General features: G+C 37.9%; 2 protein-coding genes and 2 long non-coding RNA genes across 4 annotated transcripts in view; 3 read left to right on the forward strand and 1 right to left on the reverse strand.

The window, feature by feature from the left end:
• Positions 1-8,808: 8,808 nt before the first annotated feature.
• On the reverse strand, positions 8,809-18,911 carry tmem144b (transmembrane protein 144b). The gene is made up of 12 exons (XM_063482582.1): positions 18,905-18,911; positions 18,011-18,184; positions 17,731-17,853; positions 16,863-16,962; positions 16,655-16,735; positions 16,421-16,499; positions 16,152-16,231; positions 15,372-15,490; positions 15,059-15,178; positions 11,262-11,359; positions 9,115-9,168; positions 8,809-8,892 (listed from the first exon to the last, which is right to left on the reverse strand). The coding sequence occupies exons 1-12, from the start codon at positions 18,909-18,911 to the stop codon at positions 8,809-8,811; spliced, it is 1,119 nt and encodes a 372-aa protein (XP_063338652.1).
• A 633-nt stretch (positions 18,912-19,544) lies between these two features.
• gask1b (golgi associated kinase 1B) lies at positions 19,545-29,274 on the forward strand. Its single transcript, XM_063485338.1, has 4 exons — positions 19,545-20,485; positions 21,511-21,728; positions 23,164-23,390; positions 26,020-29,274. Exons 1-4 carry the CDS (start codon positions 19,597-19,599, stop codon positions 26,225-26,227), a joined length of 1,542 nt encoding a protein of 513 aa, XP_063341408.1. The 5' UTR covers positions 19,545-19,596; the 3' UTR covers positions 26,228-29,274.
• A 40,252-nt stretch (positions 29,275-69,526) lies between these two features.
• LOC134635796 (uncharacterized) lies at positions 69,527-71,314 on the forward strand. Its single transcript, XR_010094979.2, has 5 exons — positions 69,527-69,715; positions 70,376-70,487; positions 70,799-70,901; positions 71,015-71,166; positions 71,280-71,314. It is a non-coding gene; the product is annotated as an uncharacterized LOC134635796 (long non-coding RNA).
• Positions 71,315-71,455: 141 nt separating this feature from the next.
• Positions 71,456-72,089, forward strand: part of LOC134635801 (uncharacterized) — a 1,016-nt gene continuing 382 nt past the window's right edge. Inside the window, exon 1 of the long non-coding RNA XR_010094980.2 lies at positions 71,456-71,800. This is a non-coding gene — a long non-coding RNA (uncharacterized LOC134635801). The remainder of the gene's footprint in view (positions 71,801-72,089) is intronic.

The raw sequence follows: 72,089 nt of genomic DNA on the forward strand, positions 1-72,089 counted from the left end.
CCAGCTACGAAAAGGAAACTACAAGATGTTTATAAAAATGTTTCCTAATGGTGGCATAATGGTGTGGGGGATATTGTGTTTGCATGCTTTGGAGTCCTCAGTACAAAGGAACATTCTTTAAACACCTAAAGGTCAAATGCAGGAATAACAAAGTAATGGTAAATAAAATAGACTAGTGAATTTACAAGCTGCTGTGATATCAGCATGAATTCACCCACTTTTCAAATCTCTAAAAAAAAGGTAAATCTGACTGTGTCATAATCCTGACACACACTGTGACATTTTATAATTTTTCATAAACCTGGGATTTCTCAACAGCAGCTTGATCTCATTTCATTTTCCAAATTCATTTAATATAGAATAACATGCGGGATAGAAAACGGGAAAAAATGCGCTTTGATGTCAGAATATTCTTGGCTAGAGCAAATAAGATATGAAAGCCAGCGCTGCATCTAATTCTTACAGATCATACAATGGCTTTTGCATTTCTAAACTCCGTTTTGTATGACACGAAGCAGCAAGAACAGGTTTTGCCCTCTAATTATAATGTTGTATTTTGTCAATGAGTGATGACAATTTGGGCTGAACAGCTTTGCTCCATTTGGCTGCATAATGTCACTGCCACAATGATAAGACCATAATGGGAAAAAAACACATTAAAATGCACAACATAAAGACAGAGATAATGTTTTGCATTCAAAAAATAAATTGATATTTTAAGAAAGTGTGTATTTTCTTGCTTTGTTGTGTTCTGTAAGATCAGTACACAGCAAGTACTTGGTAAGAAAAACAACACAGCCGCAAGTAGTTATCTGGCAACTTCATGGTGACAACAATACTAAAGTTATTGTACTATGCTGGCAAAAAGGAAAAAAAAAGTTACATTTTGTGTAACTTTTTTTTCTTGTGTAGATTAAATATGATATAGTGACTTGATTATGACACATTAGCAGTGCAGGTAAGTTGATTTATTGACTTTCAAAGAGCTTAAGTAGCCATTTTAACATTTTTCTGGCTGCAGACTTGTGGTTTTGATCTTTTTTGTGGCAAATTTTGTTTGTTTTTCATGGTACAATATTCGCAGGATATAAAGCATGACCAGTTGGGTAAGTTTTTATCAATAAGAATATCAAGAACAGTTTGTGGAATATTTAAACTGTTACCCAAAATGTATTTTCATTTTAATAAAGTATTATTTACCTGGTTAAGAGATCTTTACTGTGTAATCACATACTCTACAAACTCTGTGTGTGGAAACGGAAGTGCCTTAACAATCTGACAAAGCATTTTACTGTGTAGCCTATCCAAGATTTACAACACCAAAGGGATAGGATTCTCTCTGTGTGATAATCCCATTTACGAGCATAACAGTATTGTGACAAATTTCTTTTCAACCTAAAGCTCTTTGCTTAAAACATGGAGCCTGAAAAATAATGTTCAAGTTTTGACAAAAGTCTCCTTCAATTACATGCCTCGGTGTCCAAGAGGAGCGCAATTTTTCTTTAGTTAAATGCACCCTAAAAGCTTTTTATTCACTGTGACCTACCAACTGCCACATATCATGACTAAATTCTCCATCTTAAGGAAATTAAGCTGTATTCTTGTCTGCTAGAATTTAAGCCCAGCAAGCATTGATCAGAGAGGGCTGGAGGGTGTTGGAGGCCATTGTAAGACAGAGGTACGTAAATTTGCAAATGTACAGCAGTGGGAAAAAGTGTTTTCCCCCTTATGGATTTCCTATTTTCTCTGTATGTTCGTCAACTTAAATGTTTCAGATCTTCAAACAAATTTAGATATTAGATATAGGTAACACAAAATATACACTGGTTGGCTTCCACAAACAATATAAAAGATGGAAGTTGCCCATTTGTTTTTCACTTCGCATTTTGATGAACCAGAAGTCACCTTATATGGATAAATGGATGGAGTGCTAATTTATCAGCTAACATTAGCTATGTAGAAAGTATAAAAATGGATGTAGCTATCATGACATCACCAACTGGTTTCTGAAGGCCTATTTGAAAGCCACATGTTGAGCATTTCCACTGTTACCATCTTTGTTGGAAGCAAAGCAAAGCAAGCAAGTAGGCCTAACTGTGAAACTGCACGCTCACTGACTTGAGACTTACAAGTTATTAGCCAATGAATGACCTGGATAACCTAGATTTACAAAAAGATTTATTTTTTTTAATTTAAACGATTTTAAACTGAAAACAATTGAGAAACTGTTTAGTGAGATCAAGATAGAAAGCTGTTTTCCCAAAGACTTCAAGAGTCCCCAAAGTATTTTTTTTTTTCAAACCAGTTATTGCAATAAGGTCGTCTTCCGACAAGTTAAGAATGGACTAATAAAAAAATAGAAATTTACTTTGAAGCACAAACTTCTAGGATCCTCTGTACCACAGAGCAAGCCATAATATTACATTCCACATAACAAACAGTTCTCCAAAAAATACCAACTGGACAAACATAGTGAAAAGGTCCAGTTCAGTGATTTAGGAAACAGTGGAGATGAGCCCTAGCAGCTGTTGGGTCACCTGTTAATCAGTGTAGCCGTAGCCAAACACCCTTATCCAGGTGAATGAGTTCTGAAAACCCACTCACAGTTGCTGATGGGAAACTATCAGTAGATGCAATGCTTTTTGGGGGGGCTAGGTTGTAAATGTCATTATCATTTTAACACGGGAGTCTGTCGGGGCTTTGTTTTACAGCTATAGAGGCTGTCCCTTGCTCTCTTCAGCCTCCAGTCAAGAAACTGCAGTTTTTGAGCTTCTGCTCTGGCTGCATTTTATTAGACCTGGAGAAAAATACTTGATAAAAACGATCACAAGTTTAAACTAAACTGAACATTAAAATCTAAGACACCAGAATTGAACTTAACACCGTTTGGTTGTTCACAGATGTGATTCATTAAACAGTATCTGACCTAGGTTTTACCAATTCAGTGATTTGATTATTTATTACTTCAGCAAACACAGATTGAAGAGTGGGTTTCAAATTAAAAATCCATGTCACAAATACACATTTGTTCAAACCCAAATTACTTTAAACTTGTGTTGCATCTTATATGGCGTGCTACACTTTGTGGGAATCTGTACTAAAGATGTCAACATTTCCATTTTATCCATCTTATCAGCAGCTGATGAGCAGACTAGCAATCTCTGATACTGTGAAATAAAAAAATGTGAAATACAAAATCATAATGTTTGGGTTGAATATTCCAGTCAAATGTCATCTATCTCAGTGAGAACCTGTCTCATCCAGGGGACCTGTGTCATCTGTCATTTCTATTATGTCTGTCTCTTTTCACCGTGACCTGTTAACTGAAGCATAAATGCCAAACACTGGTCTACAAAAAGAGCAGATCTCGGGTGAATCTGTGGGCAAAACCTAATTTATTTTGGTCAAAGGTCAAAAGAAACTTTATCTTCAGTCAAGAACTCAGCTGTATTCATACAAATTATGATTACATAAAACGCATAACTTATTGCAACAAAAAATATATTTCAAAGTTCATTTATACACATTAAAAAAAAAATTATGAATACAATGTGTATATCTTGACACAAAAATCTCATTTTGGAATATTGTTCAATAGGGACTCCAGCCTTTTTCATACTAACAGCACTAAGGGAAAGTTCATGGTCTGGCTTCACGTAGAAAAAAAATCTCTCACCACAAAACCGATTCTGAATACAAACCCAGTCTCCGGTGTTAGAGTCATGCACCCTGCAGCCCTGCATCAACCCCAACCACCTGGCGATTCTACAATATTATATGTGGTGTTTCATTAACTTAAAAGAAAAAGTTGCCTTTTGCTGAAATGCTCTGGTCCACCTTTACTCTTGCAGCTGAGCACAAACCAGACCCAGTCACATCAGTAACTGCAAAAAATCAATGTTGTGCATGTTATGAATTTAATTACAAGGAAAGATGGCTGTACAATCTATAATAAAAACAGTAGTATTTGACTGCTGTTTCCCATTCTCTGTATGTAAGGACCAGGGTCAACAGGCTATTCCAGAACCAGCAAATTTGATATCTTTGTTCTTGACAAACCCAAGAGAATTACCTGGATTCAGTCATCGGGGCTCTGAGCTTGTGGTCACTGTATCAAGAAATTACATCAGTACTTGAAACGACATATGAATGAAACAGCTCAAAAAACCAATTTCATTTTAACAAGAGCTTCTGTGAGATGGCTTGGAGAATTTTACATAGATGGATCACAGTAAAGGCAATATCAAGAAAGAAGCTCTTTGTCAGAGCCCTAGGCAGGAATGAGAAATTATATCATTTTAAGTCATTTTGGCACAATGGACATTGCCTCTGCTTCTGATAGCCCTTATTGTTTAATTTATTTATTTTGGTCATGATTTTCTAATCCGGGCAGCACGGTGGCACAGCGGTTAGCGCTGTTGCCTCACTAGAAGGTCCTGAATTCAATTCCACCATTAGGCCAGGGTCTTTCTGTGTGGAGTTTGCATGTTCTCCCCTGCGTTTGCGTGGGTTCTCTGGCTTCCTCCCACAGTCCAAAGACATGGAGTTTTGGTGGGACAGGTTAATCGGAAACACTAAATTGCCCAGTCAAAATGCTAATCCATTTGTGGAGTATTGGGGCCTTTGAATGATATGATGAGAATGACTCTTATTGATGTGTAAACGACCAAAGCACAGCAGGATTCAATACAACACTTTTTGAAAAACAGCAGTCGCTGATGTTGTTTCCTATAGCTCACTGGGTTTCCCATTCAAAAGGTGTTCTTCCCACTTCCAGATTACATTTGATAGTGCTCAAAGGCTCACAAAGATTCAGGTATTTTGCTTTGTTGTTTAGACAACAAAGGGACAGAGGTTTTATTCTGTATATAGCCTTTTGTTTATTTTGTGGATATTTTCACATTGTTAAGTAAAATTGTGATGGAAAGCTTCATACAGTCATTTAACAATATATATTTACTATTTTTGTGACATGACAACACAATTTTTATCATGACTTTTTTCCTGACCTCATTTTTTGCAGACTGCATGCAGCTATATTCCAAACAATTGGAATTTCTCTCTTGATTGGTGTTTTCACCTAACGAATTTCTATGTAAAGCCATGTAAATTTTTTCTTCCTTCATCTGGAATGTGCTGATGACTGATCATAACTGAGATAAAAAAAAAGAAAAAAAAAACGAAATAGAAGTTTAATCATTAACCTAGAGCTGTTTAACTCAGAGAAAAGCTCATTAGAGCAAGTCCACCAAACTGTGAGCATGTTCACCTTGAGTTAAGCCCTTGTGAGTAGAGAAAGAAAGCCATCATCAATGGAGCTCACTTGGTAACAGGCAAATAAAGAACAAAGCCTTCATTTTCAAATCAGTGGACTAAGAAATATGAGTGTGTGTCAGTGTGGACACTGATGTTTATCTTTAAAAAAATGAGTAATTTTAATCAAGATTGGGCCACTCTGTCACCATCATAGACTGTAGACAAATTTGATAAGATTGATAGAAAATCTATATTTTTTTGTGTGAGTTTATCATTCACTCAACTTAAATTTCATCAAATTAACCTGAAAATTCTAATTTTACATTTGAGTTTTGGTGACAGAAGCTTAAGATAAAACCACAGAAACTGATACCAATCTTACCCAATTACCCAATTTTCTTTTCCATGTTTAACCATTTACAATTTGATGAAATGTCATCTTTGACTGATACTTGTTCTCTTAAGAGAGATGTTTTGGCATATTACTCTTCATTGGAGGAGCAGTGTAGTGTTTAACTTGTAGCTAAAATCCAGGTTTTTAATGAAGATAAACTTTTAACGTTAAAAGCCAAAGTAACTTTTATAGAACTGTCTACATGTTACTGAGCTACATTTAATAATTCAATAAAAAACTGAAGTGGTGAGCCATTTCATAATGAGGACTGGATCCCAGTTTGATCCAAGCCTGACACTTTTTTGTTTTAGATCTGTCCAAGGTGGACTCCGATATAGACCAGGATTGATGATCCATGAGCATCTTTAAGCATGAAATGTTCAGCTCACAGCACATACATATATGAAAAAAAAAATAGCTTTAAAATACAATTCAGTTTTAGAATCTCATTTCAACCACATCATCACTCACATATTCACATTATTACAATATGAGAGCTGCATTACTGTCCACAGAGGTAGAAAGATGTAGATTATATTCTAAGCTGCAACATAATTGTGCCATTTCGTACACCGACTACTGATTCAATATAAAAGAGATCAAGTTGCATTTAAAACATTAAGCTAAAACTGGGATTTCATTGTTTGCAGAAACCTAAAGCTCTATACATTAATTCACGCTGCTCTGAGTAAGGAAATGAACTTGTGTCAGTCAGATGAGGCCTATACTATGAAGCAGCCTCAGCCGCTAACGTCAGGGTTGTCGCTATGGCAACTCTTACTCTGTCACATGATGAAAGTGTACAAGCGTTCTGACACATCAAATGGGAAGCACTACAAGTCATCTCAAGCTATTAGTTTGATTTAGAGACCTCCAATAATTTTGTGATTAGTGAAGTTCATTGCTTGCATAAAGATTCAACTCAGAACTCTGATTTTAACCCGAACATATTAAATTACTAATGACTGTTACATGCTTCAGTATACTGGTCTACCTGACAGAAGACATTTTTAACATGGGTCGGTAGCAAAAAAATGTAAAAAAAAATCTCACAAAACCTGCATAAAGTCTTTCAAGGACTGCGATTTTGATCGCTGGTGTCACCAGATGTTTGTCTAGACCAGGGGTCAGCTACCTTTAAGACCCAAAGAGCCATTTGGACCCGGGTTCAACGTAAAAGAAAACACTGGGAGCCGCAAATACTTTTTGACATCTAAAATGAAGATAACACTGTATATATTGTTTTTTACCTTTATGCTTTGTGTGAAAAACTAAGGTGTGTTGCTTATGAAATCCATGAAGTGCTACAGAGAAAATTACATTTTATTTATGTAATTAACACATTTTGAACTCTTAAAGAAATATAACAAAAGGAAAGACACCCAGCTGAACTAAAATGATCCATGTAGCAAACAAAAACTGTTGTGAGCCGCCACCCTTATATCGCCTTTGGGCTTTTGGAGCCTTGACCTGACTTTTAAAAAATAATTGGAAAAAAGCACTATGCTGCTAAAAAATGAAAAATAGATATTTGCAAAATTCTGCCTAAATATGTATTTTACCTGGTTAATGTGTGTGGCGGGGCGTGGTCTGCAGGGGAGGCGGACGCACCTGAGCGGCATCCGCAATCACGCCTCGCCGCCTTAACGTCTGTGCTATCTATGCTGTTGTGTTGGTGTGTGTCGGGCTGTGAGCTGAAAAGCTACAGCCGGCAGTATGCGTACAGCAACTGTGTGTGAAAAGTGGTCAATAAAGAGATGCTGAAAAGCAGCGGGTCTGCCGTGGTGTGTTTACAATGGAACTTCTGCTCCTGAACCTCTGCGCACAGCGTCTGCAAATCGGTGCTGTACGAAGTCACTTTCATCTTTACGCAGGACTGTAAGCTGTCATCTGTGAGGCGCGAGCGGTGTTTGTTTTTAACATAGTTCACGGAGGAGAATAGCTGCTAACATAATGTGGATCCGAAGATCCATAATTGGCCTACCTGGGGTTGAAAGTCTCGATAAATGCACGGCGTTTCGGCGGGTACACCGGCTTCCGCGAGTGTGACGCTTATTTTGAGTGATGAAAAATAATAAAATATAATTTTATTTTTATATTTCAATATCACAATAATCTTCCAATTTAGAACTACGAGTTGAAAAAAGAACATAAATAAAATACACTTCAGTTAAATACTTCTAATTTATTTTCCCAAGCCACGCGGAGCCGCAGTATAAGGACTAAAGAGCCGCATGCGGCTCCGGAGCTGCAGGTTGCCGACCCCTGGTCTAGACCGAGTTCTAAAATCTGGTGTTATAAGTGTTATAGTAACATTTTAATGATTACAATAAAAGGTCAGCGTTAGTGTGGCATGTTAAAGCCAGTATCAATCTCTATAAATAATGTGTATTGTTTAGTTTAACCTAGCACATTTACGTTCAGAAAGACATTTTCAGGGCGCTGGTTTAGCTCAGTGGAATAAGGAGGCAGCCATATGGCTAAAAGCAGCTAGCCCGGATTTGAGTCTGATCTGCAGCCCTTTGCTGCATGTCTTTTCTCTTCCTCGTCCTCTGCTTTCCTGTCAGTCTTCACTGTACCTATCCAATAAAGCCATAAAAGCACTTCTGTGAAGTATGCACGTTCTGTCCTCCCCTAAGCTATTCCATCCCAGAAATCAAGCACATCATCTTGACCATCTTTTTCTGCATACAAACCCCAGGAAATGTGAGCGATGCCATTGGTGGAATTTCAAGTGTTTTAATAGCAATTTTGCAATATTCAGTCTAGCATTGGCCATCTTTTTCTTACATCTGTAAAGTAGACCTCAGTGGCATATATACACACACACAACCTCTGCAATGCTGGAAGAGTCAGTCCTGATTAGTGAAAACGGCAGCTGCTGTGTGATGCATTAAATGTGACATTTGTGTTATTTGGTTTGTTAGTAACAAACCAAATAGATTTTCAAAGTCCAGACGCAAATCCACTTTAAATATTTTCCTAACAGTTAACTGCAGAGCATAAGGTTCCTGCTATGCAACTAAAAGGGTTATAATTAAATTTAAATTTTTTTAAACATGTTTTAATGCATTTATAAAAAGCAAACACTGCTTTTTCTCCTCACTGATACAGAAAACAAAAATAGAGAAAATTAGATGTTTGACTGTTCTGCATTATTAGAGATTTGATATGGCAGTCAGCATAGATCCAGTCAGCACAACACATGAGGCCAATGAGAAGATCAGGCAGTTGGCCAAGCCCTGTGGAAAGAAAGTGGGAGAAGTTAATCATCTGAGTATGCTTTTTCTCAGAAACATTTAATTAAAAATTCTTCCTTTTGGGATGGTAAATGTCTTCCTGATCAACTGCAGTTTAACTTGATATCGTTTAGAATCTCCCCTTTGTAAACAGTACTCTTACATGCAAGCCTTTGAACTACTGTACAGTCAAGAAACAAGACTTGCTAGTATTTTGATCATTACCTTAATCTCTTTAAATACCAGGCACCCCCACAGAGCAGCAACCAGACCATAGCCCTGAAGAAAGGAAACCAAACAAGCTGTTTGAGCTTAGACCATTGACTTGATGAAACTAAAGCACCAGCTCAAAAGAGCAGGATATAAATGGGTTAGCCATTTGTTCTGACATTGTCTGATCCGTTTAGCACTGCGCATACACATCGAACATTCACTAAAAGCTAAATGCAATAGACAATCTAGATTATGATATTTAAGCACTAATGGCTTCCTCCATGTATGAAGGATACACTTAATTGATCTTGTTGCAACATGTTTTATCCGAGCTACATTGCTTCTGGGGAAATGCAATTTAGTAAGAAAGCTGCAAATCTTAGCTCTATTAACCCCCCCCCCCCCTCCTGCAATGAATATGACTTGCATCCATCCATCCAATAGAAAGTGAGAAGCATCGTTCAGTTTTAAATGCTGGTAATACTTTTTCAGAAGAGGCCCTTACACCTGTTTCCACATGCTAATGTATCCAGGTGCTCATGTGATTTATTGGCAGTCAACTTTTCTGACTCTCAGGTACAAACTCGTGTCTTGAAGAAAGAATAGCGCGCAGCGAAATGCATTCCCCTCTAGCGGCTAAAAATAGCGTAGAAATATACTCTCACTTCAACAAGTTGCTGACATTTGAACAAGTACTAGCTGTAATGTCATCAAATCTGGCCCCAAGGAATAACTTGATGAGTTTTATTGATCCATTCGGAGAAAACACTGAGAAAGCAAACTGCGTGCATGACTGCCTCCCCCTGCAGGTCAGGTCATCTACCTCACCAAGTCTTCAAATCATGGCTAAAAAAAACCCACACCCATTCTCTTTGACTTATTCGCTTGAGTTCCAGTTTATCGTTTCTTCTTGAATAGCATTGATTGTCACCAGCAAAGAAACACAAATAAAGCAAATTTCTTTTTTCCAAGTATTTTTTTTTTATGCGATTTTGAACTTTCCTTTCAAGCATGTTAATTTCATTTAATTTCTTTCACTGGCTGAAGTTATTTTTCCTAATTGCTTGCTATGCCACACTTTGTTTTTTTTTTTTTTTGTTTTTGTTTTTTTTAAATCAATGTGATCACTAAAGATCCTTAAACCCCTAAATTCGGAACCATGATAACAGAGTTCTGGCTGATTGGAGCTGGCTCCGACCTGGCTTATCGAAGAACAGGAAGCGACTACAGCTGTTCAAAATCCCACAAGGCTGGCCGACATGATAGACGATGGGCAGGGCTGTGAATACTCAAGACTGTGTTTATTGAACGCAATATGGATAAGATCTTGGAGAAGAACAACAGGAACTGAGAGACCTGGTGACCAGTGAGGGACATTAGACCAACTGTAAAACTGGAAGCAGTTTGTTCGCACTAAGCAAAACAACTACTATCCTTCATCTCATGCGGCCCCCCTGGAGCCAGCTGGATGCTCAAGGCAAAAGCTGACCGGAATAACAAAATTCTCCCTTAGATAACAAAACTGTATTCTTTCTCTTCCCCCTCATTTAAGGCCACCCGCGTCAACTGAAGATTGTTGACTTTTGGCTAATCGGGCAAAGGAACACTGTCTCTCGGCTGAACACACAGACCTACACTCACCCCCCCACCCCCTCCAAACGCCATCGAAGCTTATGTCTTCTATGTTGTGAGATGTGATGATTCATGTGCTATGTGCTGAGGTGTTTTTTTTTTTTCTTCCTGTTCTCAAACTGATCTCCCTGTTGGAGCTCATTCTGGGGGGAGTTCTTTTTTCTCCTCGTCTTTCCTCATGTTGTGCATTTTCCATTGTTTCAGTTTGGGTCACTGCTTGTGCTATCGACCGGTCAGTGCAACCTAGGCTGACCTGTCTCCCCAATGTGATGTTTTTGTATTGTATGTATGGTCGGCAAAGTATCATCTATCTTAATTGCCCCTTGGGGATAAATAAAGTCTCTCTGACTCTGACACACCCTTAAAATGTTGTCAGTATTTTAGATCCAACTTCTTTTGGAAATACTCATGTAATGCAGAACAATGTGAAAACCTTCAATATCCATCTGCAGTCCAAGTGGTTTTAGAATTCATTTTTTTAACTTATTAATTAAATCCTCCCAGCTGTCAGAATATGCTGGACTTACCGCTGTGACAATTGGAAATGTAATGACAGAATTCAGGTAGTTATTGGCCAGGAACCAGCAGTATGTCCCAATTGCCCACATGAGTCCAGACAGCAGACCTGAAGAGCAAGAGGAGACCATAAGGTACTTATGTTTGAGTAAAAATGCATTGAAAACAAACAAAATTCCTATGATTCCTTTGATCTAGAAAGGAACAAAATAACAAAAACCAAAATAAGAGATTAGCAATATGAACACAGTGTGTGTCTGTGAGTCTCCACAGGACACAAGTGACATGCTGTCACATATTGTAATAGTAAACACTATGCAATGTTTAGAACCAGAAATATACAAAATTTAACAGGTGGAAATGAACAAGGTGCATGTGTCTACACAGCACATGCGGGACATGTCATCACAGAGTGTTTTGTGCAAATGAATTTTGCACATTTTACACAGGTCATGCTTGTCTTGACACCACCTCTTCCTTTTTCTCCCAGCAGCAACCTAGGAAGAAGAGGATGATGATTACTATGTTTTTTTGCTGATCCCAAGACACCAATCACACAGACACACATACACTTACCTCACGCACTGGTGTACTAGGGGAAGCCCTCTCCTGGATTTCCCTCACTGTTGCTGCAGCAGCTGGGATCCTTGGCATGTGCTGCCTCCGTTGTATGTTGTACCACAAGCGCCTTCCCCAGCTTCTCCAGGAAGATGCACCTCTTGTATAGCTTTGACACATTCCACTCAGGAAAGATCTCCATCCAAATGACAAATGCGTTGTAGGCCAATACATCCATCATGTTGTAAAAGATGACCAGTGGCCAGTGTGCAGTCATTCCGTTGGTGCTGTAGGACCATGTGACTTTGTCCAAGTTGTCCAGTCCCCACTTTGGTGGCATTGTAGTCTAGGATCATAGTTGGTTTCTGGTCCTCTCTGGTGCAGATTTCAGAGCTCATGTGGTGCAAAGAGCTCATGTTTTCATCTTTTTCGCGGGAATAAGACACCAGGGTTGTAGTGTCTGTGAAGGCAAATATGGAAGACTGACGGGCTCAGCAGGAAGTTCAGCCCCGTTCTTTCGGACTGTTCCAACCATCGTGAGCTTTCTCTTCAGAAGCTCCTGACCCTGGTTGTAGCTTATGAAAAAACATTGTCACAGGTTACATTGCGCCCCCTGTTCCCCTTTGCCATATCAAGCACAAATTTGTCCCTTGATTCTTCTCTGGGGCTCCTCCAACCGACTTTCCAGTGTAATCCTGCATGTTCAATGCATAGCTGGTGTTTGCATCAGATTTTTATGCCATATTTGATCTCTGAAATTCCACTAGCCTTTCATGCACTGTGACATTAGGGCCTGGGTTATAGAGCAGAGGAAGTTGCTCTACCCACTTGTCCCATACTGTCCTAGCAGCTGCCAGCTTGTCTCTCTCCTGTCTGACAGCCCTCATCTCTCGATTATCAAATCGGAGAAAATGTGACATAGTGGCACGAAATATAGCCCCGGCTTTCTCTGCATCCCACAGACTGGCTGTTGATTCATCCTTTGATTTATAGACCCCAGCCAGGATGAGAACTCCCAAATATGCATGCAAATGCATTTTATCTTTCCATTTCTCCCCCAAAACACGCCTTCCTTCTAAATCTGTCATTTCAAGAATGATTTTCTGTATTGAGTTGGACATGACAAGCTCAAAAGCTGACTTGATGTCTGTCAAACGAGTCAGTGCCATCGTATTGGGCCTTGGCACTGTCATTATGTTTTCTGCAGACAGTTTTGCCTGATGCATATTTGAGGATAAAGACCACTGTATTTCACCATTTTTTGATGAGGCCCACTTGCAGGCAATGTGTTTTGCTCCTCCCCTACCAAGCACCCACTCAGTGTGGGTGGAGTTTACCCACGGGAACTTTTTCTATTCCTGTGGGTAAACTCCACCCACACTCAATTAAGAGGAACAGAAAGGGTTCCCGTCAAAAGTCATAACAACACATGCATTCTCACTCTTACAGATGAGGTGAAATGAACCATTTATTTTAGTGTTGATTACCCTTATTAAACCAAGCAGAAATTTCATACTAAAAACAAAAAAAACCTTTTTTTTGATTTTTAGTAATCATGTCAAGTAAACATGCCCCAGGTCAAACTGACCCAGGAACATCATTGGTGTTCCTAAAGAACCAACATAATTAATTAATATTTTTAAAAGAGAGGCTCTAAGGCAGATCGGTTAAATTTCAGTAGCTGTATGGCAAATGCAACACCACAGTGATCTACATTATTGACTGCAAAACAGACGCCACAAAGCACACAGCTTAGCAAAGGAAGGCACTGCATTTCCTCAGTATTGGATTCTTCTTTTTTGGTTTAGAATCATGCACGAGCTCTTATTAGACATACTAGTAACCTCAAGTGGACGAAGTTCACAGAGAAACATCTCTGGTAGAATGTAAGAAAATCCATAATTTAAAGATACCCAACAGATGTCATGGAGGCAGCAGCTAAAAATTAATACTTGACCTTTAAACTGTATTAAGGCTTAAAAAAGGAAACCTCTCTACTTGTGAAGGTTAAAGTCTTAATGTGAATATGTAATCTGTTCTCCTAAAGAGATTAAATACAGTCGTTTTTGTCAAAGCTTCTGATGTCTCATACGAATAAGTTTGCTTTGGCATTCAGACTGAGGTAAGCCGACTTCAACGTGTTGATGCATTCAGTATGAACTGTCATTTCGTTATTTTACCTTATATTTTCCTGCAGCAAATGAGACAAGGTTGTAGACACACATGTTCTCTGTTTGTCACCAACCTACTTGGTGAGCACCCCCTAACCCCCACATTTTTTACTCTCTATGTACCTTTGGAACTAGCTTGGTTCTAAAAAGGTACACATCTCAGGATGTCATAAAATATGCTATTTAACCAAAAAAAAAAAAAAAAAAAAAAAAGGGAAACCTGACAGAGGTCCTGAAGATTTTGTGAAACCCACGATATCCACCAAGAGCTGCCAAGCCTGCCGTACCAAAACCACATAGGAAGAGGTTAAAATGAGCTTTAAAGGATTTTTTCCCACAAGATTGACCTGCTGTGTATTTTTGGGTAAAGTCTTCCCTTTTGTGTCTAGTCCATCTGCCAACCCTGACCACTGAAAAAGTGACAGTAAAGGGCAACCTGGCACAATAAGAAGTAATAACAGGGTGACGCTGATCGACTGTCAGTATAAGACAAGTACGGTGTGAACCTGAACTCAGAGAAAGTAAACAAAACTATGGAAGCTTGTTTCCATTTTTTTGCCATACATACATCACATAATCACAAGATTGCAACAATTCAAAATTGGAATGCTGAGAAAACTATTTTGAAATTGATCTTTAAAAAACAAACAAACAAAAAAAACAAACAAACCAAAAAAACCCCAAAAAAACCCCCCAAAAAAAACCAAAAAAAAAAAAAAAACTTGAAACTTCATGTCACTGAATATACATTTTAGAAAAAATTGGACTGACATTCCCCCCTCCAGTCGTAGGAAAGGAAAAAAACAAACAAACAAAAAACAACAAGAAAAAGGTTACTGAAAGCTTTCATACAAAGTGCATGTTCATAAACACTGGAGAAAAAAAAAGGCTAGAGTAATTTAAAAATATAAATTCAGTCTCTTCAAGGATACACATTGCTTGCTTGTTCACAACAAATCATCACTCAGTAACCTGAGTAGAATTACAAATTTGTTCAAAGCAGCCCAGTCATTAATTACTAAAGATCACGGTCATACAATAGGCTTTGGAAGAGTGCCTTTTCAGAAATAATGTTCTACCTGGAAGTACAGCTCTGGAGTAAAGCTTCGGCTTTGTATTCATGGCAGCGCAGTAGATGGCAAAGTACACAGTGCTTGCAATGAAAATACCACAGCAGTGTGCATGGACATAGTCGAGATCTGTGAAAAGATGGAAACGGGAATTAAATTGGAAATATTACACCTGGTTCTTAGGAGGGACTAGTATTTCATCAAGCAGCAACTGGATCCATCCTTATATCTATGATAAATGTATTTTTTCAATACTTCCTTCAAGCCAGCTTTACAAAAAAAAAAGTTCATAATAAAGCGGTATCCAACACAGAAAACATACCGTAGACACTGGATTCATAGAACATGCTGTCATGGTGCACAGAATGGCTCTTAATGTACAGGACCGGTATGATGGAGGAAGCATACATGAGGCCCGCCACAACAGCAAGGAGAAAACCACTGGTGAGAAGGAGACAGAATACATTGAGGAACTGGATGAAAAATGCATTTTAAATCTCCACTGATTTAAAATGCATCAATTTTAAATTGAATGATGTTAAATCACATCATTCAATTTCTATGGTTAATTCCAAGATATTGCAAAGAGCCGATAAAAACTGACAGTGCATGGGTAAATGGATATGCAGGAAAACACACAGCACAAAAGTGATGTTATTTTTGCACTCTGCTTTTTACATTTATTGAATATCGACTGTGACTGCTACATTTACAGCCTGGTGCTCACATTTTAAGTTTTTTTTTTCTGCTGCTAAAACACAAACTCACAGTAAGAGCAAGGTTGTCATGTGTGAAACGTTTCTTTTTGTAAGTCATGACTTAAAACCTGTTACACCTAAAAAAAAAAAAAAAAAAACCACACGCAGTTTTTAGGTTTTTTTTAGGCAGCTTCTAAACAAATAACTAAGACCTTCATTTAAAAGATGTAATGTAAATGAATTGTTTTACTTTTTAAATAATTAAAAAGTGTAAAATTTTATTCATTCATTTATAATTTAAATTCCATGACAGAGTGACTGTTGTAGCCCTTCTTTGTCAGCAATGAAAAATGCTAATAGTAGTAATGCACACATCTGAGGGGCTGTTAATGAGATGAGCTCACATGAATCGTTTGCTCTTTGGTCCGATGGTGTCAATCCAGGATTCAGAGGAATTTTGTCCATAGCTGCCTGAATTTGTTCTCTGCAAAGAGAAACATCGACCCAATTTGTATGTACACCACACAAAATACATGATAAAGTGATGACAGGCTTTAAGAAAGAAAGTATTTGCCTTGAGTGAATAGGAAGAAAATAAAAAGAATGTATTTTCTGAAATCAACCTACTTCGACAAGCTGATAAAAATAAATATTAAGTCAGTGACACACTCACTCTGTCAATCAGTAATGGAGTTGTTTCTGAACTGTGAAGTAGCTTTACATCCGCTTTCACAAAGAAAAAGATCAGCCCACTGAATCAAAGGAGGAAAGAAAAAGTGTCATGTACATCCAGCTGATATGGTTTGAAAAATGACAGCAGCAGACAGTAGCCATCACTGTTTTTGTGTGGGGGTGGGGGTAAATAAACAACACAGGCTGGGTCATTACAATTCCAAACGCGGTTTACCTTAGCAGACACAACCCAGCTCCACAATAATTTAATATTGGACGCGAAATGTTCTGTGCAGCAATCCCAAACCAGCCAAATCTAGGACAGACACAATCAGTGAACTTTGACCGATTCAGTTATTTTTCATTCAACCCAAGTCATGCAAAGACAGGATTATTTTATTTTCGATCCAGAGTGTACATTCCATTAACTCAGCTCAACTCACCTTGAACTGGCCCAGCCCATCAACAAATGAGAGGATCCTGAAATTAAGATGCCAAGACCAAGGCCAATAGCTTTAACAAATGGAACAACTGCTACATTTCCTGTAGACCATATGGATAGATGGAAGAAGTTAACATGTAAATGTTACTGACAAAGTTAGGGTTGCACCATTTCCATTGCTATATCTGAATGCAAAAATATCTTTTACTTATTCACTTCTCATTAGTACATGGAGTCTAACTGACCCAGGAGCCATTCCCAGTCCCCTCTGAAGTCTTCCCCAAACCACAGCCTCAATTCATACTCAAGCCATCTACCCTCATCTACTAGAAATGCTATCAAACCTGAATGAGGAGCTAGTGAATATCTGATATTTAGAGGTATTCATGAAACAAACAGTCTGTGTGCATCTGTGGCACTTGATTCTGTCTAGTAAGGTATGGCAAAGATTATGATGAAGCAATTTTCAATAATTTAAATTCATTTTTAAAAAACATTTTGATCTGGCAAATTTGAAAATCCAGATGAGCTGCAACGTCCCAGTTCTTGCCTCAGCAACTATGTCACACTATTCCCTCAACAGTTTCTGTTGTTTAACAACATGACTAATATACACATTGTTCTTTTCAAAGTTAAGCACATAACATTATGAATTTAAAGTATGAAATTGGGTCACACTGATTTCACCCCTAAAACTGTTCACACCTCCAACAGGGTACTATCAATAACCTAATTTTACAATGAACTAGGAAAATAGGGATCAAGAACAACATCCAGCTGGACACCAGAGTCCAGTTTCCAGAACCTTTGGCATTAAACTATGTGTTGTTAAATTAAAAAAATCAACCCCCCCCAAACTTCCACAATACCTGTGGCCCAAAGCACACCTCCAAGCATTGCAAATGGGCAGAACTTGGGTGACTGAAGCATCAAGTCTCCAAACATAGATACAACCCATATTGCTGCACAGGTAACCCACTGAAAAAACATACCTGTAAATAAAACACAAAGATAAATGATCTCAAAACTTTCCCAAATAGTGTAGATTTTCCTCACTTGAAAAGTAAACATTTAAAATGGAGCTTTCGTCCAAAAATAACACAAATAAGAATATTCAAACTCTCAGAAAAATAACAATTGTATGCTCACCATCGCCAGTCTCTACTCTTTTGACAGGAACGAAATTACTTCCATACAAAAATACAGCAGCCATATTTGCAGTAATTCCATAGGCAAAATGTGAGATAGCCCTAGATGAGTTACAAGTAACATTAAATGATTCCAGTTCACCAGTTCCATCATTTTTGTAGCCATCTTCTGCACCTGTAAAGTTTTTACAGCAAGAGGTTAAAGAACAAATCTGACTTCAAACAAAAAGCCAACCTAATGCAACCACACGCAGCCCCTATTCATCACAGACCAATTATACTTTACAAACCTTCAGCAATATGACAGCTCGCAATCAATAACGCAGCGACGAATAAAAGCAAAAGTAAGGATTTTGCTTGGAGCATGTTAAAACAGAATATTTGTTTTACTTTTGATAATTCAGGTCTACAACATTAAAAATTGCTGGAGGCTGTCTGTGTGTGCAGTGGTAAGTCAGTCAGGTGCTGCCAGTTATCTAATCACTTTGTCACACAACAGCTGCAGAGGATGTAGCGCATATATGCATATACTTACAGACAAGAAAACACACAACCATGAGGGCTTGTCATCATGTGTGTTTTCTGGAGTAATTTATCTTATGACATTTATAATACTGCTGTTTATAGTATTTGCTTATTTATAGCAGACAAAGAGTAGACCTAAACTAGACGATGTATAGTTAAATATATATATATATATATGTATATATATATATGTATATATACATACATATATACATATATATATTAGTTGTGGTTCTTTGTCTTGATGACTCATTCGCCCATGAATGACAAGGAAAACAGCACTTGTAGTTAGATTGACGAGCTCTATTGGTCACACCTATTTTAACTCAGAAAAGGAAATCCTGTAGGCTAAGTGGACTGGTGCGCCCACCCCACATTCTCCCAACACATAAGGACATTTTTTTTACTGCTATTGTGTCTCCACAACGTAAACAGCTTTGGGAGTTGCCATGAAGAATTAGGACAGTATACCACCAGATGTCGCCTGAAACGCATACATATAATACATAAGCGATCAAATATTTAGTTTTAAACTATTTCATTTTCAACCTAGTTAATATGTTGTGTAGTGCTTAACTTCCTTATTTCAATTTTGTTTTGTAAAATATGTCTATAGCTCGTGTAAGTTCAAAAACACATTTGCATTACCCCTTATAAACCTTCGTAAGGAGTTGTGGTGTACCCTAATGGACATCGATGTGGATTTTGATAGAGTGACATCCAAATAACAAAGGTTAACTTTAGGGATATTGCAGTGCACTTTATCAAGTTTGAATATCACATGGCCTGGGTGTGTTTTATTTTCGGGGCTGAATGATTCATTAAAAAACAAAAAACAAAAATTTAATAATTTAGGCTCTCATTTCGGTCTGTACCTGAAGAGAAGGGGAGAAAAAACTATAAGTTTTAAATTGCTTCTCATTTCCGAGAAGCAATGACCCTCCATCCACTGCGCAGTTGTGCCCTCCATTCTACTCACAGAAATCCTCGGAAGTTTTGCGCTCCTCCCCAGTAAGAGTTTGGCGCAAAAAGGACAAAGTCGTGATAATGACATAAATTCTAATGGGGAAGTCTGACTTTTGTTGGCTAAGTTTCCTTATTCTAAAACTGACCGGCAACTTTCGCAGGTGCCCTCTTTCAAAAAGAAGTTTAATAATTGCGTCTGTATGTGTAATCTATCTGCTTTTTGTGTTTTCACAAGTTGGATACTCGCAACTGCACCGGAGCCGAAGGATTGATGAGGAGAAGTACCGGCACACCCGTGGATTGTATAATTTGGAGATCAACGATGGCCAGCCACACTCTCCAGACTTGCGGAACGATGCGAGCTTCATAGTCCCGACTCGCTACAACGTGGTGTACATAACTTTAAAGACTAAGCGTCGAAAACCAGCACATATAAGAGGTACAGTCCGACCCAAAGTGAGGAGAAAAGTGAGAAGAAATAAGTCTTCCAATCTGTCTTTTACCCAGGAAAAACTTCGCACTTTGGATGGGGATGCGGTACAAATTAAGCGCAACTTTGCACCCATACCTTCAAGGAAGGAAGCCATGGATGTTGACTATAAATCACTGGATATAAGCCATAAAATTTATAAACATGAAGAAGCAGACTCTCAGATTAGTTCAATTCGAATATACAGTCAAAGGCCGCCACCATGGTTCAGCGCACAGGATGTGAAAACCATGCGCTTTCTTGCGGATGCCAAAGTTTTGCGCATGAAAGAAGTCTCTCATGGAGACACTCTTTCCCTTCTGATATTTGAGGGTGAGACAAATGTTCAACAGGCGAACGAACAGCACGCAAAAACGAGCACTGTATGCGGAGGGCAATGTGGAGTCATCCACAGCCCGGTGGATACCACAGAGGTTTTTGCTTTTCATTTGGACAGAGTGCTGGGGCTTAATAGGACGTTGCCAGCTGTAAGCAGAAAGTTTCGCTTTTTATACGGTAGGTCATCAAGCACATGGACAAAGTTTTCCTTTTTGACCCTTGTTAAAAATATACGGTTTTGTTTATGGTTATTCTAACTACATTGCCTGGTTTTATCATGCTAAGAATACTGTGCAAATGTCACTACAGTGTTCATTGATATAGCGACAGAAACTGCAACCTACAGATTAACCATACCATAAAAACTGTTTATTTGTTACCTTAACCCACTAATGGGGTCTAAGTGAAATACAGATTCATTCAGGCTTGGAATCAAGAAGAACCTTGTGCTTTGGTGGTGGACACCAAAACTTCACCTGCACATTGTGTCCTCGTGGATGTGATTTTTTTTAAGTCATTGAGCAAGACTACCTAATCCTAATTCATATTCAATGGAAAAACAGTATTCACATTGCTCATTGTCATTTTATAACATTAATAGTAAAGAAGGAACAAAAACTGAGGGAATACACATTTTATACACATATTCAGGGGAAGAGAGGACCAAAAAGTACTAACATCCTCCTTTTTCATAAATAGCGCAAATAATGTATTTTACATGATGACTTCACAAAGTGTCAGCACAAGGTTTAAACAGATTTTGGGGCCATATTCAGCTAGTGACAGGATACCTCTGTCCTCTTTCCTCATTTTCTTGCATAAACATTTTTTCCATCTATGGGAAATGTCTGTGTCTCTTTTTATTTTTAGCATAATACATTTAGAAATATTTTTACATGTCTGTGAGTTAGTTCACTGTTTGGTCTTGGGGTGCCATTACCAGTGTGTGAATGGGTGGATGACTGAATGTGTAAAGCGCTTTGGGGTCCTTAGGGACTAGTAAAGCGCTATACAAATACAGGCCATTTACCATTTACCATTTGGGGTGCAAATATGATAATCAGTGTGTGGACAGTCTTCATCATTGCAGGGGACAAGTTCTGGTAACATGAGTGTAAAAAGTGTTTATAGACTTTTTCTGGTTAATAACAGAAACAGCTGCTAAAATCTAAGCATGTAATTATTCTTTTCTCCCTCTTTAGATGGGCAGTCCTGTCCAGTTGTGTCATGGGATGCATCTCTATACCCAGCAGGCCTCGCTGCAGGTTTGACCAGTTTGAAGTTAACATGGGGGGAGTACCAGAACTCCCTTAAACAGAGATGTTGGCAACAAAACATCAGCCCAAAGTCTGATTCTGGCTGCTCTACAATTCATCACTATGAATGGAGCAAACTTGCTCTGTTTGACTTCTTGTTACAGGTAACTGTTAAAGAAAATGTGCTCCAATATCTGATTAAGAAAAACAATTCTCAGAGGTATTGTCATTTGGCTGAATAGAGCTCTTGCTTCCTGTGTGGGAGGCCTCAGTAAATCACATTTTGGGACAAAGGACACATTTTATGAGAACTACTCATTTTACCCCTTCATCATGACAGATAAACCAAAGTAGACTGACGAATCTTAAAATACTTATTCGGAAACACTGACAATCTTTATAAGTTAAATTGTCTGTTGAGGTCATGGTGGCACAACTTTGATCATTCACATATATTTCCTCATTGTTACAAAACATCTTGTCAAAGACATTAGTGAACTGAATAGAAACTCCACTCTTATCACAAAAGTACTTTTTTTATTCTGACTTAACCCTCTCGTTTTGTAGAGCAAAATGCCTACACACTAAAGTTAATGTAACTCATACAGTTCCTCTAACAACAACTAGCATGACATAAAGGAAACACAGAGAATGTCGATATTTTTTTTGCCTTGTTTTATATTTCAAATAAAAGAAATTTTAAAACCAATATTAACTTCCAATGATTTTTAGTCTAACTTTATTATTATTATTATTATTATTGTTATTATTATGGCAATTGAGTTTTCTGTTAAATGTAACACACCAGCACCCTACAGTGTTAAGGCAGACAATCGTCTTAGATATTTGAATAACTAATAAATTCTAATTTTTATCAAGTCAAGCTACAAAACACATTTGTATTTCTATGGCAGCTCTGGAAAAGCTCTGTTTTAGTACTATTAGCTGCATGGATGCTTGTTTGCAAGGTAATAAGGATCTATTTTATTTTTGTCCGATTCAAAGCCTTACGAATGCTTTTTCATCCAGGTTACACTAAACCTCAGGCCTTATAAAACCACGCCTGTGAGCAGCACTTAGTTCCATCTAAATCTATGTGTGACATTTCAGCTTGTCTTACTCTGACAGCACTGTCTGAAACCTCCACAACTCAAATGATTTCACATAAAGGATTAAGAATGGATGAGGGCTATAGCTAAATATAGGGTTGTCATTCCCTGTGGAGAAGCCTGATATACTTAAGTGAGTTTCCTGTACAGTCATGTGACTCAGCAGTCTACATGACTAGTTGATGTTGATATCCAGTAAACTAGTGGTACAATAGAGTCAGTGCAATTGCCAGCCCTCTAGGTTTGTATGCTTTCACTACTAGCTGAATGTTATCTTTTCATGAAATTATTATTTAGATCATGATAAAGAGAGATCATCAAAAATGCAAAGTAAGCCCATTCAGAGTAAAATTGTGCTTACCTTTGTCATTAAAAATATAAAAACCCCTTGAATAAGAAAACTCTGTGAATGCCACTCTGAACTGCACTCTTAGTCTCAAAACATCATCTCCAAGCATTTAATGAAGAAATGTGTGAACTGTATTTTTAGATTAACAACCGCCTGGACCAGGGTTGCTGTGGGTTCAGGCCTCGGCAGCAGGATGTGTGCATTGAACTGGGTTACCATGCTAAATGTCAAGATGCTAACCACATACAGCTAGAAAACATCATCTACAGGAGCCACAACCCCAGACACCTGGTCTTCACCAACAACAAGGGATTCTTTGACCGTAATGAGGACAACTTGGACTTCAGGCTGTTGGCAGGAATCAAAGAGTAAGTTTGGAGCAAAAGGGTGAACATGAATGAATAATTAATTAACCTGTTTAAATATATAATGTTAAAAAAAAAACATTATATATTCCTACTACTATATATTCCTAGCCTAAAATACAGCTTTAATCCCTTGGCCATGCAGTGTTGAATAATGAAATAGATTATATGATTTGTTTATTATGAGCTAAAGATCAAATTAATTTCAATCAGATGTTTACAAATAATTATATATCAGAAAAAGACTCTAATAAAGGCCAGAGGCTGAAACATGTCCTTCGAGTGATAGAGCTGCTGTTTGTACTACAAGTGTTGTTTGAGCTTCAATGTCTTTAAAACGATTACACACTGAAAACTCAAAAGCAACAAGTAATTGTGTAAATCCAGTTTGCTGTTTACATATAGATCAATTTGTTTAAAAGTAATAATTTGTCAGACAGTCTTCTACATCTGTAAAAAAAAAAAAAATCTTCACAAGATTCAAAACAATGACCCAGAGTTGTGTATTGGTACTTATTTTTTGAGATAAAAAAAAATGTCCACACAGAGTAGGAACATCTGTGGACAGTCTGGATTCAGCTGCTTTCAGCAGCTGTTTTTCTCATTTCCGCCCTTGACAACATAGTTGAAAATTTCCAGCACACTCAACAAGCATATTCAAATCTCCATCTGGGATCTATGCCAAATCTGCTCGGAAACTCTGAATTTGGTTCACAGTAATTGGCCAACCCATACACAAATCAGTGGCTGCAGGTTGTGAATTTTTAAAGTTTAAAGTTAAAAGTGTACTTTATGATTTAAAATTTACAATTCTAACTTATAATGTTACAATACTTTAAATGTTAAAAAAAAATAAAATGGTAGTTTGCAGGTCGAGTGTGCAGTTTGTGAAGAAACACATGCCAAAAGACATCTTCTGCATTATTAGACGTCCCATGATGAGAACACATCGCTTTATGCACCACAGGTCTATGTGGATTTGTAAATGTACACTCCACAGGCATCCCTTTCATTTCATCCATCCTTTTGATCAATAAATCAGGGACTCGCTAAGGAGACAGCAGAGAATCTGTGCATGGCAAGGACACGTTTGTGAATGTGACACATAATGTGAATCCTTGTTTTCATCAGCAAAATTGTACCTTCCATTCTGGCATTCAAGTAAGATAAAGGCATGAAAGCTAAATTCTAAATAAAAGACGATGAAAGATCATAGGATACAATAAATATCTATTTTGATCTTTAATTTCATGTAGATCACATGAGGTGTTATCTCGTTGACTTTTCTCAAAGCCAAACTGACCAATGTTTGACATTTTATTCTAAGCGACTTCTGAGCAGTAATGATACAAAGTTTATTTTAAAAATATAAATGCGTCAGAATCTAAACTCATTTAATAAATGGCAGTCTGTTCATGGCTCTTTCCAATTCAAACGTTTCTTTAAGGTGAATCTTGTTTCTAGACAGGCAAAAACTGCACCTTAAAGTCAAATCATAAAACACTATCTCTAAGTAAGAGCACCACTTTAACTTTTAACATTGTTCATTCACAGTCATCTTCTACAGCGTAGGCCAGGCTTTGTTTTGTTGTTGAAATCACATGAGATGGAATTTACTGATATGTAGTGCTCCATCAAAACCAAACCAAAAACAAAAAACAACAAAACTCTCCAATCCTGACTGCTGGAACTAATTGCTTCACATGATATACAGTTCTCACTTTTCATTTCATTTGTATGAAGGGAGCTTTTACCCACTCAAAAGCTATTAAAATGTCGAAAAAATCCCATCCATGCGCTAAAAGTATGAGTAACCCGTCATTTGATTCAAGTGATGTTTTAGTTACACAAACCTCCAGTTATGTGATTGTATAAATGCAGTTTTTACTGCCAAGAAGAAAAAAGCAAAAACATTTCAGATTTCAAGGTTGCTGATGTACAAAGACAACCTGTCATAACACTTGGTATAAAATACAGACATTTAATTTTGCCATCTCTTAATTATTTTTTATGGGTCTGGCACTTCCACAAATTTATTTAATAGTCGACTTTAGTGAAACATTCTGTTATTATTGGCATCTTCAGACCAGAGGAACTGCAGGAACTGTTTAGCTAAATCACTATGTCACCACCTATGTTTACCATATCTATGAAGAATTACATTTTGGACATGCCTATTTGCACCTAATTCCATTCTGCAAAAATGAAAGTCAGATGTGATGAAACTTGTTGGGGAGTTTGGGCTAAGAAATAACATATAAATAGCTACATGGTTAGAGTTTGCATGTTCTCCCCATGTTTGCGTGGGTTCTCCCCGGGTACTCCGGCTTCCTCCCACAGTCCAAACACATGCACTTTGTGTGGATAGGTTAATTAAAAAATCTAAATTGCCCATAGGTGTGAATGCAGGAGTGAATGTGAGTGTGAATGGTTGTCTGTCTCGCCCTGCGACAGACTGGCGACCTGTCCAGGGCGTACCCCGCCTCTCACTCTATGACACCTGGGATAGGCTCCAGCACCCCCCGCGACCATGAAAAGGAAAAGCGGAAGCGAATGGATGTTTAATGTATAGAATCTGCACAGTATTACAGTGTGACTACACTTCCTCCTGTTTCCTCTTATGCCTTTCTAGGTTTCCAGAGCAAGCTGTGTCTGTGCTGAAAACCAGAAAACTGAGGGAAAAACTTCTCCAATCTCTGTTCCTTGACGAGACATACTGGGAAAGCCAAGGGGGTCGTCAGGGCATTGACAAGCTAATTGATGTTATCGAGAGGCGAGCAAAGGTCCTCCTCACCTACATCAATGCCCATGGGATCAAAGTGATATCAATGAATGTGTGATGAAGATAAATCTTTTAAATCTTTTAGAAGACATTGGGGCTTTATGCTCGAACATTTTATAGGTGGGTTGGGATAAGAATAATAGCAGATGTGTGACAATTTTTAAAATTATATCACAATAGCTTGAGATTTTGTCAAAGATAATTATGTAATATTAGAAAAATGAAATTTTTCTGATGTTTTATTTTCCATTATATAAAAAAAGGTCATAGTTCCAATAAGGGACTTGCTAAAGCTTCTTTGAGTAGTTGGAAGCTCAATTAGGGTCACACAACCCACACTGCACTGATAACAATAACTTTAATGAGTTTTTTTTTTCTTAAACTTTGTGTACCTTGGATACAATCTTATTTTGTTTTTGTTTTTTTTTTGTTTTTTTACAAAAGCTAAGAAGCTTCGCCTTGCCTATAATTTCCAGTTATTTAGGCACTTATTGTCACAATTAGAGCATGGACACAGTGACTATAAATTATCAAGTGAAGATTAGAAGTCATAAAATGATAATGATGATGATGGGAAAAAAGTTTTTACAGGATTCCATGCACTCCTGTGAAAAACCAAGTACACCCTATAGTTCACCTTGTAGAAAGTTGCAGCAAAAATCTTGGACTAATACTTTCTGATATATACGACATTAATTCCAGAAAAGTTGGAAGCTCTTTAAATGTAAATGAAAAAGAATGCAATAAGTTTTAGATCTAAAAAAAAAACAGATTTTATTCACAATAGAACATCGAAAGCATCAATGTTTAAATTGAGAAAATAAACATTTTTAAGAAAAACTTTAGTTCATTTTGAAATTGATGACAACAACACATCCCCAAAAACTTAAGAGATGGTCATGTTTCACTGGGTCTTCTTGTGGTACTTTAGGTTTTAAACTGGTGAAATGTCTGAACTGCAGGGAGGCCAGTTCAGGTCCCAGTCTCTTTTAATACAAAACCATTCTGTTGTAATAGATGCATTATGCAGTTTAGCTTATATATTCAAGGCCTTCTATGTAAAAATGGGTCCCCTGAATGGGAACATTTGTCCAACTATATGTCTTTTATCACTGATAGTGCCTTTTCAGATGTGCAAGCTGCCAGTTCTACAGTGATCAGGGCCACTCAGTGATTTCAGGTTGCATCCAAAATCCTGTAGATCAGCAGTACCCAACCTTTTTGCGCCACAAACCGTTTTTTGTCTGACAATATTTTCACGGACTGGCCTTTAAGGTGACGCAGATAAATTTAAAAAAAGACAGGACCAGTGTAAAAAAAAGATTTATTCATAACACATGGGGAAAGACCCAGGGGAACTGAGTTAACGATAAAAGCAATAAAAAAAAGAAGCTAAAAAAACGATAAAAAAACCTAAAAACTATAAATTTCACACCCAAGCCTTAACTCTCGCGGCCCCGTACCAAACGACTCATCGACCGGTACCAGTCCATGGCCCGGGGGTTGGGGACCGCTGCTGTAGATGCAAAACAAGCCCAAGCCATAACCCCTCCATCACCATGACAGTTGGTAGTTCATGGTTGGCATGAAGTGCTTCTCCTGATGTTTTTTTTACTTAGTGCAGTGTTCCAGATATCCTGTGATTCGTTCAGATGTAACTTTGCAAACCTCAGCTGTGCTGATGTGTTCTTTTTAGAAGAAAAAGGCTTTTTTTTCCTGCCAATCGTTCTAAACAGGTCATGAACATACAAGATTATGGCATTGTGCTTATACAAATCTGAATGCTCCAGACTAGGAACTCCTGCCTTTATAACTGTGGTGACACTTGATGATGATCATTTAATCAAGTGCATTTGATTAGCAGCACCTGGTGGCTGCTTACCATCTTAATTCCTTGGGAAGCAGTAAGGGTGTACTCAGTTTTTCATAGTCCTGTGAATCATGTAAGCTTTCTTTTTCACATGAGTGCATATGCACTATTATTTTAAATATGATGTACTGATGCATTTATTTATTATTGTGCTTTCTTTTTGTATTTGGTAGTGCAATTCGAACGTGGGATACATCATAAAAGTAATTACTGCTGATAGATTTCTATTTCTTGAGTGAGTTATGCATAAACATAATTATGTTTTACTGTGATTATAGATAAGGTTTGAAAATGATTTTGTCTTAGATAACAAAGCCATAATCAAAGAGTTATCATAATAACATTTAATCTATAAAATTTATCAGCAATTGCATTTTTCCTACCTATTTCTACTTGGTATCACTCAGGCACAGACAGAAATAGTCTGTGGCTCAGAAATCCGATCCAGAGTGTGGAGTGTGCTTTTCAAGCTGTTGTAAACACTATTCTTTGGGCTCTCAGAAATAGAGTCGATAGGGCTTTGTGGGCTATTTTCTCCTGTTCGTGCCTTGCATTCACTGGGCTGTTGTTTTAACCCTTTGCACCTGCATTAGTTTGTCAGTGGGTTTTATGCCTCTGGATGTTTGTCCAAGAAAAACCCCTCCAGCAAGAGCTGGAGCAGACAGTTTGCTCCTGTACCTACATTTGGTAATATAAGTGTAAAAAACAAAAACATGTTTATAGTAATACAGGTCAAGCCTTTACAGGTAGCTTCTTAAGTTAAAGTCTCTTCAAGTAGGCAAAAAGCATATACGTTTCTTTTTCACAATAACAACAAACACATGGAGAAACAGTTTGTGCTTTAAATTAGCTTATAAAGAGGATCATTTGTGCAGAGGTTTAGGAAAGCTTGTAAGGTTTATCTTCAGGAATGGCTTGTTGAATGTATACCATTATTCTGTCAGGTTCACACTTGTTTACACTGTGTGAACCAACCTTTTTGCTCTGTTTATGTTAAAGTTGCATTTTCTGTCTTCACTTCCTCTCCTTATCAGAAGTTAGGGTTTTGCTCTTCCTTTTGTTTCCATGGGGGTATGGAATTTGAGAATAATTTGAAATGGTTCTTCGAAGCTGTGCCCAGCTGGCTGCTGGCAGGCCAGGCTAAAAACAAGATCCCAACAGAAGAGTTCTTTATTGTTGCGACCTTGGATCAACCCTGATGACATCACTTTTCTCATTTCTAGCATTTGCTGTTCTCTGACTGTATCAAAAATAAATAAATAAAATTAAAAAATGTAAATAAATACAAATTCAGTGCCCACTAGCAATTATATGACTGAATTTAAACAAACAAACAAACAAACAAACAAACAAAATGAACAAAACCCCCCAAATTTAAATATAAAACAAACCATTGCCATCCTGCCAGATCATCTCATAATATGAAGTCTGACTTTAAATATTTCATATTTAGCCAATATTTATTTTTCAATAGCTTACACCTTGTAATTTAGAATAGTCAGCCGTTTGTACCAGGTTAACAGTTTTTCCTGAGTTACTTGACATTTTATGGGCAGAAATATATCCCCATTTCCCCATGACATTTTGGGGAACATTATACCAAGCCTATTGTTCCTAATACCATGTTTCCAAGCAAAATGAATACAGTAATTTAAGGCTTACAAATCTTATTATCTATTGCAAGCATTTTAATAACCCTTTTATGTCTTATAGTATCCCAAACATCTTTAGCATTACACTGCACTTCATTGTGCTAAGAGACAGCACCTGGGAGGTTACTGTGGGAACACTCAAGAGGTAGATTACATGGGGCGATAACAAGAAAACTCAACAGATTGTCTCACTTGTCTACCTCAACACAAAAGCCAATAGACACAACAAAATGCTCCTACCATGTTGACTCTGCCACTGGTGAAGGACATGCTCCTTATGCTGATAAAGGAATTAAGAAGAAAGTTTGAATAGATGCCAACATATCTCAGATAAAGTCATGCCAACACTTGCTTCCTTCACCAAAAATACTTACAATCTGCCGCTTGGAGATTCATGGTTCATACACAAAGCGTGACAAAGAACCACCGTCTTTTCTGATTACTTTACCAGCATGTACAAACTTCTTTTACAGGACTGGCGTGCTGCCAAGATCTTCTAATCACATTCTGTTCTTGTTTAAAAAAAAAAAAAAGTTCAAGAGGATTTAACTCAGCTGTCCCGACTGGAAATATCTCATCCTACAAGTCTTACACTCTCACACTGAGTGTTTAAATTTCCCATCACTTGTCAGCCAATAAAACATCCATCTCCTTTCATAAATTCATTTTCAGCTTCAGCACAGTACAGACATTTTCTCCTCCATATTATTCATTTTAAAGCAGACTTCAGTTTATTTTCCAAACAATATAGTTTTTCCTGTTGTTATGTCTGCAGCTTTTGTGCAAAGCTAATTATTAAAATGCCAAACTTGTTATCCTGTGTCAGTCAGTGCATTAGTGGTCACTTATGCCATTTAGTTTTAAGAAATAAATAGTGTAATTCGATACCCCTCTGGCAAAAATAAGTAAATGAGCAAAACAAATCTCCCTTTTGAGTTATCACTGTTGCTCAAATATAAATATGTAAACTTAGATGGGTCTCTGTCAGGTAAGAATGAAACCAAATGAAATAGTTTAATTAGTGGTGATTTGGATACTTGTCAACAATCCCTTTACACATTTAACAAAAAGAAAAATGGCCGAGAAACTTCCAATTCCATTTGGTGAATTTGGACATTTAAATAATGTCAAATGGCATTTTATGCTTTCTTTTCCTGTAATAGGCCAAAGAGGAAAAAAACAAGTGAGCAGCTTCCTATTGTGCAATAAGGTTTATCTTTGATTACATCCAGATAGGATTATATGGAATAGAATCACAGTGCTGCCGGCCCCAGGGAAAAAAAAAAGAAAGAAAAAAAATCAGCTCTGGCATGCAGATATAAGCTCAACATTTCCTGTTTACTTTTTATCTTCCTAATTTTCAAGGAGGTTTGCAGGTCAGGAGCAGTGCAGTGACAGATCAGTTTCCCATGGCGTTGATTTAAATTCAGTTTGTAGCTCAAGGTCATTTGAGCAGGACATCTGAGGTCATGGGGAATCAATCCAAGTGTCAGTCACATGAGAGCCTCTGCAGCCACTTGCCTGCCCCGATTTTATTTTGCAACTGTAATGGGAACTTTTTTTTTCTGTACACCTAATGCTGGTATTAGCTTATCCTGACCCTGGGAAGAAGAAAGATTTACTGCATTAATGCTTCGATGCAGTCAGTTACTTGTAGGCAAGGCTGACATGGTTTTATAGAAAAAAAAGAATCACAAAAAGTCTTGATCTTTCAATACAAATCATTGTGTGTTGGTTAGATGAATGCAGAAACTGAATGATGTGATGGTAGTTTTTGAGAGGGTTTTTTTGCAACAATAATTTGATATTGCCGTGTGAACCTGTGTTGAAGTCCTGTAGTATCTTAATACTTCTCTGCAAAAAGTGCAGTAAAGGCTTTAATCTTCCTTTATTGTGCATTGTCTTTAGTCTTTAAAATGTAACATTTTTAGTGACACAGTGGTACAGGGATTAGTGCAAACATGCATGCTGTGTTAAATTGTGGGGTGCAAGTGTAACTTGTCTGTCTCTCTATGTTCCCTGTTCAAGGTGTACCCTGCTCCTTGCCAAATGTCACCTGAGATTTAAATAGAGTCTTCCTGATTCTTCTTAGACTGTCAATTACAAACAGTTAGGTTAAGTAGCTGACAGATGGATTAGTCTACAATTAATGTATACACTATTGGTGCAGATTTTATAAACTGTAGCTGAAAATGAAAAGTCATCATGCTGATTGAAGTGTAAACCTGAGCAGAGAAATCTGAAGCTCTGGAACCAGATTAAAGGGATGAACGCACATGCTAAAGAATTGGGGTGAGGCATCCCCATGGACTGGCATCTCAAACATCTGCTCTCAGAGATATATGGGGCAGTCATGGGCTGAATATGTCACATTCTATATTTAGACAGCTTGTGATGAGAGAGGTGTGGCATGTAGAGCATGTAATAAAGTCTGAATGAGATCACTATGGTTGATTACTCATGCTATTTAAGACATTAACTGTCAGTCTGACACTTGACGGGATTTTTTTTTTTTTTTTTACATTTTAGGCCCCCAATTAAGAAGGGAGGGTAATGTAGGACCATCAAAACCACATGCATTTAGCATCAGATCTGTTAATGAGTCACTTGCTGATTATGAAAAACATGCACACAGTAAAGGTTTTTATAAGACTCCATGAACTTGGTGGTTGGTGTTACACTGCTACTTAGCGTTTCCTCTTTATGTCCTGTGCTCTATTTGGCAACACATCACAGTGGTGTTCACTTTTCTAAAATATTTGCAACTGGCAAAAAGAGCCTTCATTTCAAACCAAAATAACATGTTGTTTCACGCCAGAGAATATCTTCAGCTACCATTTTTCTCAATAGCTACCTTCAAAGTCAGACATTCATAGCAGTAAGGTTCATATATATATATGCATCTACACTCAATACAAAAAGAAAAAAGATGTGCAAAAAAGGAGTCTGTCATTACTTGTGCTTTAGTGTTCCCAATTTGAGAAGTGTCCCATTTTTAAACCCAGAAACCATCTCCCAGTGACCAACACTCAACCCACCATCTCTGATGGAAAACATCCAGACAAGTGGGAGTAAAAGAAACAACTTGTAAAGTCTAAAGCAGGCTCACAAAAGCTGCTTTGTAAAACTGGCAACAGTATTTTTCTCTGAAGCTGATGCAAACATTTGTAGGCACTGATTGAAGATGTGAACAGCCTAAAGAAAAAAGCACCAAATATCCCTCACCTACTCCAATGGTCCCGGCAGCAGCACTTTGAACTTGGTTCGACCTCTTTCACAACCTATAGAATGATCTAAAGTTTTGCAGGGAGAGGTGATTACTGTATATTCTTATCATATACCATATGGTCTATACTATATATTTTTATATTGATATATTTACATCAAATCATACTGCAATAGGGAAAAGTATGAATGGTGGGGTGTCAAACCCATTTTTATTTCATGGACCAACAAACAAACCAAATACCCCCCCCCCCCCCCCCCCCCCCCAAAAAAAAAAGAAAAAAGAAAAAAAACCCCACAAACAATGAGGGTTTTTTTTTTCTTGAAGTGTATTTACATTTCTAAAATATTCACTTCATGCTTAAAAATTACAGACAACAGAAGGTTCACTGAGATTTCAACTATTTCATGTCCTTCTGTTCTCATCACTCTTTATGATGAGAGCATCTTTAACACCTTTGCTAGATTTAGAAACCTTTAACTTGTCCTGTATTTTCCCTCCTGCATGTTAATGCTGGCATTTTATTGAGAAAAATAAAACCCAGTATTTTTTTGGTAGCAATTTAATTCCACTCCACTGCCATTTTCACACATTGCAAAGCTATCCAGTAGGCCAAACTGGACCACTTGGAAGGCCACTTCTCCCCTCTGGCTGCATCTTTGACACCTTTGATTTTCTTTGGCTTTTTGGCTTCCTGATGCATGCAACTGCTTATGCTTTCAAACTTCATATTCATATTCACAAACTACAGAGAAACAGTTTCTCCAGAAAACTCTAGGTCAAAGTCTGATGTTTTATCTTTAATTTTTCTTATCGTTTGTTATGGATTAATTAATAGATTTTTTTAACAAGTTTGGTAACAAAAAGTCAATTTATAATGTTATTAGAGCAGACTATAACATTTACTAATAACTTTTTTACCAGCATATCTAATTTGAGATTTGACAAAACCGGCACAGTCAGGCAAAGTAATACAATGTGCAGTTCAACATTGCATGAAACATTGCAGTTAAACTTGGTAAGTTCCACTTTAGTTTGAAAAATTTAGTGACAATAATGGGCTTGTGATTTACTGGGGATCATTCTCTGTGACAGCGAGGCAGCTAGAGTCATAAAACTCTTTTCCAAGTTGAGTCATTGCATTGCTTCATTTTGATGAGTCATTAGAGAAAAGGGGGGCTTACATAAAACTGCGGATCACTTCTTTATCTCTGTTTTCAGCTGTATTTCCTTTATGTTATTTGACCAAAAATCCACTGTACTGACTTTTATCTATCAGTAAACCTTTCTACGCATTGTGAGTATGCTTTTAATTTTCTGCTTTCTGCTTCTGAGTTGTTGTTTTTCTTCATTAGTCGAGTGATAACAATTAAGAAACACCAGCTTTCGAGAAACAGTGTGCTAAGTACATAAGCAGGAGTTTATTTAAAATCCATAACAGAGGTCTTGTTTTAACTCATTAATCTGAAAGACAACAGCTAACATAATAAAGTCCTGGGATGTTAATCCTTATGAAGGAGATGCTATTCTGGCAGAGCTAAATAGGAACAGGACCATGCATAAAATGGACACTGTGAATCCTTGGCCTGGGTCACTGCACATGTCTTTTAGACATAAAGAGGCCACAAATCTAAACTCGCCAGTTGCTAATAGCTTCTTGCAAAATGTTTTCAAAGAAAATGGGAGTGACAGAATAATTATAATCATATGCAGCGGTGATAAAGAGCATGTTTTATCACAGAAAGAGGAATGAAATCTTTTTTTTCCTCCACAGTTTTGACTGTTTTCAAAGAAATAAATTAAGATTAGTCTGAGAGAAAGAAATAAAACATTAATGCTTCTATTCTTTAGGTCACTGTCTTTGAGTTCTATGAGCCAGCTTGATTAAAGCTGTTATCCTTCCTTAAAGCTTATTTTAAACTTAGAAATTAGGTACTTGTATTATAATTGCAGTCAAAGGACTACTTCACTCAAAACCAGATGGAAGTCATAGGAATAGCTTTGTGAGATGCATAAAAATTCACTAAAATACGTGCATTTACAGAGAAATAATAATTATAATAATTACAAGTGTAAATTAAAATCTAAATTTACTTGTTTTTAGACACCTCTTGGACATCTCTACTGAGTGAAGATGGGTTGTATTTATACTAACTTATAACTCCAGATACAAACTACCACAAATACACCTTAACAGTGGGCAAGATTATTGACATCTGGTAACAGAAAACTGTTGCTGACAACTATTCACTTCTTTTACTGAGACTTTTTTGTATCATCCAGGACTGTTTGAAAACCCCTTTCATTCCACAGAACTGGAAATGCTTCACAGACCAGATGGACACTTTTGAAACATGATGAAATACAGTTTCACCAGCATATTTGACTTCCTATCATAAATAACAGCTTCCATTTCATAGTCCACACAAGCTGGGTCCACGGAAACAGGCATCACCTCATAAGCCCGCACGAAGAAGGAAGAGGAAAAAATGTGGCACCGCTGTGGCCGAGGCAACGCTCCAAAAAAAAGCTTCCATGGTGAATGTTACCCATTGCTGTGGAATCCAAACAGGAACAGCCTGGCCTTGAGTTGAGCAGACTCATAGAACAGGACAAGGAAATGACTGAGCTCAGCCTCAGGGTGGGGCAGGTTCAGACTAGAGGTCATGTAGTCTGGCTCACTGACATCATAAGGCAAGACAAACATAAAAAGATAAACGCTTAGTATTTCAGAAGTTGTTTAACCATAAACAGACTGGCCAATGGAAGTTTGCTGGTTCAATGAATCAAATGCAACAACTTTTAATACATCAGAGATATTTAAAAAACACACACATACTCTCTAAGCTGTCCTGTGCTAATCTATCCCAGTGGCATTTGTTATTTTCTTTTCCTCTGAGATTTGTGAGTCTGGTGATTTGTTATTGCTTTGCTGTTTTTTAAATAAAGAATTGGTTTCAGGTGCATTTCAGAGATCTATTAATTTTGGAGGTCTATTTTTAAACTTGCATGGCTTCTTGACTTCTATCAGAACTATCATCTCTGCGTCTCATTTTCTCTCTAGGCACCCCCCCCTCCCCCCCCCCCCCCCCCCCCCACACACACACACACGCCCCCCCCCCGTTTGTCTCAATCTGCCTCTCTCCCCCTGCCTCTCTCCTCCGGGTAAATGAGCGTTGATTGGATTACTCTTTAATTCACATATACAAACACAACACTCATTATTGATGGACTGACTACATATCTAACTTTCTTTGTTCTTAATTAAATGTATTTTTGATTACATACCTGTATGTTGTTCTCTACCAATTTATTCTACTCTTTTAAAACAGAAACTTTCTGTTAGCAGTCAGCTGATACATTTCAGTAAGCAGCTAATTTAAAAACATGATGGCAAGTTTGTATGACTTCAGTCCCCCCACTGAACAGAGTCTGACATTTAGGGAAAGAAACGTGTGCTCCATATAGTTGAGCATTAAGCATTAAGTGCCGTGAGCACAGGAAAACAGTGCCACCTAGGGAAAGTTACAAGCACCACAGAAAGGAAAAATTGTAGTTGAACTGTCTCAGAAGAGGTTTGAGTTTTCCACCCAAAAGATTCATACTACATGTAGCTACATGTAATTTAATAAATGCCCCATTGTCATTACATGGATAAGAAGCCATCATAATGACCATGTCATTAAAATAGGCTATTAGGTGCTAAAGTGATTCTCAAAGGTCACTAATTACAGGAATGTTCACTTGAGCAGATGCGTGGATTTATGAATGAGGTGATTACAGTCACAATTGTGAAGCGCTGAGAAGAGTGTCAGGTCATTTAAAAGCGCTAATCTGCTACCCTCTAGTGGTTGGATGAGTGTAATGTAAGTTTTCTCATACTGTAGGAAAATCAGTTCAAATTATAAAGGTTTAATTCAACAAAATTAAATTGGTGTAGAATTGTATGAACCAAGTTCTTATTGATGATAATATAGCAATTTTTGCTAAATATTCACAGGTTTACAGGAAAGCTACTTTAAAATAGGAAAACAATAAACTGCAGGTATCATTTCATATCCTTTAGTACTATAAGATTCTTTGTTACTACTACAACAACAGAAAAAACTGTATTTTTCTTTTTGTTAGCCATATTTCAATTGATATTAACTCTGCTGTTGTACCTTCCATTGCTGCTCCTCTTGCAGAGTGTAAACCATTGTCTGAGAAATTACTAAACAAAAAACAAGAAGACACTAGGGAGACTAAACCAATAAACACCAAAACACTGTCACAGGCTGGGTCAGACCCAACGTTTTGAGTTTTATTCTGTATTTTTGAGGTTCTCATGTTAGGTTGGTGATTATAAGTTTGTGTGTTATTCTTATTTAGGTTTTAGTGGAGGCTAAGGTTAGCTATTATTTATCATCTTTTTCCTCAGTTTCTGTGTTTGGTTTCTTGTCTAGTCTGTCATGTGATTCAGGTCTGTTAAGCTTATGTTGTCATGTCTAAGTCTCCATGTTTCCTGTTTTGTTTTGAAAGAGCTCTGTGTTCATTGTTTTAGTTTCACTTTGGTGTCGAAACACTAATCTGTATCAGGTGTGTCCCCATATGTTTCCCGTCACCTCCTGTGTATTTAGTCTGTGTGTCACGTTGTCTGTGCTACCTACTCGTGTCACGTCACCGTTATCCTAGTCGTTATCCCAGTTATTCTCACAGTTAAAGCCTTAGTTATAAGTTATAGTTAGTCAGAGTTGCAGTTTTTCAGTTTTCTCATTGTCGTCACACTTTAGTCTTCCCAGCATATGTTTCGGTTTTGCTCATTCTGCCTTGTTTCATACTTGTGAGTATTAGCCCCAAAATAAAGGCTCGCCATGTGTTCAAGTTTAGTTTTGTCTTCTTGCCTGTGTCCGCACCACAAAAAACCCAGATCCACAATTTGGACATCAAACCATGACCCAACTTGGATGTCAATATGACTTTCAACATTTGAACTTTGATAATTTTTTGGATGTCATGTGGACGTCTATGACAGGTGCAGGCAATTTACCTGATTAATATTTGTAATATGTTTTTATTTACAGATATCAACATTGTTGTTATCAACATAATACATATGAATATGGACTATTTATAAAAAAAATGTTAAAAAAATGTTAAAATGTAAAGTAATGTTTAAAATATTTAGAAAACACTTGGAATTCCTTTTAACATGAATTAAAAGCATTTGCTTTATATACAGTCAGGTCCATAAATATTGGGACATCGACACAATTCTAACATTTTGGCTCTATACACCACCACAATGGATTCCAAATGAAACGAACAAGATGTGCTTTAACTGCAGACTGTCAGCTTTTATTTGAGGGTATTTACATCCAAATCAGGTGAACGGTGTAGGAATTACAAGAGTTTGTATATGTGCCTCCCACTTGTTAAGGGACCAAAAGTAATGGGACAATTGGCTTCTCAGCTGTTCCATGGCCAGGTGTGTGTTATTCCCTCATTACCCCAATTACAATGAACAAATAAAAGGTCCAGAGTTCATTTCAAGTGTGCTATTTGCATTTGGAACCTGTTGCTCTCAACTGCCAAGATGAGATCCAAAGAGCAGTCACTATCAGTGAAGCAAGCCATCATTAGGCTGAAAAAACAAAACAAACCCATCAGAGAGATAACAAAACATTAGGCATGGCCAAAACAACTGTTTGGAACATTCTCAAAAAGAAGGAACGCACCGGTGAGCTCAGCAACACCAAAAGACGGAAAACAACTGTGGTGGATGACCGAAGAATCCTTTCCCTGGTGAGGAAAACACCATTCACAACAGTTGGCCAGATCAAGAACACTTTCTAGGAGGCAGGTGTATGTGCGTCAGAGTCAACAATCAACAGAAGACTCCACCAGTGTGAATACAGAGGGTTCACCACAAGATGTAAACCATTGGTGAGCCCCAAAAACAGGCAGGCCAGATTAGAGTTTGCCAAACGACATCTAAAAAAGCCGTCGCAGTTCTGGAACAACATCCTATGGACAGATGAGACCAACATCAACTTGTACCAGAGTGATGGGAAGAGAAGAGTATGTAGAAGGAAAGGAACTGCTCACGATCCTAAGCATACCACCTCATCAGTGAAGCATTGTGGTGGAAGTGTCATAGCGTGTGCATGGATTGCTGCCAGTGGAACTGGTTCTCTTGTATTTATTGATGATGTGACTGCTGACAAAAGCAGCACAATGAATTCTGAAGTGTTTTGGGCAATATTATCTGCTCATATTCAGCCAACTCATTGGACGGTGCTTCACAGTGCAGATGGACAATGGGCCAAAGCATACTGCAAAAGCAACCGAAGAGTTTTTGAAGGGAAAGAAGTGGACTGTTTTGCAATGGCCAAGTCAATCACCTGACCTGAATCCAATTGAGCATGTATTTCACTTGCTGAAGACAAAGCTGAAGGAAAAAAATTGCCCCAAGAACAAGCAGGAACTGAAGACGGCAGAGCATCACCAGGGATGAAACCCAACGTCTGGTGATGTCTATGTGTTCCAGACTTCAGGCTGTAATTGACTGCGAAGGATTTACAACCAAGTATTAAAAAGTGAAAGTTTGAGTTATGGTTCTTATTCTGTCCCATTACTTTTGGTCCCTTAACAAGTGGGAGGCACATTTGCAAACTCTTGTAATTCCTACACCGTTCACCTGATTTGGATGTAAATACCCTCAAATAAAAGCTGACAGTCTGCAGTTAAAGCACATGTTGTGCGTTTCATTTGGAATTGTGGTGGTGTATAGAGCCAAAATGTTAGAATTGTGTCGATGTCCCAATATTTATGGACCTGACTGTATGGTTTATTTATTTATTTTATAAATATTCTGTTTTATTGTGAAGGGCTTTTTATGAGGAAGCTAATGTGGTTGTGATTGAGAGCAGAGCAGGACTGAGAGTTTTGACGGGAAGTAAGAGTTTGTGCATGTTTGCGTATAAACTGGACTATCTACTTGACACTCTTTGTTGATGCACACATTTTACAAACTGCCTGTGAGAAGCTTGAGACATTTCTGCTCGAAATCCACCGTGCAGCTCCTCACTTTTGTTTTAGCATCAAGAGCCCAAGCCATCTTGAAGATGTCCGCTGAGCCACTGTCCACAGAATTTTTGAGATAAAAGGAAGGTTGGAGATTGACCTATAATTAGCTAAGACCTTAGGTAAGATCTTCTAAATTAGTGAGTCACCATTTCTTCTCCAGCTTATGAGTTGTCTGCTTTAAGGGGAACACCACAGCCACTGTGCATTGTCCAACACAGTGTTCTGCACTTTAAATCCACCACAGTTTGGAAAACTAACCTTTTTATCTTGCACTAAACTGCAGAGTATTTTCATGCAACCTTTGAATAACACAAAGTTAGTATACCTGAGTTCATGTTTCAGTATGTTTCACAATATGAAAATGCATAATTTAACTGTATGCACAACATGCAAATATTACAAAAACTCTCACTGTTTGTACCAAGACAGCAGGAAGAAGAACCCATTAGCAAATTAGACAAAGCAGGCAGAAAGAGTTTTATGATGGTTTACTTGCAGAGAAGCTTACAGGCAGAATGACAGCAAAGCAAACACAACAAATAGCAAAGCAAAGATCATGTTAAAAAAAAAAAGCTAAATATGTCAAATAGATTATCCAGCAAACTGGTGGAAAAATCACAACTAGAGAAACCAAGCAACTAAACATAAAACCTAGCAGAGAACTGGATGTGGAAACTATTACAGGGGCTGGATGGCAAACTGGAAACACGCGTAATGCATGAAACAGACAAATGACTGAGAGCAAAATGTAAAAGGGCATTCAGTGTGAGACAGTGGCAAACATTAAAGAATGATCTTAAGGGCAATCACTCATTTATTACTATTTATACACCTCACAATCAATATTTTACACTGTAGTAAGGGTTACATCCATATTTTGATGCATATCTCAATTTTGTGTAATTACTAAGGAAAGTAAGGGTTTTAAGGGTGCTATATACTGCCAGGTATAAATTTACACTTGGACTTTCGCTATAACTGGGAGACATTTGAGAAACATCCAATACAGATAAAAGGATGTCTTACTGATTTCAGGTGTTCCGTGTTAGTTAATTTATGACAATTTCGGGCTAGAGATCATATTAGTGCACATGATTCATTAGGTTTCAGGTTCATCGGTACTTCAACATACCCGTTATTGACATAAAACCTACAAAAGCACATGATATTCATATTCGATAGACCTAATAATATAAAGGGGCACAGGGAGGGTATATATTTCAGAATGAGGTTATGCATTTCAGTGAAAAGAGAAAAGTTTGTGAAAATTTACACACAAGCATGAAATGTCAACTATACAGTAATGTTCCACAATAAATCACCAAAATAAACTCTCAGTGTATTATAGTGCTATATTTAGTGGCTATAATCAGTCTTACCAGATCAGAGCACATTTACATACCAGAATTAGCATACAGTAGATATTTTTTATCCATATTACCTAATGAATCCAGATTATTGTGTACACAGTATCTAGTGGCCAAGCGCAGGCTCAACTGCTTCCAGTGTCATGTTCTACATACCAAACTAAACAGGGCCACCACGAACACCGTGTGATGAAAAATGCATCATTTACACCCACAGAGTGTTGCCTTTCTTGTCTCGCTGCTCATGCAGTTTTCTGACATGATGCCTCCTCTTTTGGGAGATGAGAAACTAGAAATACTTCGACCTCCTTGTGTCAAACTCCTTCCTCACAGGGTGAAGCTCTCTGGTGGCACAGCTGACAGTGACAAACTGACAATGGCTGAATGCTTCACTTCACATTTCTAACCTTTCTCTGAAAATGCTTTTTTTCCCCTTTCTTTGCTGAGTTGGAGAGAAACAAAGCAAAAAGGTTGAGCATGGAAAGAAAAAACGTATATCCCTCCAAGGACTTTTTCATGAAGATGCATATCTTGAAATGATGTTACAGGTTAGTTTACAGCATGTTGCTCAAGGACACATCATATATGATCCTACTGGCTAAAAATCAACAGCCTTGGAAACTTGATGCGTAAGGACTTCATATGTGCCCATTAAATTCTTATGTTCTTGGCTAGCTGCCCAGCTCGATAGACTGTCATGATGGCTAGTCTCCCTCTTTGGTCCATCTTGAAGAATCTTAAGTGCTGGAATGAAAATCCTTTAAAGATTTGAGTTCATGGATACTAGCAGAAGAAGTCGACTGACTCTGAGGATCTCTTGCCTTTGTTGTGGAGCACAGCCAGTTGGTAAACATTATTGCCCTGTAAATTTTAGCTTGTTTTGGTAAGGTACTCAAACTACATTATGAGTACCAGATGATAACAAATAATAGTCCATCAGCTCCAGCTTTGTCTTTAAACTAATGGGCAAAGGTCAGCATGCTAGTAGCTTTTAGTCTCAGAAAACATGGGTAAACATATGGGACAATTATGGCTTCCAAATATGCAGTAACTTTTGTAAATTAGCTGAAGGTTTGCAGTTGAAGTAGTTTTGTGCTTAGAATGGCAAAACCATATTACTTTGAACAAAATATTCACAAGGTATATTGTTATATATTAAATTATACATCACATCAGCAAGATGCAAAATATAAACCCATGAATAGCAGTTTCGATACTGCAAAATTATTTGCTGCATCTTACACTTAAAATGTCTTAAAATGGTTAGTTTTCCAGCTAGATTGCACAGATAGATGAAGGTCAATTTGTGAACTCAAGAAAACATTTAAATTCAGATCCTGCATAAACAAATGATAAAATCCTATTTTTCTTTAAGGTACCTGTGTTGTAAGTATGAGAGTGGTGATTTAACCTTGGTAATTCTAAAAGTACCTACATATGCACAGAATGCAGACTTTACTACATTGTAATTTATACACATACACACACATGCACAGAGGAAAGAAGACAGATGAGAGAAAGAAAGATGTCATAGCTATGGGGACTAAACATGGCACAGGGAGGGGCTCAATCCTTGGATTTGTTGGGGGAGCATCCATCATGTATACCAGTCAGAATGAGATTGCTTCTTCCCACCTGCAGCACAGCAAACAAGATGTTTCATTTACATGTCTTAGATCTTCAGCAATCCTGTGCTTCTCCCTTGCATGATAGTTACAGTATCATCTATCATTTTCTGTGATATTGCTCTTAGTATACTAGGCAGCTTTTCTAATTAAGCTGTAAAATATTCTCTGTTACTTTTGAGTATGAATTGATAAGATCAGTTTTGAGTTGTTACTCAGAAAAGTATGTATTAAACAAAACATTTTTCTCAAGAGTAACTTTAGAGTAACGTTACTCAATTACTTCCAAGAGAAAGTAATTTGTTACAATACTTGTTACATTACTTTGAATTTCTCTGTATAATTCACTGAAATGCATTGTTTCATAATTTATATTTAATAATATAAACCTGTAGGCTAAAGTCCCACACATTAACACAAATGAATATCCTAATGAGGACACATATATGATCTTTCTCTTAGTATTTCAGTATGAACACAAAGCTGACATGTCTGTGAAGGTTCTCAGTCATTGAGGTCATGGCAATCCAAGGATCTGATTTGATGAAAGCCCAACTGGGATAACTACATGTTTTAAGAGCTTTCGTTACATGTGTTTATTGCTTTTCTTTCCCTTCTGGCCTGGAGGGAACGTCTTTTGCCCAGTGTTCCAGGGTCCTGATTGCTCCAAGTTTGTGTTACAGATGGTGGTGGGAATCAAAGAGTAGGTATCTGTGTCTGTATGTGGGGGCTTCTGGTAAACTTCATTGCTGAGGTTTCCATTCTCCTCAATGCGCAGAGCACAGTCCAGAAATGGCAAACTGTTATCCTTTGTGTTTTCCCTGGTGAACTTTATGTTTCTATCCACTGAGTTGATGTGAGCTGGTTGCTGGGGTGAAGCTGGTTTTGCTGGTTCAGTCAAGTTGTCTTGTTGTAATCGTTTTCTGACAGTTTCCACTGCCTCAGCTGTAGGAATGCAAGCGACGACCTAGACCACATCAAAGGACACTATGGTTTCATCTGGATCAAGTGTAAATTTCTGGACCTTGTTGGTGAAGTCAATGGAGTTTTTGATATGATGGGGTGTGCTCCGCAAGGGGGGCACTAGGTCCCAGATCCTAGCATCTAGGGTTGGTTACAGACTGGTCACCATCCCAGCTTCTGGGGACAGAGTCACAGTATTTAGTGGAAATGAATGTAAAACAATGAACTAACAAAAGTAATGTAAAAGGGTTCAAATACATAAGCATATAATACCAATATTTTGGCCTACTTTTCACTGAAAGCATTCCCTCACCAAACATCCCATTTACTGAGTAATGTTTGCTTAAAAGTACAGAACAGCTGTTTTTTGCAATGGTTTAGCCATAGATCTTAAAAATTTAGCTGCATTTGTAAGCCATTTTAAAATATTTATGTCTTCAAGAGGGTTTGTGACTAAATGTCTGAAGTATGGAAGTCAGAAAGCACTAAAACATCAGCAAACACACTGTTGGCTTTGGTTTTTTTATGTATTCTTTGACAAAATATTCCAAATAATATTTGAAACATTTTGTCTAAGAATAATTACATTTTTTTTATGTTTGTCTTAATGGAGTTTAATCCATTAAGACATAAGATAAGATTATACATTTTTGACAACCATATTTACCCACAATTAAAATAATTTCTACTTTTGTTCAATTTTGAAACATGACACAGTGTCTTCCATAATGTTTGGAGCAAAGAGTAATTTTTAAAGTTTTTGGTTCTGCAGCACCGCAGTGGATTGTAAACTGAACAGCCAAGATGTGATTGAAGTGCAGTCTTTCAGCTTTAATTCATGGGATTTTACACACATTTTGCATGAACTGTTTAAGAATTTCAGACTTATTCACAATCCTCTATTTTTAAGGTTCAAAATCAATTGGAGAAACGAACATAAATTTAAATATAAAGTCTTGGATGAAAAAACTTTGCAGTCAGTGTCTGCCTGAAATCTAGAACATGGACGTCACCAAATGTTTTGATTGCTCCCTAGAAATTTACAGCCACCTTCTCTTGCTGCTTGTTTGTGGGTCTTTCTGCATTCAGTTTCGTATTTAAAAAAAAACATTCTCTGTCCAGCTGAGATCAGGCAACCGACTTGTCCAGTCTCTTAGATTACTATTGCAGTATCTTTTCGGTAACTATCCGAAAGTGCTGTCTGATCAGTTTTGCGATATTTGGCTGAATCTCAGCAGAGGGTATAATGCTGTACCCTGGAGCTAATGGAATATTATCAGAAATCATACCTCTATCATTTTCATATGATCAATAAACACCACTGGCCCACTGTCAGCCTTACATGCCTATGCTGTCACCATGTTAGACAGATAATGTGGTATGCTTTGGAGCCGTTTCCTTCATACTTTTCTCTTCAAGTCATTCTGGTACAAGCAAATTTTGGTTTCATCTGTTCTTTCTTTATTTCTTCATTTGTGTGTGTGTGTGTGTGTGTGTGTGTGTGTGTGTGTGTGTGTGTGTGCGTGCGTGCGTGCGTGCGTGTTCTGGCTCTATTAGATGTTTTCTGGAAAAATATAATTTGAATTTCCTGGTGTTCCTGGAGTGTAATGAGAGCTTTGCACCTTTGCACCAAATTCAACAATCAGAGTTTATGGACATGAGTATGCTGCAGTGCTGAATGATGCCACAAGGTGGTGCCTCCTTCTTATGACACACTGGACTGAGGACCACTCCAAGGTACCATGCATGTCCTCTGACCAGAGCTGAGAGTGGAATCTGTCTTGTAACAAGTTCGTGCTGACTATTATCTAGATTTTACTGCCATGTTTGACAACTTAATGAAGTGCTGTGGAGACCTGGTATTGCATTGTATTGTATTATATACTCCCAAATTCTCTCAAATAAATGCACCCTGTTCAAATCCTGTCTGTAGCGTCTCTGAGCTTAGCTGGAAATACCCGCGCTAAAGGCTAACATTGGCGGCCTCTCCACCCTCAGGCGCTCATGCATTTCTATTCATGAAGGCATGGACTGATTCTGGACTCTTACAGTGATATATCTGCCTCCTCAAGTGTTTTTGACTTCCTTAGATACTGTGAAGTTGTTTTTCTTAACCAGTGAAATAGTTCTTTCATCATGCACTCTAGTTGTCTTCAGTGGTCTTTCAGACCTTTTGCTGTTGCAGAGCTGGTCAGTGTATTGAATATTTTTTATTCCTTGGCATCACATTAGTAATTTGGCTACTTCTAAACAAATGGCTGTAATTTCTAAACAGTTAATGCAAAACTTTTGTAAAACCTCTTGAATTAAAGCTGAACTCCATCTTAATAATTTGATTTGCAAACAACTGTATTGATATACAGAGGCAAAACTTCAAATATTATATAATTGTTCCAAAATTATGGAGGGCACTGTACACAAGCTTTCTATACGCTTTCATCCTTTGGTATATCATAGATAACACTGCCTTCTTATTTTGTTTGTAGGCAATTGCGTTTGTATTTATGTTCATTTCCTATCAGTTCGTTTCACTAAATTATTTATTTATACAGTGCCAAATCACAACAACAGTCCTCTCAAGGCACTTTATATTGCAAGGTAGACCCTGCAATATAAATGTTTCAAATGATTGTCCATTACAGCATGTATCACATCATCATAAGAAAAAAAAATCCTGATAATGAGTCATCTGCCAAATCTGAGGAACAGTTTGTGCTGCCTCAAGCACAGTGTGCCAGCTACCAGCTGTTAGTGCATTAAATATCACCCACTCAAGAAGCCTATATAATGTGTGAAAGGGGAAAGGAGATAAGAAAATGAAAAGAAGAGAGCTGCAAGGGATGCTGGACTAATAGATGATCTGATTATAAATTGAAAAATGGCAAAATGGAATTGGATAGGTGGGTTAAAGGTTCAGGGATAAAAAGAAGAAAATAAAGACAAATCAAATCAAGAAATTTAGAGAATTATACAAAACAACCATAAATAACAGGACAGAACAAGGAAGACTTTGAATTACCATTTCCTCTCAACTGTAACTAATAAAGTTTTAACCACAAGGTTGTGCTGTTGCACTTCAGTCCTATTCAGGCAGGTTTGACCCCACTGAGGGAGAAGTGGAGGGTGGAGTAATTCATGGTGCAATTTTCAACAATTTACTCTACATAGCCAATGAATCTGAAAAATACATGTTAGAAGAGAGGTTACAGACATGACTGCAAATAAAAAGAGACAGCACTCAGCAGAAAAATAGATAGATCTGAATAGATCTGAATCAACAGGCCACAGCAACAACACAGGAATAAGATGGGCAAATGCTGACAAAGCTATGAATGTGTGAAGAGTGGTAGTATTTTTGGATATTTTATTATGCTAAATTCAAATGTAGCACATAGAGCTTGTAAAGGTCAGTCCAAATAAACTGAAAAAAAGATGCTTAAAAGCATATATAGCTCTCAGAAGGCTTAACATGAAAAGTTAGCTTACATTTATGTTGAACACTGGGAATAAATTTCAAATATTAAACTTTCAAAACAAAAAAATCCAGTGACATCATACTTTTATACATGCAAAGCCTGGGATCACCTATTAATTACATTTAAACATGCTAGCTCAGTCTACTTTTTGTCAGCACCTTGCATGTATATTTGTGAACATAATGTGACACCAAATGTTGTGGTTTTAATTTGAGAACATGGACCCAAAAATGCAATATGTATCTTAATGCGCAGGTTTAAGACTTCAAAATTAGATGTCTAGGATCTGTTAATGGCATACAAAATGGCAAGATAGTCCCAAATACAGCTGACAGATTTATAAATAAATAAGCTTCTGTCCAGATTCATAATTCATAATTACATTTGAGATTCATACAGGAAGCAATTTACCTGAAAACAATCAGTTGCCTTGCTCACCTTACTCTCTTCTCAAGCTGAAACTCTACCTCTCATTCCTGCTCTTCCTACTCCTACACACATATTCTGCAGTAACTGAATACATGGATAGTGTATTTTCTGGGGGTGGTTAAAAGCATTGTGGGAGATGTAGGAAATCTGTGGATGACACAGGTTTTTTAGAATAGATAGATCTGGGTAGTTTCATAAATGCAATGCCATCTCACAACGAAAACAAGCATAACAATCTCACTGTTTGGATATTTTTCCTGATAATGCCACGAGGTTCTGTGAAAGCAGCTGTATGTTGGATGTATGTTATCATCATTTTCCATTCAAAAAATAATCCAAATATGTACAGCTGGATAGATAAACTATTGATGTCATTCCACTTATGCTTACGCTATGTTCATTTAGTCTGAACCAGTGCATTTTGACCAAATAAACAGACTCACCTGTAAGTCTGAATGGTAAGCAGTAAGCATTTTCTCCTCTACTTTGCACTCAAAGCATTTCATACAACTTGCTGCATTCATCTATTCATACAAGCCCCTTTATGCTTTCTATGTAACATTCATACACATTCACACAATGGATGCATTAGAGAGCATCTTTGGGATATTTGGCATGCAGACTGGTCCAGCCAGGGATTGAACCACTAACCAATGACCTCTAAGTCAATGATTTAGAGGTCATTGACTAGTTGGGAACTAGTCAATGACCTCTAAATCCTGAACTTCAGCCCCCCCTGAACACAGCTGAACAGGAATAATGGCACTTTTCTTTCATCATCATGGTAAATGGCTTTATAATAAGCACTTACGAATACAAGGTGTGAATCAGCCAGTGGATTTGTCTGTCTTTAATTGGTGTGTTTTCATTAACACATAAACTCCTGGGATGTACACTCTAGGGCTGCTTTGTCCTTTCTACTTGACTTGTTATTCCGAACTAATCTCTTTTGTTTTTAGCTAACAATGATATGAGGTTTATTTTTGTTTTCACACATGTATTTTGTATATCCCCATTTTCTTTTAACCTCTTGTTTGGATAAAACTTGCCACACATCTTGAACACACAGATCTCAGGATTTGTCAAAATGACCTCTTACTGCCCAAAAAGAAAAGGTCCCATAGCAACATTGAGCAGAACTAGACCTTTAACCCCAGAGAGACGTCTATGTTTGACATGAAATAAAGATTAATAGCAGGATACTGGGACTTCCTAATGAACCATCCTGCTGTGGGCTGTAAAAAAAAGAAAATTGCACAAAAGAAGACTTGAGTTTTCCCATGTAACAGACATGTTTCATTTGAGGAGACTAAAACAGATTACATCAGAACAGATGTATCACCAAAATTAAAACATGAACTTTGGGCCCCCAGTGAAATGTTTTGCTTCCACTATGATTAATGAATAACAGACGTGAGAGCGGCATGTAAAGCCAAATTTATAGTCCATTGCTGTTGCCAATTTGCATAGCTATAAGTCAACAGATTGTTGCCAGTGCCACGAATGCTGATTCATTAAGAGGTTGGCCTGAACAGGAAAGAGTGCAATCACTGCATAGAAGAGGAAAAAAATGCAAGAAAAGAAATAAATTACATAACTAAACAGCTCACATGAAAAGTACAAACAGTGGCTGCCCTGTACAGTTTTAATTGTTGGCTTTACTCCAGTTCAAATAAGATCTTTGTGTATTATGACTTGTGTCTTCCTTGTAAATGGGGAAGAGCTTAAGTTTTAACAACAGCACCAACAAGTGAATCTCATTACTGGTTGTCCTGTTTTTTTGACACTGCCACCAAGTGGAAGTTGACAACCACAACATATTGGCACACAAATTAATGCTTGATGACTTTAAAAAAATCCACTGACTTTAGGCAGCACAGTATCACGGTGCATGGTGGTTGCCTCACGGCAAGAAGGTCCTGAGTTCAACTTTACCATCTGGCCAGTGCCTTTCTGTGCGGAGTTTACATGTTCGCCTCATGTTTGTGTGGTGTCTCTCCAGGTACTCTGGCTTCCTCCCACAGTCCAAAGACATGCAATTAGTGGGGTTAGGTGAATAGGTGGCTCTAAATTGCCTATAGCTGTGAATGTAAGATTGAATGAGAGAGTCTATCTGTGTTAGTCCTGCAACAGGCTGGCGACCTGTCCAGGGTGTACCCTGCCTCTGGTTCAGCTGGACTGGGCTCCAATTCCCCCGTGTCTCTAAAAGTGGATAAGCAGAAGAGAATGGACGGATGAATATTAAATGACCATAGCGCTCAGAGAGTACATGGCCTAACTGACAGATATCTGGAACAAGTATATTTTGTCTCTAGTTTATGATTCTCTCTGTCCAACTATTTTGCCAGTCTATTGCTTAAAGGCCTTTGATGCTGTTCCACTATCATATAAACTACATACATTTCTAATGTCCATGTCACGTCTAAATTCACCTTTCTGATGGAAAATACACAAAAGTTGTTTTTTTTTAAATATTACTTTTATTTGAAATTTTTATCAGCTGAAATCACCATAGTAATTATTAGGTATTTGAAAACATTTAAATACTTTGAATCCCTTTTTATACAGTTTCATGCAGTGCTACCACTTATCTCTGATTATAATGCTTCATGCTGTTTAAACTACTTAAATCAGTCCATCCGAAAGACAGTTTAATGGTAAAACAAAATCCTGTGGTGTAGTGTGTCACAGATGAACATGGATCGCAATCTGCTGGCTAACCTCAAACTCACACAGTGCGCTGGAGAGGCTGCTATATAAGACAGCAACCATACCTGGCATCCCTCTGATGCGTATTTGCTCTCTCACACACACACACACACACACGCACAAACACATGCACACCCACACACAAACACACACAGAAGCCTACACAAATACATGACAGTGGACACACTCTCTCACTGATGTCTCGACAGCTATGCTTGCTTATGTCCAGAACACAAGCAAGTAAATCAAGGTGAACAGAGAATAGAAAGTTATTGTCTCAAATGAACAGCAACTCACAATCAAGTCCTCTTGTCAATCTACACACACACACACACACGCACACACACACACACACACACACACACACACACACACACACACACATACATGCACTATGAGTGAGGTCAGTGACTGGCTTGGAAACAGCTGCCTTACCCAAGCATGATGCTGATTAATTTGATTCCCACTGGTACACACTCCCTCCCACAAGACATGTCACTCCTGCTGCAAAGAAAATTACACCCAAGAGACAGAGAAAAAGAGAGAGAGACTGAGGAAGAGAGAGAGAGCGATGATGATGAAACAGAACTGAAGATGAAGACAGACACAAGCTTAATAATTTTAAGCACACACGATCGGTGTTTTCAGCTACATTCTCTCCAGCTGAATCTCAATCAGTCAGCAGAACTGGCCAGTCACTCTGGGATCACTAAGCGCAAACTTGTTCTTTAAATGATTTAATTACAGATGGCACTGTTTTTTGAATTAGGAAATGTTGTATGTCACCTCAAGTGTTATAAGCAATTTAAGTTTCACTAGCAGAACATACTGACAACAATTCATTGGTCTATTAGTACTTTATGGAATGCTAATGGGATAAAAGTGGCAGAACTTTTAGTGGGGTTGAAATGAAGATGTTCCAAGTAGAACATTCTAATCACCGCTACCTAGAACATGGATTTTTGGGGTTGGATTTATCCTTCATGAGCTGTTGCAAAACCAGTCTGTACTTGGTGAACAGAAGTAAAAGTAATTAAAGCAAAGTAAAGTAGAAATTAATGTAAATTATATAGATAAATACCACAAAGTGCTTCACAACCAAAATGTTAAAAATATAAAGATGAGTTTTAAACAGTTTACAGTTCTTAAGGGATTTTCAAAAAGTTCTCAAGGGAGTTCTCAAGACTGCCAGGTGGAAATGTGGGACTGATGAGAGAGTGCAATTGGAGTGTGCGTAGTCCGGTGGAGAATAGGTGAGTTGTTTCTTTGGCTGAGAATGAGAGAAGCAGATTGGCTTTGACCAGAGGTTCTTGCAAAACTTCTCAGGTAAGTGGAAATACAAATGAACAGATTTTTCAGGTCAAGCTGAAAGTGGAGAACTAGGAACAAAATGGATAGGCAAGGTTATAGAGAAAAGCAGAGCCAGACCCTACTCTGCCATTACCTTAACAAAACCTCAACCTATAGGAGACTTAGTCTGAAGTCTCACCAAAGCAATCTGAACAACTCTCAGACTTTACAAGGTGGTTTTGTTAAGACAAGTGAAAAAATAACTTCAATTATCCACACAATGGACCTCAACTTGACAATATTTCTTAAATGATACAATGAGCACAAATCACAGATTTACATGAGAATCCAAAGTGAAAGTTGAATAAAAAATCACTTCAAGGTTCCTGATAGAAGACCTAGAATTTTCATTACTTTAGGCACAATTATGTAGGTGGCACAAACAAGGATTGCCGTTTTCTCATTAAGTTAGAGTCTAAGCACTTCTGCAAGTTCTGTAACTTAGAAACATCTTGTGGCTTAAAAGAGATATAAAATTGAATGTCATCAGTGTGGCAGCAACAAAAAATGTCCTTAAAAGCGCCGAAAATGTCCTGAGGAGAAAGCACATATAAAAGAAATAATTAAAGTCCAAAATAGAACCTTGTGTCACATACTAGGCAAGAAAGATGGAAGAAGACCTGGGCAGATGGAAGAAATCCAACCAGCAAGTGTCTCAGCCTATCAAGCATAACGTGTGCATTAAATAGAGGGGATGGAGACGACATAATCATCAACAACAGTAGAATGACAGAATGAGTCTCCCTGTTGGAAAGCCGGTAGCAAAAGATGAAAAGATCAGAATCACTAAGGTAACCACAATGTGTTGCCTAAGATTGTCCCACTGCTTTGAAATATGCATTATTGTCCACGTTTGGCTGACTATGAGACAATTTGATGAGATAATGAGATCAGGCTTGCAGGCACAATCTTCTCTGAAATCACCGCTGTTCCAAGTTGTAGATTCTTCATCCTGTTAATCTGTGTTGTTTTTTAACTGCTGTTTTTGGCATTTGGACATATTTATGTAACTAGATCTTCTTGGTCTATCAGCGGCCCTATATGCACTTTAGTTTTGTGCATGCTGATTTTCCAGATCAAAAGGATTTCGCAAAAAAAAAAAGTTTGTATCACAGTTATAAAAGTGCAGCTTCCTCCCACTTCCAAAGATCATAACATAGACCAAATCTGTCAAGGGGTGGCATTTTGCTTTAAGAAGGCTAAATACATGATTCATTTTCTACTGAGAACATTTATTCAAATATTCAATAGAGTGGGTGCCAGCAAATCAGTTAAAGTCGTAATTATATGCTGGGATTTCTGTCTCCCCAACCCACTCAATTCTTACAGCTCCAGCAGTGAGAAATACTGCAGCTGGGAAGTGAGAGGAAATCAGTGAGCAACATTTAGGTTGTCAGTTTTTAATATTTTATACAGAAATGCATTTAGCCATTGTATATGGCTTAGAATTATTTTGTACCTGTGGGGCTCTGCTCTGCTGCTGCTTTCTGTATATGAGGTCAAGTCATTAGTGTGTCACATTTACCAGCATGCACTTTCTAATTGAGAGCTGGTTTATGATGCATTTTTCTCTTTAATTATCAAAAGAACATTGATCAGCAGCACATTTCAGTTGTGGGCTGGTTGAAATCATGAGGTAGCTCTGCCAAAGCTTTCTGAGTGAATCCTCTATAATTAAAAGTAAGACAAGCCCCCTTTTTTTTTCTTTTTTTTTTTACAGGAGACCTTCAATGCAATGCCATTAAACACCACAACCCACTCTCAACACGGTAAATACTGAATGTCCCTTCTTGCTTGGCAGTCTCTCGTGAACCCTTATTTCTTCATCTTTTAAAACAAGTGCTCTCTCTTCTGTGTTGCAACAAAGGCTGCTTTCTCTCTTATAACATTCCCTCTTGCTGCACTTTGGCTCGTCTTATCTTGCAAAGCCTCGAAGCTACATTTTGCTGTTTTGTTTTGTAAATTTTGTATTTGTTTGAATGTCTGCATTACAAACGTTGGATTTTTCACCCATTTTATGAGATGCTGTTGACACAAAATAGTGTTTTTTTTTTAAGTATTTGCTTTATTTTTCCTGCACAGTTTTATTCCTATAGCATCAATGCCCATGTTACTAAGTAATACCTCCTGTCCATGCATGTCATTAATTTTTATTAAAAATAATATACAAGCTGTTGATAAGGGGGAAAAGATAAAATAAATAATAATAACCATGACAATCACTGACTTTTGGGACACTGGCATCATTATAGTCCCAGGGCAAAGTTTGTGACAGCTGGTGTAACAGCAGTTTCTTTGCATCCCACCTGCCATGAAATGATGCCAAGTCAAAGATCATATTTCTACTGTTGCTCCTGTGCTTCTAGCAGAGAATGAGATTCAATTAAAACTTAATAGTGGCCCTGAAAGAAACACCTAACAGGTGTACACAACAGACGAGTGCTTTAGCCAGTTAATGTCACCTTGCACATACACACACACTCATACAGCATCACCTAGGCTATAACTCAAATTAAAAATAAAGAAATTTAACATGCGATTTTGTGCAAAGCGGGCAGACTCCAGACTGCCTAAGAGTTCTGAAATAGAAAAAGAAGAAGAAGAAGAACAAGGACAATCACTGCTCAGGAAGACATTGTCATGCCTCTTTGGGTAACACTTGAACCAAGGCGAGTCACAGATGAAGTGGAGAATTGCTGACAGTTAGCTGTGTTTCTGGGAGTTGTTCAGTGTTACAGAGGTCTTATCTTCTATCTCTTGTTTAAATGTGACAATGGCAGACAGTGACAGATTATGAGTGAATGCTTGGCTGGGTATTATGCCCGGATGGAACAACTTTAAATGTCAGTTCGGATCAGCACCTTTGTGCCCTTTTTGTTGAATAGCACCAAGGCACATGGCATTGCACTGTTATATGCAAAGATAGAGATGTTATCCTGGAGAATGAATGCTGAACCCAGAAACTAATCTGTCGTGTAATGTGAATGATGGGAAGTGTCAAGGGATAACTCGTTTTTCGGAGAAATTACCAAGAAATAACTCTTGTGGTTTATGGATATTACGGAAATTAGCCTCCTTTAAATCTAACAGTGCCTTAATTCAGGCACTGAGGAATACTATAGCCCTAAAAGACTCAAAATGGCATTACAAATACTTCACAATACCAAGAATCCCATTATTGTGGCATATGATATGTGTTTGCCGATAGTGAAATTTAAACTCATTCTAACTTAATAATGCATAGAAAACTGTTCATCTTGAAAAAAACATGTTTTTGCCATTTGTTTCCAAAAGTTGGCAGGGACAAATTTGACCAAAAATTATTTAAATGCCAGCTTTGAAAAGTTGCTTAAAGTTGCTTAAGGAAAACAAATCTTCTTCGTGTTAATGTTATGGGAAAATTATGGCTATGAGACTGACCGAGACTGAATGCTGTCTTCTTTTACTAGAAGGAGAAAACATTCTCTCTCAGGGGGAAATAGCATGCAAATAGCAACTTGGTATATAAAAGACATATGGCTGCAAACACAGGGTAACATGCTGCAATTCCACTCAATAGTGTCAAACCTCATTAAATTTGTACAAAGGAATAGATTTTAGCTGTCGCTTTGACTATTAACCAAAGGCTAATGAGTGAGAAACTGTGATCAAGACACGTTTCAGGCCCTTAGATGCTTTGTCCAACTGCTGCAGCGCAGTATGCTGTAAAGAGAACGGCAGGCTCATCCACATCTTTGGAGCATTTTGGTATAAAGATATAACAAATTATACTGACAAAAACCCATGATGTGTGCAGCTAACACAAGATCACAGAAGTAGAAAAATGTGGTTTGATAAAATTACATTGATCGAACAATGAGAATTGTGTATGGCCACACGCAAAAAATATAATATTATAAATTATTCTCCCTATTATGAACATTAAAAATTTTCTCATCTGCACTACTACATTCATGAAGGCATCTCGTGCTAGTATGGATAGAGCTCACTGTCTAATGCTGCAGCTTTTTATGTTAGATGCAGTGCTCACATCAGACAGTACTGCCATGGGCAGCTCTTCCTTTAAGGCTGTATACAAATCATGCCCTCTTTGATAGAAAAACAAAAGCTCAGCTGCAACATTAACCTTAACTTTCACCAGCTATAACTATACATCTTTTGATTGGTGCAGGTTGTCAGGGGCAAACACATGCCCAGGAGACATGAAACAAAGCAACAACAACAACAACGCAGCTTGAAAATGTACACGTGAATCAAATATGGAATATCTGTGTTCAGTAAAAATATATGAAATTGAATTAACAAATCAATCACTTTAATCATTTCTATGACAGTAGATGTCACTATGGTCACAAAATGATTTAATATTGCTTATTCAAAGGCAATGACACCTAATGCAAGTCCATCTGTCTTTGACCACATCGGTGTTTCAGCCTTCTGAGCCTCAAACTGTTCCCACACACAGAAAAAAAAGGCTTTTTCTTTCAGCCACATTACTCAAAAAAGTCCTTGCGTTTTAAAAAATCTCATCTTCTTTTCACTGCTTCCCACTGAGGGCACACAATGAATCTGAGATGAAACCACACAGAAAGATCAGTAGAAGCTAATTCTGCCTCTGTATTGGACAACTCCATTAACCATAATCCCTTTTGGTGCGCTAGAGGTGAGTCCAACACATGGCTGCTATTGAGGAGGAATTAGGCTTCATACTGAGGGTTTGCAGCCTGATGCCAGGAGACGGGGCAGTAAAGGCGTTGGTGCAGAAGAAGGTGGAGGATATTAGATGGATGTTAGCTTAAGTGAAATGATTCATGAATGAAAAAGTGACTTAGCACCCTCATGAAATTAAGTCTTTACAAGATACATGGTTAATAAAGCCCAATACAGAACTTAGTGAGCTGTGTAAATTTAGGCTGACTCATCCAGATGCGAAAGAGTTTAAGATGAAGACGAAAAATTATGCATGAAAGCATAATGTCAGCTTAATGTTTCCAGAGTTACTTTGAAGAATATTTGAAGTGGGGGCAGAATTCAGAAAAGGTTGAAACATTAAGAGAATACTTCTATTTTTATTTATTTATTTTTCCTGCCTAGATCTGAGAGATGTCAAAGGCTATTTTATCTCTATTCTATACGTTTTTTGCCCACAGAAATCTGTAAACCTGCAACTAATATTGATTCTTGGGTAAGCTTGAGTCAACAGGAGTTGCTGATTTATGATTCAGCAATGTAAATAAACAAATAAAAATATTTTTTAAAAATCTATAGTCTTTCTATTGGTCAAAGTAAGCAAATAAAAGCTTTTCTTAGTTTTTGTTATGATATTAGTGTTTACTACCAGCTTTCTGAACAATTTATTAATCTCCTAGTGATTCATCAGTATGTCACCATAACAACCATAGTATTTATGTAACTGTTCAGTGTAAACAAGTGTTTTGTAATTTGATATTGATGCCTGAGTATATTTCTTTGAAACTGGGACATCTTTCTTATTTTTAACTTTTAGGCATTTAGGCAGAATCTCATTCAGCTGTTTTCTCTACAAAGGGTAACTGGTCTGCTTACTCCAAAAATGGGCTTGAGGAAATCAATCAATAGTTTGATGATGTGAAAGCTGTCACATAAAAGCAGATGTCTACCTTTGCTGATGCTAATATTCCTGTGAAAGTAGGCACTGCACTTGTAAGAAGGAAATAGGATTAAGCTACGACAGTATTGCAAGTGATTAGTGACTTTCCAATGTCATAATTTCCTCAACAACAATGTGACATGTACATCATAGGAAGTAACATATATCACAAACATTTATCTTCAGATACTGTTCTCATTAAAAGGTGAAATTAGCTATATGACTCAAAACCTTATTTTCTGCTTGAATGTGGGCATTTTAACAAGAGAGCCTAAAGGGACTGATGTCCTTTTTGAGCCAACCTCAAGTGTCCATTCACCAAACTACAGTTGTTTTTGTTGTTGTTGGTGGTGGTGGTGTTTTGTTGTTTGTTTGTTTTTTTACATAATGGCACTGGATTAGTTTTTTCCAGGTTCCAGAGTGACATGAAATTGTGAAAGAGCTAGCAGACATCTACTTTGACCAAAAGGCTTGCTCAGCAGAGTTCCATGTGTCAATATGAATCATAGTTGCATTAATGAATGCCTGATTTGTATCAATAAAGTAAATTATTCAGTGTTAATGTAAAAAAAATAATGATTTAATTAAACAGAAATGTTCAGTAACAATGAATTACTGTACGTTTCTTCTTTTTGCATAACTCTGCATTAATTTACATTCTACCTTTACTGTGACTCATTTAGCTGATCCCAAGAGATGGTTTTGGAATGTGTTTATTGTTGGCTTTGAGTTTTATAAGGAAAAAGCAATAGTGATAGGATTGTGGGTTAGGGTCTTTCTTTTGGGAGATTAAAGCTGCATTGAGTTCTGCATAACTGAAGCTGCTGTCAGTGAGGAAATGAATATCTTTATTTGTATTAAATTTTGATGGATGTCCCACTGTATTGTTGTTGAATACTATAATAAGGTTATAAGACAAAAGTATAATCTTCTTTGTCTTTAAGAAGAAGCTGTTAACCTATATGTGAACATGCTCTAAAAAAGAATGATGGATGACATAAATGCTTTTTCTTTATTAAAATCTAAGCAGAAATGTAACAAAGTTCATGCTGGATTGTGCTTTGTGTTACTGTAAAATGGTATTATATATGCATCTTAAAAGCAGTGCTAAGCACTCAGTATGTTTACTTGCTATGCACATTACATGCAAGGATACTCCAATTGTGCAGTTGCTGACAGGGCTCCACGGTGTGTTAAATAAGGGAAACCCGGCGCTGCGTGATAACATCGGCCTGCAGAAAAGCCTTACTGTCGCCTCTGACAGGAAGGCCGCATTGATTTGTAGTAGCAACCACACACGCAGCCCTTTCCACCCCTACCTCCACTGTGTTCCATGAACAGCTTTATCTCATAGTGAGTGCAAAAGCTGATTAAACATTTTCACCTGCGGTTCAACCCTCTTCCCCTCCCCGCAAAAAAGAAAAAAGTCTCATCTCAGCACACAGAAGGGTAATTGAAGTTTCACCTTAGTTTCTTCTATGGTTGAGAATCACAGAATAATATACTGGAGATGGAAGGTCACTGTTTCTGGCACCTTGCACTTTTTTGGATTTCTGGATTGACACTGAAGATGATGATATGTTGCTTTGTTCATTCCCTGTGAAGAAATGTCCTATTAAAGTGGAAACGTTTTTGCTTGAAAAGACACAACAGGGTCTTTCACACTTCTTATGAGGGCAAAACTTTCCAAAATGAGAAATTAATCTTTGAACCTGAGACCATTCTGGTGGAGAGCCTTTTCCAAAGTGACTAGGCTGTGCAAAATGACTTTAAAAGCAGTCAGCAAAGCGACATACTTAAACTTATATTGATAAACCTGTTTTGCATCTACACAAACTCAGACAAATGCTCTTCCTATTAGAGAGAATGTAGTCAATTTATGTTCTACAGTCATAATGCTAAAGCGATGTGGCATTTTAAAAATATCAACAACAATGACTTTATCAAATTGCATGTACAGCAGAATCTTATTTGTCTTAATTATAGATTTCGATTCTACTTGTGTAATAGTCTCTCTGGTTCAAAATCTGAAACATAGGATGGTTGTCATGCTTCTACAATGCTTTTTGTGTGTGCTGTGAATGCTAATTGAAGTGGAATGCTGCTGCTCTGTTGAGATGGTGACAAAAATATCCACACAAAAGCTCAACTAATCCTTAAGCTTTTTCATTTATCTGCCAAAAGAGGCTGAGGTGACACAATGCTTCCCGTAGCAGGGTGACAACCGGAGAAGGACCTGTTCTAATAGAAAGGCAACTTCATCTAGAATGTGAACCCCATCTATTGCACCAAATAATAATTATATGTTTTAATAACTTTTTATTTTGAGCCATGGCATTCACAAGCACATTTTAACCCATGTTTAAATGGGTGAAACAAATAAGAGTGGGTAGAAAAAAACTCTTGTTCCCCTATTACATGTGAACAACATTTAAATGCAAAGATGATCACAGTTACAGTTAGCAATTGTACTGACAAAGGTAGTAAAAGACTTTTCATCTTTTTTTATTTAAATGCTATTTAATCCTAAAAATGTAATGGCTTTTAGTTAATAGATTTGAAAACAATTTTTGAAAGATTTAGAGAGTTTGAGAGAATTAAACTTGAGTTTTTCATATATTTTTTTATTACAATTCAGTGTATTTATAATCTATAATTTTATTTTTTGTACATCTTACTTATTTTATTGTATTTACTTAATGCATGTAATTCAATACTTACTGCACATAGTGTCCTCTTTTCTATATAATTCACTTACTGTATATAATGTTCTCTTTTTTGCACAGTCGAGGAGCGTTTCAGGACACATTTCATTGCGTGTTGTACTTGTATATCTATACATGTGAGAAATACAGAATCTTTAATCTTGAATCTTATTTTCAGTCCACACGATCCTACTGAGCTATATATCTTGTACGGCAGTGTTGGAGAGTAACGGAATACATGTACCGCCGTTACGTATTTAAAATACAAAATATGAGTAACTGTATTCCGTTACAGTTACCGTTTAAAAAGGTGGTATTTAGAATACAGTTACTTTGTTGAAATAAATAGATTACATGGCGGTATTTTCCTGTTTCATATTGTCGCGGATCAGGACTGTTTGGGTTTTGTTTGACAGCTACGTTCTGTTGTTCCAGGCCTCAGCGTTACGGTTGCCATGGTTACAGGGTGACGCTCTCTCAAATTCATGGGCTGCATCCTCCTGAGGCCGCATTTGTAGACCGATTACGTCACAGCGACGCGCCGAAGGCTGTCCAAATACATAGGCTGCTCCGAATGCAGCCAACAAATGGGTCGATCCGTACCGGAAACCCGATCGGTACCCCGCATGCGCGAAAGGTGTCTACTTCCGGTCGAAGCGTTTTACGATAGTTACAGGTCAGAATATCTGTTAAGATGTTAAGAATAATAAGTGTCTCTTAAAATGTTTCCGATTATGAAACATTTAATATAATGTAGACAAAAACAAAAAAGTAAAAAGATAATTACGGATCAGGACTCCCCGATCCTTCCTGCGCATGTGCAAGGTCGGACCGTACAAATCGGGTCTACCCAATCCGTACCGCGCATGTGCAGGGGTTTTCTTCTTCTTCTGTTCGTTTAGTAGCAGTTTACTCCCCAGTGTACGAGGATGCCGCCCCCTGCTGACCGAGCGAACGAACCCTATTGTAAACTGACTTAGCGTCATTACAAACGTGTGTTAAATTTGATTTAGTGATAGTCAGTGTGTTTATGCTTGTCTGTGTGGAGAGGATTGATTGGAATAGTGATGATGATGTCCACTATCACTGTCAGTTGTCAGTAAACACGTCATCTGGCTGATGAATCTTCACGTGACATATTACAAAGTCTGTATTATTAACTCTGTAATTAAGCGCCATTCTTCTTATTTTACGGCGCTGTTATTCAATCGGGGAACGCTCTCTGTTGAGGAGAAAAGCATGAAATTGTTTGTAAATGGATTATCCACTGTTTAAATGTCCCGGTAGTCGAAAATGAGGCAGAGCTGTTGAGAAATGCTAGGAGCTAACTGGGCGCTAACCGTGTCATTCAAAAACATTAACTGTCGCAATGTTGGCAAAGAGAGGAAGTGACGTAAGATTTGCGCATGCGGGGTACCGATCGGGTTTCTGGTACGGATCGGGTAGCGACAGGGTCCTCATTTTCTCCGAATTTGAGGATGGGTCTTGTCGCTACCCGATCCGTACCGGAAACCCGATCCAGGCGGCAGCGTTACGGTTGCCATGGTTACAGGGTGACACGCTCTCTCTGCGACTGTGTGTTTCCTGGGTGAGAGAGCGCCTTTTTGTTGTTGTTGTTGTTGTTGTGCTAAGCTAATAGGCAGAATGCTACAGGCATAGCCCTAAAGAATGTAGCCTCATGGGCAGTGTAGTCCGTGCTGCAGGGAGAATGGACTGCCATAGCCCTTATGTGTCTGTGAGCGCGAGGAGGGAGAAAAAGGACTTGTGTCAAGCCAGCCTCCAATTCCAGACTTGCAGTCAAGCCAGCCTCCAGTTTGTTTTCTGTTCCCTGTGTATTCAAAGTATTACGGGAATGGATGTGGAAAGTGGAGGCTGGCTTAACTGCAGTGCTGGAATTGGAGGCTGGCTTGACACCAGTGAAAAACGAGAGTGGAAAAGTACGAGTTATCATCGAGCAGAAACGGGAGCTGGAAGCATGTAAATATAATAATAACCACTGCAGCCAAGAAGAGTGCCTGACGAGCCCAGTTGTAAGTAAGCTATTAAGACTCGACTGTACACTGTGTTCGTGTTTTCCTCCGAAACAATAAGTTCCGTTGGAGCAGCCTTTCAACGCCTCTCTCTGTCTCAAACTTGACCCAGACAACAAAGTAAAGCTATTTTTCGGCTAGAAGCCCGACACGGAACCCGACGTATTAGCCAGAGGTCCCTTTACTATGGTTCGGAGCTGCGGACCTTCAGTAATAGTAATAAATCACACATTCATGTAGTTGTAAAAAGCATGATAATATATTAAGTAATCCAAAGTATTCAGAATACGTTACTCTCATTGAGTAACGTAACGGAATACGTTACAAAATACATTTTGGGGCATGTATTCTGTAATCTGTAGTGGAATACATTTTAAAAGTAACCTTCCCAACACTGTGTACGGGATTCACAGAAAATGTTAGTATTAATTTCAGTAGCCGTACATTCATTTTCCTCCAGTAACATTTCAAAAGAAAGAGTTCGTCCTTGAAAGGTCGGCAACCTATCAAATCAGAATTGCCAATTAACTTAACATGCATGTCAGACACATGGAAAACATGAAATCTTCATGCAGAAAGGAGACAGGCAGTCAGAGCCACTGCAGTGTTATTATTAATTTCATCCAGGCTATATGAACCTTGGCGTTTACTGTTGAAGCTGTGTCAAGACAATACTGAATTACCACTAATGAAAGCTAAATGCCCTTATGCTAATGATTAACATAAAAACCTAGCCTTATTGCAAGACAGTGTTTTCAACAGCTGATTAGTTTTAAATATTACAGTGAGCAAGAAGAAGTCGCTGCAGTTCAGTAACCTTTTTAGCTGAAATTTAAACCAGTAACTAGTTCCTCTGAACAAAAGAGCTGCTCAGAAAATCTTTGTATTTGCTGTTGCCACTAGTAATTACAGATTCTATTTTAAAGAATGACACTTAACCCGAGGCAAAGGAAAGTATGCAAACTTCCATTTTGACGTGTTGTGGTGGGTTGAAAATGTTGTGGTGTATTTTGGTCGCGGTAAACTATATATTTTATTAATGAGACCAGTGAAACACTGATACTTAACCTCTGCTCCTTTTTCTGTCAATGTCAACCCCCACCTCTAGCACATCTGCTCTAGGACCTCCCCTCTTGTGCAGTAACATCCACTGCTGATTGCATGGCTAGAGCAGATGGTGTCTATATACTCACCAACACAAAAACAGACATCAGTGAAAACACATTTACCTTATGCATACATGATGTTGTTTGTTTTCGCTGTTAAAAGGGGTGGAAGTTTGAGATAGAGCTAAAAGAAAGTGAACTGGACAAACAGTGTTGCAGACTCAGCTTATTCAGTACACAGTGTTAAGCTGCAGGATACACAGAGAGGTCAGGTCATACTGAATGCCTGATTAGGTTTGATGTGTGAAATGATGGCTTTGGTTCCCCATCCTGTTGCATTAGAAGTGAGTCTTAAAGCAACAGTAACTCAAGGTCATTAAGGCAGTAAATGCAGTGGTTGTAGTGTGGGAACAAGGGTTATGAATGGAGTTGTCTAAATGCTGACACACATGGGTCATCCATGCAAGTTAGGAGTGATATAGTCCAATAAGTGTCACTTTTTGTGCTTGTTGTAAAAAATGTTATTTGGAAAAATGTGTGCTAGAGCACATAAGTTTTAGTTGAGCAATTGTGTGGTGCAAATCACAGTTTTGACAGAAATGGAAAGCCTGGTCTCAACCCCAATTAATATTATATTGTCACTCATTTAAGATCCCATGATGTCATAGTTGTCAAGCTGGATTTCTGTGAGTAAGGCTCATGCTTTGAATGACTTTTCCATAACATAGCCAAAAAGTAATGTTTTGGTGTCTAAAGCTAAACCAGGGGTGTCAAACTCCAGGCCTCGAGGGACGGTGTCCTGCAAGTTTTGGACATCACCCAGGATCAACACACCAGACTCAAATCATTAGTTCATTACCAGGCCTCTGGAGAACTTCAAGACATGTTGAGGAGGTAATTTAGCCATTTAAATCAGCTGTGTTGGACCAAGGACACATCTAAAACTTGCAGGACACCGGTCCTAATAGCCTGGAGTTCGAAACCCCCGATCTAAACAAATACTGAGTAAAAGAAAAAAAGTGAGTGAGTGAAACAGAGACAAGAACTATAGGTTCCAGGTTAAAAGCCTACTACAAACTTGGCTGCTCTAAGTGCTCAATATTGATACAGTTCTGACCATGATCAGGTAAAGCACTGTGACGGCACAACAAAGCTTCACACTATTTCGGATTTTGTAAACTTGTATTTTCAAATAATTGAGTATATAAAGTAAATGCTGAATAGCTTTATAATCTGTCACCTTGTTACTTCAGCAGTAACATGTTGACTCTTGGTTGCTGTTATATTGATCCTGACACATCACAATTAAATATATTAATGTAGCAATATTAGCTTAAATACATTGCATGGCTGTCACTGTGTCAAAAGGAAAACCATGCAAAACTGCTTATTTCACACTCACTACATCTGAGAATGCATAAAACATGCAACAAAAGAAGGATCCTTAATGGCCAAGTGAATGGGGCTACTTTAGCAGTTGCAAGCAGAAGAGAGCAGGTAGCTGGGAATTATTTATTCTTAAGGGACATAGCGAGTGGGATGGTGAGGAGCGAGTTGTGGCAGCAAGCACAGATGAACAGTTTTGCTGCCACAGGAGCAGGTGTGCAGCTTTTCTAAAGTAATACATTAATGTTAAAGAGAGAAACAATGATGAAATATACATCACAGCATTTTTGCCTTCCACTCAGTGTGTGTGCATACTTGTATTACCTCGGCTGTAGGGATGTTACAACAAGTCCTCTACTAAATGATCGTGTCAGGACATAAAGGAGTATTTATATTTTAAAGAATTTTAGAAGTTGGGTCAGATATTGGGCCAAGTTTCTCCACAAATGTTTGCTCAAGCCAGGTAGAGAGGTAACAGAGAGGAGAAACACTAGATAGGGAATGGTAGAGGAGTGATAATGAAGGGTTGAGATATGATTACTGCACCATCTATGGCTGGTTAGCCAGCATCTGTGTGTCTGTGACTCAAAACGTCCCAGAGGATCTTCTGCTGCTCTCATTGTGTGTGTCCCATTGGGACTTGGGGACTTCCACACAGTGCAGATGCTGCTACATAGTTTTCTAGCCACTTCATGTTATCACAGGTGTATCTTGCACTCTGCTGCTGTGTGCAGCCTGGCAGTCACTGTGGTAGACCCCTGCCCCCAAGGCTCTGCTGTTTACGGGATGTTGTTGTACTGCCATAATCAGAGCAACTCTGCTGTGCTTCAGGTCAGCCTTTTTCCTATTACTGGTAGGATTTCCCTATGTTAGCTATTTCCTTCTGACAGCTGATGATGTTGGATTGGATAGATTGGCTATTATTCCATGTTATTTTCTTTGTCCTTGTCATTCAGTTTTTACTGCCTGAGGCATTGTTTCAGCAGTTCAACCCTCGGGGCATTCTTCCTGGTGATTTGTGAATGCTCCTGCTTTCATCCTGATACTCAGCCCTCAAACTCCTTCTTTCCATGTATTATTTTTAGAGTCTCATGGTGCTTAACCGTACAGTGGAATGATCCCTGCATTGTAAGGACATTTTTTTTGTACTGACGCATGTCAGTACACAAATATGTTTTTATTTCATAAATAATAACATATCATGGAGTGAGGTAATGGAGAGAGAATTGAAATGCAGGGCATGAACACACACATACAATGTAACAACAGGCAAAACACTTAGTGGCAGAGAAAAGTCCCCAAAACAAAGTGAAATGAATGAAGTCGACAGAAATAGGGTACCAAAACAGTACAGAAAAAACAGAGAAACATAAAAACATACAAGGGAGACTGATCTATTTATACAGCCAAGGCTAGCTAGAGAATGGCGAACAAGAGTGGAATAAGACACAGATGAAAGTAATTGACATAGGTAAGAATAAACAGGGTATTGGGACATGAAGAACAAATATTACAAAAGAACACTAAACTTAAAAGTAAAATAGAAGGTAACCAACAAAAACAAAATTAACATTGAGACAGGACTACAAAGTCATTACAGTAGTGATAGCAGAAACAGGAGAACTGCCATTAACAGAAATACAAAACAGATAAACCGACAAAGAAACCATTAGGAAATTTTAAAAATCTATGATAGGAATTTAAAAAAAAACATGAGGTGTTAAAACTGAAACCCCTCACAAGAATAATCGTTAAGACTCTGAAAAAAAAAATCAGCAGACACAAAAGTGAGACAAGAATTACAGTTCTTTTTTTAAAAAAAAAAAAAAGAAAAGCAGAAACCAAAACAAACCATATTACAAAACCTCACCACAATGCAAAAAACAGCAAAATGCAAAACTTACAAACATCAGAAACCAAACCAAAACTTTAATATAACATGTACTGTTTGAATAATATATTGTAATGGATATTTTTCCACTTTACTTAAAAAAAAAGTACAGACAGGATTTCCACCCAGTGGTGTTTAGAATTCTGAAAACAACTAAAGAAGACATACACAAATGTATTTTAAACATAGACTTAGCCTACTTACAAATTTGATGTGAGTTCAACAAGTACAACGTGTCCTAAATTAGTATGACTATATTAAGTCTTAAATAAACAATAGACTTGCTTGAAACTACCAGGAAAAAAATGGTATAAAGTTGCTTCTAAGATTTTATATTCTTCATTGATGCTTAATGAAGATGCTATGCACCGATGTCTGATGGATGTTCCAGAAATGATGATGGTCTTCTAGATAATTGTTTCTATTTATAGCCTTTGATTTCTTTTGTGGAACATAATCTGCTCTGTAGCAGTTTAACAAGTTACCATGGTTACATACCGTAGTATAAGAAGTCAACCACTCCAAACTTAGGGTTGAACTTGAAGTTGCCTCACTAACCCCCAAATCCTGATTTGTAATACTGGTCTGTGGTGTCTCTTGACACAAGGTAATTCCTTGGGTGCTGATAATGGACACTGTTTAAATAAACAATCTACTACATGACAGAGTCTCCCAGGAGTAGCAAGTGCCTCAAATTACAAAACAAACACAGATGAGGTTACAGAGCCACTGAATAATACTAACCTTGGTGGCATGCAGAAAACCGCCTTTAAAGTGTAATAAACATGCAAACCAAGTACAACGTTACCTCAAATATTAAAAAGGAAAAACACAAGACATCTTCTCAAATTAAATCACAGCTGCCCTGAATGATAAGAGGCAGGGGGAGGAATTACTGCTGCATCTTGAATAGAACACAGCAGGCTCCTGTCAAATCAATCTTAGTGGAAAGCAGAAGAAAGTCAGAGCAGTCCGGGTGGTAAGGCAGGGCTTGAAATGATAGCATCTATTGTGACCGGTGGGGGTGACTGGACGAAGACAGGATAACAGACACTCTGGAAGAGAGCTAGAGATTAATAATAACTAATGGTTAATGGTGTATAAAAATGAAAAAGCACTCTACCCATAGTTTTCATGTGATGTAAGAGCTACCCGAACATGCCTACCTGGTGGGCAAAAACAGTACTGCAAGTCCTTTGCCCTCCAGCCATCCTTGGAACGTCTTCGAGTTTAACTTGCCAGAATTGCCAGAAAGTTGCTGTGATACTGGATGCCCTGCTCAATGCTTATTTACATCTGCCAGAAGGGCGCAGAGCGGGGGTCCCCAACTAAAATAGCAGGAGGTCCACTACCTCCATCATCCAATCTGGGGTCCAAACATTTTAAATGAACCAACAAAAATGTTTTCTCTCATTTCTATTTAAAATTTAATTAACAATATAGATTTTTGTCTTGTAACTACTGATCAATTATTCATATACCCATTAAGTCATCTGCTGAACAAAAAACTGCAATCCAGTTCAAGTACTAATATTAAACAAAAAATAATTTAATAATAAAATGATGCAATAATCTTTATCACATCTATTGCACATAAACCAGTGATAAGGACTCCTGATGCATGCTCAATCATCCAGGAAAGTAAATCCCAAAAAGTTGATTCTGTTCATCTGGACGTAGCGTTTTCAGTGGGAGAAACATTTCGTCACTCATCCAAGTGACTTCTGAAGAAGTATGTGAAAAGGGAAATACCATCTCTGAATCAAGGAGGCAGGAATAAAATATCTAACTAGGTAGTAAATGAGAAAATGCTTTGCAGTCCTTACAAAACCCTCTTGGGGTCCGGATTTGGACCGGAGTCCAGGGGTTGGGGACCCGTGCCGTAGACTATGGCACGAACATGTGCACGCACCTCTCCTAACTCTGTCTTAAGCCCCTTTTCCATTAGTACCTACTCAGATCAACTTGCCACACTCAGATGTAGCACCAGCCAATCCGATTCGCCATGACTCGAATTGGATCTGCTGGTTTTCCATTAAAATCCTGTAATACCTAATGTGCGTGGTTGTCATCATAGCAACGCTGCAGAGCATCCTGTGATGTAATTAGAATGGGATACGAATGCTACAGCAAAGGTAAATGCCGAGGTGACGATATACCTGGTGCTCAGTCCGTGGCTTTTCATCAGGCTCAGGCACCATGGTGTTGTTTTTTGTGCCCATTTCCTTTGTTGCATGGTTCTAAAGAATGGCTGTTTTGATTTTTGTGAATTAGATGCTCTCAGCACTCATCAAGTGATGCCACTGACCAGCCTGTGACTTCACATTTGCTGCTCGGATCACTTGGAGCCCTGGCTGAGTGGGTACTATTGTAGTACCTAGTACCAGATACTATCACCTAATAGAAATCCCTTAAAAACCATGGTGAACCGACCTGAGTCGATCCAAGTAGGTACCCAGATAGCAAGACGACATTGAATCTATGTTGATTTTTCATCCGAACCGTCGTATATGGTCGGGGTTGAAATGCCAATGTTGTAACAACGTTGAAATACTGTGGTAAACCGACGGTCTTACTATAGAGACGTTGTAACGATGTTGATTCACCGTTGTTTTTTTGTCATTGATATTTGATCTATTTATAGTCGACCAGGTGACAACAACAACGTCGAGAAAACGTCTATTTATAGTTGACGATCATTCGGCTCCGGTCACCATCAAAAACCATCGATTTGTAGTTGAGCATTAAATTGCTTTGCAACTGATCGGGTATAAAGTACCAGAGAAAGTAGATTTATTGTTCATTTGTTATCAATGACTTGGTCTAGTTCACCAGCTTTAAAAAATCGTGTCTACGTGCAATTTATGTATAGTTGACCGGGAAATTAAAGCAGCGATCACTTGGACTATTCCGCAGCACCCCTCTCACATTGGTACACCCCCCCCTCCCCCGGTATTCATTGTCTTCTACAGTAGAGCGGGACATTTAATTTACTCTCAGCGGAATTGACCGGAGAAGGCATCAGTTCATGCACTGCACTGGCCTGCACCATGATTAGTATAAGGTAAGAATGAATGATTTTTTTTCCTACTCGGTATTTCCATGTTTGCATTTGAATAACAGTAAAAAAAAACTTGTTAATGTTGTACATTAACGAGTTTTTTTTACTGTTATTTAAATTGTGTCTACTTCTTACAATCCGGCAACAAATAAATTGCACTGCGAACAAAGTATATCAACAAAGAAAACATTTTTGTTTCATAATTTCTTCGTTATATTCCCTTACAAAGCTAGCTTTAACGCTTCGAGGTTTCCTTTGTTCTTGCCGTCGCCTCGGCGCTTGACCCAGACTTTCGCTCTGTAGTTGCTTAGTACTACAAAAAATTCTAAATCTGTGATATATGATTGATAAACGTAAAGTTAACTGTATAAACGTGTTCAATGACTTTGTTACTTTTGATGATTGGAGAGCACTCGCTTCAATTCGCACACGAAAACTTTAGACTCAGTTTGAAAGCTCACGCAGCATGCGTGACTGTACGTTGCACGCTCACCTAACTTTACGTTGCACGCGTACATGACTTTCCGTTTGTGCCTTGAATAATGAATAAGGCTACGTCCACACGTACCAGCGTATTTTTGAAACCGCTGATTTTTCTATGCGTTTGCACCTTTTGTCCACACGTAATGTATGTCTGGCCATACATTGTGTTTGTATTTCCAGGCACATTTCACGAAGCAGAACGCAGTCTTCAGAGATATCCACGTGAACGCTGTGATACGTCTGACCTTCAGTCCGAAGAAGAAACCCAGACCAGTCTTAAAAGAAAGCACAAGTAAAACCTTTATATTCACAAACATATCTTTGATTGTTAAGAATTTATGATCTTGTCTTTTATACATATCTGTGGTGCTTGCATACTGCAATATCACCACATAATATAGTCCAAAAAGTGGAAGTTTGTAAACTTTTTAAAAATGCAAAGCCGTGTACACTTGTGCACTTCAAAAATTCATTGTATGCTGTACCTTCTTGCACGTCTCTGTTTCCTGTGTGTGTTGTTAGAAATCAAACTAACTTTAGGAAACAATATGCCAAAAGCATATTTACAATTACTTAAGACCGTTTTTAATTTCTTTTCTTTAGACCAAATCCCCTGTACACATATACGGACTCAGAGGATGAGTTTTTTTGTGGGGAAAGCCTACAAAAAAACGGTTTCCCCAGGCCCCTCGAGTGAAAATACCAGGTAATAAAATACTGTCTAGTGTCTGTGTACATATCTGTGTCTGACACGAGGAAACTTTTTTGACAAGTTGTCTGTATTCTTAAATACTTAAAAAATTATCTTTTTCTAAACAGCCCTCATCACTCCGCAGTCTGCCCCCCAGCCCACTGATAGCAACCATCATAATGCCCCACCCAGCTTCCGGCACCTTTCGCCACTCCGGCACAAACCGACACAGCTTTGCGATCTCCCCAGCATGCAGAGTCTGATGTCTTCCCTATAGATGGTATGCTTTTAAAAAAGCTTTAAAGCTGCATCACAATGTCATTGTACTCTTATCTTCAAAACACCAGTTTATACTCCTGAATGTCATCTTGTTGTGATTTTTTTTTTCTGTAGATTCCAGAGACTCTGTGAGGCCACTATTACAAGGCAAGTTTGAAAATCTTGGAATTTCACAGTTTACATGGTATAACAAATATATGTGACAGGCAAAAACTAGTAAACACTTTTAGCAGTTACAAGAACTAACAAATGAATATCCAACAAAAGGGAATAGAAATACATTGCACTGCCAATACTTTGGTTTATTCTTTGTATGACTTGAAAATCAGGCTTTAGGGAAAACTAAATGACATGTTTCTATCATCAATTACATGAAGTAAACACACAAGCACTTGCATACACATTTAAGACATGAGACTCGCTAATTCCATCTCATAAAATGTGTCTATAGGTGAGACGCTTTGCGTTGATTGGTGCTGCTGGACCACACTGGAGGTGCGAGTCCGCCGTGTAATGGTTTATGCCATTACAAAGGAGCTGGCCTCTGTACTCAACTGGGCAGGGAAAAAATACCAAGGACCAGACAAAGCAAAAAAGGGCATTTAAAGAGACAGCGCTGTGCAGATGCATATTTGGTAAGTTTTAACATTTATTGTAGTTTTATGAGCCTAAAGTGAACAATAAAGGGATCAATTGATGTGCTGGGTGCGTTTCACATTTCCTATGTCTGTTTTTTGCTATATTACTTTGTCTTTCTTAATAACAAGACTTTCATGTCCGGTTAATCTGGAGATGGAGTCTTTGGTCTTCGGCTTGTTTTGTCCTCGGGTTGTACACTTTGTACAGCCCGAGGACCCATGTTTTCTTTTTTTTTTTTAAAGGATACACGGCACACCATGCTAAGACATATCGCATTTTCAGCTT

Source organism: Pelmatolapia mariae, linkage group LG2, assembly GCF_036321145.2.
Source record: "Pelmatolapia mariae isolate MD_Pm_ZW linkage group LG2, Pm_UMD_F_2, whole genome shotgun sequence".
Classification (NCBI taxonomy): domain Eukaryota; kingdom Metazoa; phylum Chordata; class Actinopteri; order Cichliformes; family Cichlidae; genus Pelmatolapia; species Pelmatolapia mariae.

Bases quoted from the DNA above. Each gene is read 5' to 3' on its own strand.
- tmem144b (XM_063482582.1), bottom strand. The intron at 16,500-16,654 runs GTAAACCGCGTT...CCTTTGATTCAG, and splicing joins GCTGGGTTGTGTCTGCTAAG to TGGGCTGATCTTTTTCTTTG. The intron at 15,491-16,151 runs GTGAGCTCATCT...CCTTCTCACCAG, and splicing joins CCAAAGAGCAAACGATTCAT to TGGTTTTCTCCTTGCTGTTG.
- gask1b (XM_063485338.1), top strand. From the start codon at position 19,597: ATGGGGAAGTCTGACTTTTGTTGGCTAAGTTTCCTTATTCTAAAACTG. The intron at 21,729-23,163 runs GTAACTGTTAAA...CTGTATTTTTAG, and splicing joins TGTTTGACTTCTTGTTACAG to ATTAACAACCGCCTGGACCA. The intron at 23,391-26,019 runs GTAAGTTTGGAG...ATGCCTTTCTAG, and splicing joins CTGTTGGCAGGAATCAAAGA to GTTTCCAGAGCAAGCTGTGT.